Here is a 72,089-nt window from a genome sequence, read left to right on the forward strand (position 1 = left end):
CTGGAGGATTTCTGAGCAAGAGAGTGAAACATTTTTATGCTCCAGAAACATTCTTTTTGTAGTCCTTTCATTTTTGTCCTTGTGTCCCTAGCACCTGCCAGGAAACCATCAACAACTATCTCGAGCCACAGTGGCTCTTACTGAATGCTCGTTGAATGGATTGATGAACTGGGGAACTGCACTGGGGAATGGACAAGAAAGTTGCCTTCAAGTCCCCATAGTGGATTCCAACACATGGAAAAGTATTGAAATTTTTTTGCTTGGACCCATTGGACAGAATGAAGAGCAACAAGTGAAAGGCAGCCTGAAGTCATGAAAAACTTGAGAACAATTAGAGATTTCTCAAAACAAAATAGGGCATATAGGTGGCACAGTGGTTAGAGCCCTGGGCCTGGAGTCAGGAGGACTTGAGGTCAAATCTGATCTCAGACACTTACTAGTTATTTGACCTTGGGCAAGTCATTTGATTTTGTTTGTCTCAGTTTCTTCTTCTGTAAGGTCATCTGGAGAAGGAAATGGCAAACCACAGGAGTATCTTTGTCCAGAAAATCCCAGGAGGCAGGTGGGTGGTTTATTGAGGCCTGGAGATGGGAGATCCTACATTCAAATTTGGCATTGGTCATTTCCTGGCTTGTGACTATGGGCAGGTTGCTTAATCCCCATTGCGTAGCCCTTATTGCTCTTTTACCTTGGAACCAATATGCAATATAGATTCTAAGATAGAAGGTAAATGTTTATAAAGAAAAGAAACCCCCCAATGGGATCACCAAGAGTCAGACAAACTGAAAAGTGACTAAACTAAAAAGAACAAAGCAGAATTGACTGCCAAGAGAGGGGTGCGTGTGTGTGTAGGGGGGATCCCCTCTTCCTCCCTAGAGGTCATGAAACAGAGACTAAGCAACTACTTGCCCTCTGTGGGATGACAAGTATTCTTTTCTAGTCATGGCTTAGACCAGTGATGGTGAAACTTTTAGAGACTAAGTGCCCAAACTGCAACTCTCACATCGCATGTGAGCCCCCTACTTTACCCAAGATGGGGAGGGAGGAAGTGCTCCCATTGGGCTGCTGGGCAGAGGGGTGGGTGTTGGGAGAAATGTCCTCAAGTAGGTGTGGAGAGGGGGAAGGGAGCAGCCCCCTCCAACATGCTCTGGCATGTGTGCCATAGGTTCACTAACATGAGCTTAAACTATATGCCCTCAGAAGTTCCTTCCAATTGAAATTCAGGGAATCTAAGTGAAATAAAAGGGCCTTATGATCCCTTGAGCCTGAAGCCTCATTTCCCCCTATAAAGTCCCCTTTTCTTGTTCCTTCATCTTTAGCCTGAGCTGCTTTGTAAGAATGTTAAAGGCTTATTTTATCATCTTCCTCTCTATGAAGATGCTTTGGCTTTCTGGTCTAAGAGGTAGTTAAATGGCACAATGGGTAAAGTGCTGGATCTAGTGTCAGAAAGATCTGAGTTCAAATCCAGCCTCAGATATGAGCTGTGTGACCTGAGCAAGAAGATTGGTCTCTGTCTGCCTCAGTTTCTTCAAATGTAAAATGTGGAGAATAATAACATCCACCTCCTAGAGTTGTTGTGAAGATCACATAGCCTTCACCATATAAAAGTTAGCTATTATTATTATTGTTATATATAGTTGTCAGAGTCATTGAACTAAGAAGCTAGGTTTACCCCTGGCTTGGTTAAATTCCTGATTCTAGAGCCGAGTCACTTTGGAGGATATTTCTCCCCTCTGACCAGAGACATAAGTCACAAAGAATGAGTAGGGATCTGCACGGGGTTGCATTTTTCTTCCCTAAGAGGGTGCACTGCCTCATTTCCTCCTCGGGGTAACTGCTGGACTCACTTCCAGACTCACAGTCATTCAGAGGCACAGACCATGGCCATCCCTGAAGGATCTTTGGGTGATGGGCTGCACCCCTGGAAGGATTGGCCTCTCCATTGCCAAGGCCCCAAGAAATTGTTCTCTGAGCCTCTACTTAGGCTTCCCTTCCTGCCTTACAACTCCATCTTACTCCTCTAAACAGCTATCATTTCCTTTAATAACGAAAGAAAAAGAAAAGATCCAGTAGGTTCTTGATAGTGATGCAGACAGTTGCCGTTTAGCCACGCTCCTTCCCCACCCAATTCTCTTCCTGGGCTAGGCCCTCACACACTTTGAGCTGGCTCCAGGATTGGGAGGAGGGAGGCCCTTTGGCCCTAGTGTTCCCCTGGGAGGCACCCCCAACTGTCATCACAAGGCCAGGGACCTTGTACTTTGTTCTTTGGGGCTGCCTCTGCCCTGGCTACTATTTTCCCAGACTGAGTCTGGAGTGGCCTTTTTAAGATTGGTGAGGTAGCTGTAGCTAGTTAGACTTTTCTGCTGGATTATTTTATCCTCTCTCGTTCTTTGGATCTGTGTCTGTTTTCTCTGTTCTAATCCAGAAAGAACTATTTGGGAAAATACCGGATTCCCTTTCCAAACTTGCCCACCACTCACATATTTAACAAGTATATCGATCGCCTCCTCTTCCCATTTTTTAGGGCTTAAAATGATAGCCTTAAGCTTTTCTTCTTTCTTCAGAAATATCTAAGTGATCTAGTTCTTTCCTGACAAAATTAGCCCAAGCCAAGCACTGTAGATTTAGAATTGGGAGAGTCCTTATAGAGGATCCAATCTAGCCCCTGTCATTTTATAGATGAAGAAACTAAGGCCTAGCCAGAGAGGATAACTGATTTGACCAGCATCACATAGGCTGAAAGTTACTGAGCTGGAATTTGAACTCAGATCCTCTGACTCTAAATCTGATGCATTTCCTGCTTTACCAAAGAGTCAGTAGATGCATTTTATTTTCTTAGGTCCTCCGCTGGTGCTGTCAGATGGAGTGGGAGAATTCTCCATCTCTTCTCAGTAATGTAGGCTGACAGAAGATTTTCTATTTATTAGCATAAGACAGAGCATTCTTTGATTCCCCCTCCCCCTTTCTTACTTTCTTTAAAAATGGCCTTTCCCCGCCTTATAAACAGAATATAACCTCTGTATTTGTAGCTAGATCTTTCTCTCATCTTTTTCTGTTTTCTGCCCTATAGGAACTGAATACTAGGGAAAAGAAGCAGGAGGTTTAGAGAAGTTGTCACCATGATAAGAGTTGATGGAATGTTGTCAATTGTCAAATTGCGTATCTTGTTTATTTTAAACCCTTAACTTCTGTGTATTGGCTCATAGGTGGAAGAGTGGTAAGGGTGGGCAATGGGAGTCAAGTGACTTGCCCAGGGTCACACAGCTGGGAAGTGTCTGAGGCCAGATTTGAACCTAGGACCTCCTGTCTCTAGGCCTGACTCTCAATCCACTGAGCTACCCAGCTGCCCCCGCGTATCTGTTTATTTTATTTTTTTATTAAAAAGAAGAAAGCCCCTTACCTTCCATCTTAGAATCAATACCATATATTGGTTCTGAGGCAGAAGAGTGGTAAAGTCTAGGGAATGGGGGTTAAGTGACTTGCCCAGGGTCACACAGCTAGGAAATGTCTGAAGTCAGATTTGAACCCAGGATCCCCCCTCTCTCCACCATATCTCCAGTCCTGGCACTCTTTCCACTGAGCCACCTAGTTGTCCCCTATGTGTGTGTTTTTAAAATCCTTACCTTTTGTCTTAGTATCAACTCTAAGACAGAAGAGTGGCAAGGGTTAGGCAGTTGGGAGTTAAGTGACTTGTCCAGGGTCACACAACTAGGAAGTGTCTGAGGCCAGAGTTGAACCCAGGACATCCCAATTCTAGGTTTGTTGCTCTATCCACCATGCTCCCTAGCTGCCTTTGACATAGCCAAAATTGTGGCGGGGGCACAGTACGGGAGGCATTGGCATTGCTTCCCCTATAGCCTCATTGGTGAAGCTGTGGCACAAGTGCCCAGCTGGCACTCTGGGAGCTGCTCCAATTCCCCCTCTTCCCAGTGCCTGAGGACATTTTTTTTTGCATGCCCCACCCCTTCATCCAGCTGCCCAAAGCAAGCACTTCCTCCCTCAGCTCTCTCCCATAAAGTGGGGGCTCACAGACTGCTTGTATTTGCCCTTTGGACACTTGAATTCAGTAAAGGTTCCCCAACCCTGCCCTACAGCATCCCTCCTCAGGGTGATGTGCAAAATATGTGTTCCGTGAGTTCTAATGGATTACTGCTGATTCCAGGTGTAACATCTTTTCTCATTATTCCTACAGATTACAAATAAGTTTGGTCATGGGTCAAAGAAGCCTGGCACTCTTCAGTGACTTGTCATCGTGCTGAAACTTTGTCATCCCAGGACTCACTGACCTATAGCCCACTCCTGAGATCTTAGATGAGCCCAGTGGACCATCATTGCCTCCAACACTGATATCTCTCCATAGTCACCACCACCAGTTGCTCCACTGCTCAAACCCAACTCTGTTTGCCTTCCCTTTCCGTTGCCCTGACCGCCCCTCATCTACTGTGTTCAATCAATCAATCAATATTTACTGAGCGCTTACCATCTGCCAGGCACTGTACTAAGTGCTTTACAAATATTATCCCATTCCATCCTCAGAATACCCCTGTGAAGCAGATGCTATTATGATTCACATTTTACAGTTGAGGAAACCGGGGAGTACAGAAGTTAAGTGATTTGTATAGGGTCATAAAGCTGGTAAATGCTTGAGATTGGATTTGAATTCAGGTCTTTTTTTTTAATTAAGTTTATTTATTTAATTAATTGATTTAGAATATTTTCCCGTGGTTACATGATTCATGTTCTTTCTCTCCCCTCCTGCCACCCTCCTCCCGTAGCCAGTGCTCAATTCCACTGGGTTATACATGTGTCATTGATCAAGACCTATTTCCATATTATTAGTATTTGCACTAGGGTGATCGTTTAGAGTCTACATCCCCACACATGTCCCCACTGAACCATGTGATCAAGCAGAATTCAGGTCTTTCTGACCGTGCTCTTGCACCATCTAGCTAGGGTAGCTCACACTTCTTTTTTTGTAAGATTCTCTCAACCCTTTTTAAAATTAAATGGGTAATGTTGCTATGTTTTGAGCTCATACACACCATCTGGAAAGATGGCAAACAGACTTTCTCACAATAAGCAGGAAAGGGGACATAGAGTCTGGAAGATCTGGGTTTGGTACCTGCCTCAGATACTTATGACCTGCGTGACTGAAAAAATCATTTAAATTTAAGCTATATTTCAGGTTCTTTACTTGTCAAATGCATGTAAATAAAATAGTACTTTCTTCATAAGACTGGTGTGAGGATCAAGTATAATAACTTCCTCTGGATTATTCCTCTTTTCCTTCCTTCCTTCCTTCCTTCCTTCCTTCCTTCCTTCCTTCCTTCCTTCCTTCCTTCCTTCCTTCCTTCCTTCCTTCCTTCCTTCCTTCCTTCCTTGCTTTCTCTCTAATATGTTGGTTTAGGGGCCCCAAAGGGTGACTGCTACTTATTACCCTCAATGCTCTCAGAGTAACTCTTCTAGTATTGTAGCTCCTGAGCCTCTACCAATGTGCTCCCCATCAACAATCAGACAATAGGGGGAAGCAGTTGGGTGGCCCAATAGGTAGAGTGCCATGCCTGGGTTCAAATCTGGCCTCAGACACTGGGCACATCACTTAACTCTATTTGCCTAGTCCTTGCTCTTCTGTCTTGGAGTTGTTACTAGAACTGAAAGTAAGGATTTAGAACATCAAGCAAACACAGAAAAACCAGACAATAACTTCAACTAGTTTTTATTAAAACCGTTTACTAAGAAGGTATAGTAAGAATGGTTGGTGCGCCCCCAATGTAAGTGCTCCTACTGCCATTGGCCATTGCCACTCCAGTGGATAGGTCTACTAACACCACAGTTGCAGACCTCCAGACCTTTTGAAATTCACAAGGTTGTTGCCTGAATAATTCCATTACAGGAATTAAGGTCAAAAAAGAACAAACACCAAGAGACAGAGGTGGCCATATGATCAATGCCGCCATGTTCAATGGGACACAGGAAAACCAGATTTAACTTCCACTCGGTGTGGGAGGCCCTCTAAGTAGTTCTGCCTTAGAGCTGCAAAGAAAATGAAGTAAATGGGCCTCGACTCCCTTTTGTTTAATTTAAAGACCAAGAACACTCAAAAAACATTTAAAAATAAATAATAACAAAATTTCTTTTTTATTATCAACTAAACAAACATCAACATAAACTTTTCCATATATGATGAACAGAAAAAAATGCTTTTTTATGTGAAACCTTGACTATTAAATATAGTTTACTTTCATCAATATATTAAATTTAATGCAACAGTATTAATACTTCTCAGGTTATCTATGTTCTTTTCTGAATTTGCTCTCTTTTGTATTTTTTTAATTCAAAGATATTTTATTTTCCCAATAACATGTAATAACAATTTTCAACATGTTTTCCAAAATTATGATGCAAATTGTCTTCCTTTTTCCTTTCCCTTCCCCTTCTTGAAGATGGTAAACGATTAGTACTGGGATATACACTGCAAAATATATTTCCATAATGGTCATTGTTGTAAGAGAATACTCATATAAAATCAAAATTCAAAAATGAAAAGGTAAATAACGTGAAATAAGGTGATCTGCCTTCCAACTCCCACAGTTCTTTCTCTGGAGGTGGATTGAATTCTTTGTCATAAGTCCTTCACAATTGTCCTGGATCATTGTATTGCTAAGTGTAGCTATGCCTTCCACAGTTGATCATCTGACAGTATTGCTGTTATTGTGTACAATTTCTCCTGTTCAGAAAACATTTTAAAAATAAAGAAAAAGGGAAGTTGTCTTTATTATTCTTCTAAAGGTTAAGACTGGGCTAGGAGTCAGAACTGAGACCCTGCTTTGTTTCTGTGGTCAGTCACACACCTGTTGAATGATTCTGCATTTACTCCTCTCAGCCTAGTACCTGTAGGTGCTCCTTACCTCATAATGCCACTCTTATGTACAGATGTGGTTTCTTCTTCCCCTTTTTGCCCTGGATTTATGACCTGGAATTGAGTAATGGGCAACAAAGCTGGTATTTCATACCTGCTCTGGAGTATGTGAATGTTGGTGTCTGATTATTGGTCTGGGATCTCCTTTTGCCCTGGGGCACAGCCTCTCTCCCTGTTCACTGAAGTCATTCATTCAGTCGATAAGCAATTCTTGAGTGCCTACAGGATATTTTCAGGATAAATAGAAAATAATTTATAGAGGGAAGGCATTAGAATTAAGGATTGGAAAGGCTTCCAGTGGAAGGTGGGATTTCATTGATTTATTTTGACATTAAAAGCAAACAAACTTTGAATTCTAGATTCTTTCCTTCCCTTTACTCCTCTGCACCCATTAAGAAATCAAGCAGCATGATATCCATTATGCATGTGAAGTCATGCAAAACATATTAACAATATTGTATAGAAAGTGAAAAAATATGCTTTAATTTGTACTCAGTTCATCAGTTCTCTCTAGAGCTGGATAGCATTTTTTTTTAAATTTTTTTAAACCCTTGACTTCTGTGTATTGACTTATAGGTGGAAGATTGGTAAGGGTAGGCAATGGGGGGGTCAAGTGACTTGCCCAGGGTCACACAGCTGGGAAGTGTCTGAGGCCGGATTTGAACCTAGGACCTCCCGTCTCTAGGCCTGGCTCTCAATCCACTGAGCTACCCAGCTGCCCCAGGATAGCATTTTTCTTTATGGGTCCTTTGGAATTGTCTTGGATCACTGTCTTATCATTACAGTTGATCATCCTTACAATATTATTGTTACTGTATCTAGTGTCTTTCTGGTTCTGCATGCTTCACTTTGCATCAGATCATTTGGGTTTTCCCAGGTTGTTCTGAAACCAGTCTGCTCATCATGGCTGTTAGCACAATAGTATAACATCTCAATCAAATACCACAATTTGTTTAGTCATTCCCCAAATGAGGGGCATCTTCTCAGTTTCCTGTTCTTTGCCAAGGCAAAAAGAACTGCTATAAATATTTTTGAACATTTAGATCCTCTTTTTTCTTTTCTTTGATTTTTTTAGGAATATAGACTCAGTAGCATTATTTATCGTTATTGCTGGGTTGAGGGTATGAAGAGTTTTATAGCCCTTTTGACATAGTTCCAAATTGTTGTTCAGAATGGTTGGACCAGTTCATGACTCCACCAACAGTGCATTAATGTCTTTATTTTTCCATATTTCTTCCAGTATTTATAATTTCCCCTTTCTGTCATGTTATCCAATGTGTTAGATGTGAGATATTTAATATCTCAAAGTTATTTTAATTTGCACTTTTCTAATCAATAGAGGTATAGAGCATTTTTTCATATGACTACAGATACATTTATTTTTGTCTTCTGAAAACTGCTTATTCATAAATCATTTGACCACGTATCAACTGGGGAATGACTTTTATTTTTGTATTTGTCTCAGTTCTCCATATATTTGAGAAATGAATGCTTTAGCAGAAAAGTTTTTCCTAATTTCTCATTTTCCTTCTAATTTTGGTTATATCAATATTGTTTGTGCAGAACCTTTTTAATGGAATGTAATAAAATTATGCATTTTACTTCTATCTCTTGTTTGGTAATAAACTCTTTTATCCATAGATCTGAGAAATACCTTTTCTCATGCTCCCTTAATTTGTTTATGATGTCACTTTTTATGTAAAATTCATGTGTCCATTTTGACTTTATTTTGGTATTGTCATATTCAAACTCTGGGAGATGTGAGTCTCACCTTGATTGACAGGTGAAAACAGTTGGCGACATCAGAATGTTTCCAGATGCTGGGAGGACAAGAGGAAAGGCAGTTGGCCAGAGGATATAAATACCCTGACAGCCATCTGACAAGGGCCCTTTGGTTTTAGACCCCTTGGCCTGGAACCCTTGGCCTTGGACATTGATCTGATCTTGGAGCATTGACCTGTGGATCTGACCGTGGGTCCTCTGGTTCTCTGGTTCTCTGAATTCCCCCTAGATATTTAGACATCTGAACCATCACTAGATATTTAGGTATCTGGGCCTTGGTGGGAACCGGGAAGAGGGAAGTAGAAGAAGCAGAGGGAGGTAAGGGAGGTATTTCCTGACGGCTGTGGGACTGACATAACAACTGGCAATAAGAAGCTGAGAGGGATCATCGATATCTGTATCCACCAAGCAGATTGCTTTCTTTGGTTTGGCTGTGGCCAAGCTGAGCCAGAGGAGGTGAAGAACAAGAGCTCCAGCATTACTGAAACAGCCTACAGTTCTGAGGGATTAGTGATCATAGCCATTAGTGACAGGGTCTCCTATCCCCAGTCAGTTCCTGTTTATTCCTTTCCCTTATTAACATCTATAGATAAAGTTTATTAAGTACCTTCCTGAGTGATTATTACATCACAAACCTTGGGGAGCAAGCAACGCAGTCAGATGAAAACGTTATCCAAGGCTAATAGAGCCCAATATTAATAATCAATCCAACCCCAGGTGGGACCTGAAAGGGTTACCCATCTACTGACCTTTAGGGATCCTGCCTGGGCGCTGTTATTGAGAAGGGCAGTTATTATAACATTCAGCTGAGTGACAGGACTCAGGTGTCCCTGCATCAGCTATCAAGGGAATCCAAAGCACAGCTTCCCTGATTAATATACCCTATAATAACTAAAATAGTAACTAAAGATACCTTCTTTATAACAGTATATAGGATGAAATGTTGGTCTCTGCCTAGTTTCTACCAAACTGCTTTCTAGTTTTCCCAGCAGTTTTTATTGAATAGTGAGTCCTTGCCCCAAAAGCTTGGATCTTTGGATTTATCAGACACTAGATTACTTTGGTCATTTACTACTGTATGTTGTGTACTGTGAAAGATGAAATGTCTGAGGAAACAGAAGTTCAAGCTTCCAAGCATTTCTATTTATTAAGCAATGCATGTCAATTGCTCAACAAATTGGGACCAGGATCCTTCCTCAGTTTAGCACTGACTGGACCCAGAATATAGGGGGAGACACTCTTTTATATATTAAAAACCAAATATAGTCAATTAATTAAAAGGAAACAACTAACCAAGATATAGCATTAAGGAATCTGGTTTCTAATTGGAAGAAAGATTAGGGACTTTCCAAGATGGGAAGGATAGAGAGAACAAATGTAATTCTCTGAAATCCCAGGAAGAGGTATCTTACTTCTTCCAAGGGTCTGTGAACAATCAAAACGATACGGAAACAATATGGATTGTTCCGTAAGGAGGCAGTTTTCAAATAAGACATATGGGTTCCTTGGGATGTACAGTTATGAGAAAACTCTTTGCATCAATCTTTGTTTGATTCTGACTGAGTTTCTGGTCAGCATAACCTAGATTTTTAGGTCCCTAAGCAATAGGTTGAAGTGGTCTAGTTTTCCAGCAATGCAGGGATAGGTTCAAACAATACAATAAGGTTTTTCCCCCAATTCCCACATTTGAATAAAGTTTTCTCATGAGACAGAAACTACTAGACCCATAATCGAATAGAAAGGGAGCTGAGTTAGTCCAGAACTAAGTCACAAGATGTGTTGTTCACTCCATTGCCTCAATCTTCACTACCACTTGCTGATCTAACCCCCTCAATTCCTTGAGTAATTAATCTATTCCACTGATCAACAATTCTATTCTTTCTAATACCAGATTTTTTTTTTTTTTTGAGAATTACCACTTTGCAACATAGTTTGAAATCTGGTACTGCAAGGCTGCTTTCCTTCATTTTTTTCCTTATTGATTTCCTTGATAATTTTGACCTTTTATTCTTCTGGATGAATTTTTTCATCCAGAAAACAGTTTCTTAGTAGTTTGATTGGTATGACCCTGAATAAGCAAATTAATTTAAGGAAAATTGCCATTTTAATTATAGTGGCTCAACCTATTCATGAGCAATTAACATTTTCCCAGTTGTATAGATCTCTTTCTTTGTGTGAAAAGCATTTTGTAATTGTGTTCATCTCATTCCTGATTGTATTTTAAAGGTAGACTCTCAAGTATTTTTTTACTGTCTGCAGTTAAATGGAATTTCTCTTTCTATCTTTTTCTGCTATATTTTGTTGGTAATATGTAGAAATGCTAATGATTTATTTGAGTTTATATTTTGCAATTAAAAAAATTTTTATTAGTGGAAATGACTTTTTTTCACTTAAGTAACTTTTAAAAAATTACTAACATTATTTAAAACTCAACTAAATTAAAAAAAAAAACAATTTGAGCCAAATTTTCACCCTTTCTTTCTTCCCTCCCCCATCCCCAAAATAGCAAACAATCTGATATAGATTTTACATGTGTAATAGTGGAAAACATCTTTCCATATTAGTCCTTTGGTGAAAGAGAACTTAAACAAATGAAAGCAAAGTGAAGAAACAAAATGAAATAATAGTAGGTCTTGTTCTGCATTCAGACTCCATCAGTTCTTTCTCTGGAGGTGGATGGCATTTTTCAACATTTTCTGAAACTTTTAAAAAGTTTTATTTCAACTAGTTTTTTTAGTTGGGTTTCTAAGAATCTCATCTCTAAGTATATTATTATCTCATCTTCAAAGAGTGATTTCCCCCCCCCCCCCCAATTGTCTACTCTTATTTCTTTAATTTCTTTTTTTCTGTCTTATTGCTATAGCTAATATTTCTGGTACAACATTGAATGATAATGGTGAAAATGGACACTCTTTCTTCACCTTGAATTTTACTGGAAAGGCTTATAGTTTATTTCCATTACAGATAATCCTTGCTCTTGATTTTAGATAGATAATACTTGTCATTTTAAAAAAAAGCTCCATCAGCTCCCATGCTTTCTTGTGTTTTAATAGGAATTAGTATTGTATTTTGTTAAAAAAGGACTTTTTGTATCTATTGATATGATCTAATTAAGCTTTGTTGTTTTGTTATTGATATAACCAATTATATTGATAGTTCTCCTAATATTGAACTAGCCTTGCATTCCTGGTATAAATCCTACTTGGTCATAGTGTATGATCTTTGTGATATATTGTTGTTGTCTGACTAATATTTTATTTAAACATTTTGCATCAATATTCATCAGGGATTTTGGTCTATAGTTTCATTTCTCTGTTTTTGCTTTCCCTGCTTTAGGTATTAAACCCATATTTGTGTCAAGGAAGAATTTTATAAGACTCCTTCTTACCCTATTTTTGAAAAAGAGTTTGTATAACATTAGAATGAATTGTTCTTTAAATTTCTGATAGAATTTGCTTGTAAATCCATCTAGTCCTGGGTATGTTTTCTGAGGGGGTTCCTTTATGGCCTGTTCAATTTTTTTTTCTATGAGAGGACTATTTAAGTATCCTATTTTCTCTCCTGTTAATCTGGGTAATTTATATTTTGAAAGGATTCATCCATTTCACTTAGATTGTCAGTTTTGTTGCCAAATTATTGGGCAAAATAGTTCCTAGTAATTACCTTAGTTTCATCTTCGTTGGTTGTGAATTTTCCCTTCTCATTTTTGGTACTGTTGACTTGTTTTTTTTTTTAAATCAAATTAGTCAATATTTGTCTATTTTTTCCCATAAAACCAACTTCCTACTTTTATTTATTAATTAAAAAAATTTTTTTTGCTGTCAAATTTTATTAGTTATCCTTTGACATTTTGTTGTTTAATTGGAGTTATAAAATTTGTTGTTTTTCTAGTTTTTAGTTGTATGTTCAGTTAATTGATCTGTTCTTTCTTTTATTGATGTAAATGTTTAGAGACATAAAATTTTCCCTAATTACTGCTTTGGCTTTAACCCACAAATTTTAGTGTGCTGTCTCATTGTTGTCATTCTCTTTAATGAAATTATTGATTGTTTCTATGATTTCTTTTTGACGTTTTCTGACTCATTCTTTAGGATAAGATTATTTACTTTCCGGGTAATTTTCAATTTCTGCTTTCAAGTTCCTTTATTGAATATGATTTTTATTGCATTAGAATATGAAAAGAGGGCATTTAAGGTTTGTATTTTTTTGCATTTGTAAGGTTTTTAGTCCCTAATGTGTGGTCAATTTTTTATGAAGATGCCATGTACAGCTGAGGAAAATGTATACTCCTTTCTATTCTCATTCAGTTTTCTCCAGAGGTTTATCATATCTAACTTCCCTAAAATTCTATTTGTCTTTTTGATTTCTTTCTTATTTATTTTATGGTTAGATTTATCTTATTCTGAGAAGGATAAATTGAGGTTCCCTTCGGCATTGTTTTACTGTCTATTTCCTCTTGTAATTTATTTCATTTTTCCTTTAAGAATTTGGAAGTTCAACTGTGAAAGACAAAACAATTCAAGATAACCCCAAGGGACTCATGGTGAAAAATACTTTTCACAGCAAAAGTAGGAACTATTGGAGTCTGATTTTAGATTAAAACATTCCATTTTTCCACTTTATTTCCTTCATGGTTTTTTCCTTTCCTTTTTTTCTTTTTTTTCTTTCTTTAAAATCACTTACCTCCCACCTCAGAATCAATATTGGTATTGGTTCTAAGGCAGAAGAGTGGTAAGGGCTAGGCAATGGGGGTTAAGTGACTTGCCCAGGGTCACACAGCTCTGAAGTGTCTGAGGTCAGATTTGAACCTAGCACCTCCCATCTCTGGGCTTGGCTCTCAATCCACTGAGCCACCCAGCTGCCCCCTGGTTTGTTTTTTTTTTCTTGTATATGCAATCTGTGTCTTCTTTCATGGCATGAAAAATATGGAAGTATGATTCCATAATAGCATTTGTATACTGCCTTGGGGAAGGGAGGGAGAGAATCTGAATCGAAAAATGTCAGATTAACAATTGTTAAAAATTGTTTCTTTATGTAATTGAAAAAAAATTTGAAAGTAAAAAAGAGAATTTGGATGCTAAGCCATTTGGTGCATAGAGATGTTTAGTGTTGCTAATACTTCATTGTCTATGGTACCTTTTAAGTAAAATGTCATTTCCTGGAGAACCTCTTTTAATTAGGTCTATTTTTGCTTTTGTTTTATCTGATACTAGCTATAGCTCACCTCTTCAAGTTCACATTGCATCTTGAGTCTCCTTCAGAGCTCACTTGTGTCTGATATTTATTGCTAAAACCAATCCTAACCTCAATTTATCCTTTGCCCAGCTATAGAACTTGACTTCTATCTTACCTGAGACCATGGGAACGAGGAAGAGAGTGCCTTATGCTTCCCAAGTAGGTCTGCAGCCCAAACTCTCCTGATTTGCTCTCTTCTAAGAACAATGATAGATTATGGGGGATTTGAAGGAGGTAGATTATGCTCAAAGAAGATTAGGCATTTCAAGGAAATGGAGAGTGTGGCCAGATGAAAAGAAAGGGATACTTAGAAGAAAGTATGGAGTTGAATAAAGAGGGGTCAAAGCTGTGGTGGGAAAATAGGGTCTGGGCTTCTAGGAAGAGACAGACTAAAGGTGGTATGCTAGCCCATTAATAATTTAAATGTAAAAAATACATTTTATTTTAATGTAACATCTTATTTTACTTTTTTGGGGGGTTAACGAACACTAAATTTCTTTTACCCAATTAAAAGAAAAAAAAAAGACCTTGTAACATATATACACAGTTAAACAAAATAAATCATCACATTGGCTATGTCCTAAAAAGTATGTCTCATGGAATATGAGTCCATCATCTCCCTCTCAAGAGATGGGAGCTTGCTACCTCATCATTCCTTTGGAATTATTGTTGGTCATTATATTTATCAGAATTCTTAATGCTTTCAAAACTGTTTGTCTTCACAATGTTGTCACTGTATAAATTGTTCTCCTGGTTCTAATTACTTTACCTCAAATCATAGGAGCCTCCTCAGGTCTCTCTAAAACTGACCCTTTTATGATTTATTTCTATATTTCTGCACAATAGTACTCCATTATTTTCATGTACCCTAATTTGTTCAGACATTCCTTGGCTGATGGACATCCCCTTGACACTGAGCTGCTATTAAATTTTTTGTACTTACGGATCCTTTTCCTTTTAATTTGGTCTTTTTGGAGTTATAGGTGAGACCATCAGTATTCTTGCCTTTCAGGAAATTCTTTTGTTTTTAAACCCTTATCTTATGTCTTAGAATCAATACCATGTATTGGTTCCAAGGCAGAAGAGTAGTAAGGGCTAGGCAATGGGGATTAAGTGACTTGCCCAGGGTCGCACAGCTAGGAAGTGTCTAAGGTCAAATTTGAACCTAGGACCTTCTGTCTCAAGACCTGACTCTCAATCCATTGAGTCACTTAGCTGCCCCCTGATAGGAGATTCTGATCTAAGAATGACACAGAGAGGCATAAAAGAACTAATTGAGAGATATTCCCCAGTATCCACAAATCACCTTTATCTGGTCTCTAAGGAGAGTCAAGGCCAAGGCCCCATTTGGATCGATAGGGAAGGTCAAAGAAAGCCAAAGAGATCCCTATCAAGCATGGGGAGCAGAGGGCAGGAATACGCACCTGCTGTTAGGGGAGAGGCAAACCACTTAAGGGGTTCCTGATCCAATCTTTGTATTTCCTCCTTTCTATTCTTACTCCAACCAGGAAGTGTATAAAAAAGAGAAAGGTGAGATGGTGAAAGGGGAATTTAAGAATAACTTATTGATTCCAAGTTCTCTAGCCTGCCGGCAAAGAAAGTTGTACCTGTGAATGTTTAAAGCCCCTTGGAGTCTGATTCCAATTTGTATTTCCAGACTAATTTCCCAATACTCCCTTTGCACTCCCCCATCCTCTTTTTCTCCCCTCCATTCTGTCTCTGAGCAAAACTTGACGATTTGCTGCTCTCTGTAAATTTCTCACTTCTCTGCCTTTGTGAAGATTGCCCTTCAAATCTGAATTGATCTCTCTCCTTGTGTCCTGCCTATTGGACTCTCTAGCTCAGTGCCACCTCATTTCCTCATTTATGAAACTTTTCCTGATGTTCCCAGTTGTTAATATTTTCTCCCTCAGTCTCTATTTTATATTTATTTTGCACAAATTTTATATTTATTTGTGTACATGCTAATTTCCTCCAGTGGATGTAAGCTCCTAGAGGATGGGTACGGTTTTCATTGCTATCTGTATTCCCAATGCCTAGCATACAACAGATCCTTCCTTAATTAGTGCTTGTTGGATTTCATTGAGTCATTCCTCGTAACTGGTGTCCTTGAGACATTTAACCCCAACTTCCCCCAATGTTAACAAGACTGTTATTATTATCAATAAAGAATTACTAAGGATGACAGTACACTTGGGTGTGTTCCTACTCAAGTGAGACCTTGCCCTGATCGCAGCGTGGGGGAGATCAAATCTAGGTTTTAGAGAGGAAAATAGAAGAAAGAGGGCACAGAGGCAGTGATGGAGTAGAAAATTAGAAATATATGCCAGGGATGTCAATCCAAATTCTCCCTCTTTTGCAAAGTTTTCTTATTAATCTCAGATCATTTATCAGAGAAGGGGAGGCTCCCTAATACCTGGATTTGGGGTCCCCAAATGATTCCTTCACCCTCTTAATACCCCAATCCTAGTGAAGACTGTTCCTGTACTCACAGCTTTGATGCTTCTCTGTTGAGTAGGGAAAGCCAGTGGAATATCCATAGAACTGGTGCCAAACAATTTGAAGGGAGTAGCCAACAGTGGATTATTAACTTTAGAAGGCTACATCAGAGCAATGTAAATTCTTCATTGGTTACTGAGCTGTCAGGCCAGATTTAATGCCATCAGGAGTTACTACATCGCTAATTTATTCCTCCCTTAATCAAAACTGGCATATCAGCTTCCCTGAGCTGCCCCATGCTCTCTTTACTTGGTCCCTCACTCAGCACAGAGATGGTTGAGCCTGGGTTCAGGGGAGTGCTGTTCTTGGTGGTCCTCCTGCATTTGGTGAGTTCCTGGTTTCTGTGTTTCCCTCCATGCTATTCAAGAATGCACTAGAACTCCTTAAATGGAGTCAAGGGCTATTGGGTGTAATCAAAGGGGTATTTGGGCAGTGGGACTGCCTATTTATTGGGACTTTGGACCATAGATTTAGAGCTGGAAATGGTTGAAGTCAATAAAAGTCCAACCTTTTCATTTTCAAATAAGGAAACTGAGGTTGAGAGAGGTGATGTGACTGACCCCAGATCACACAGGGAATAAATGGAAAAGTCAGGATTAGACCCAGGTTCTTTGACTCTACCCAGCACTCTTTCCCCTGTGCTAAACTTACCCCCCTTTCTAGCCACATTCAAGGGATCAGAAGGCTGGAAGTTAAGACTGGAAGTTCTTAGTCCAGTTTTCTGAAGGATATCATAGCCTATTAGAGAGGCAATTCCCATCTGAAATGGAAATTCTCTTAGACCTTGGTAGGAAAGGCCATTGGCTCTACAGGTTTCAAGGCAGTCATCTTTTTCTCATCTCTACAGTTTTGGTGAAGCTCACAGGCTTAAAAAGAACCAGGAAGACTAAAAGAAATGTTTAGGAAATTGGAAGAGGGAGAAGGCAAAAGTAAAGGGAAAGTGTTGCCCTTGGAATTACTACCAATCTCTTAGCACTGATGCTGTTTGTGTCATCTAGTCTCACCTGGCATAAGATCTAGTTCCGAGACCTATTTACCTGAAGTGAAGGAGTGAGGACTGCCATAAGGCAGAGACAGAATTGCCCTGAAAGGGGCAGAAGTAAAGGGACCCAGAGCTTCGGGCCAGGAAACGAGATCAGAATGTTTGTGCCTGTGTTTATAATTAGGACTGGGTGGCAGCCTCAGATTGCTGGGGGTGGGAGGTGGGCACAGGAGTACCTTCTGATGAGTCCCTTCTTCAGGTCCATGGAGAGAGCTACACTCCTATTCATGAAGCCAACAGGTGTGCCTTCTACGATGACTGTGGGAAAAACCCCGAGTTGTCCGGCAGTCTCATCCCACTGTCCAACGTGTCTTGCTTGTCCAACACTCCAGCCGTACAAGTGAGTGGGATCCATTTGCAGCTCCTGAATGATCTCTGCCCACAGCTGTATCAAGGACCAAACTCTACTTATGCCTGCTGTTCCTACAAACAGCTGGTGGCTCTGGAGAGCAGCTTGAAGGTGACCAAAGCCCTCCTCACCCGCTGCCCAGCCTGTGCGGAGAACTTTGCCAGCTTTTATTGCCATAACACCTGTAGCCCCAACCAAAGTGTCTTCATCAATGTGACCCGTATCTCTAACATTTCAGGGACCAACTCCTCCAAGGTGTTGGCCTATGAGGCTTTCTACACCCGCAGCTTTGCAGAGCGGGCCTACGACTCCTGCAGCAAGGTGCAAATCCCTGCCACTGGAGGCTTGGCTGTGGGTGCCATGTGTGGGGTATATGGCTCCAACCTCTGTAATGCCCAGCGTTGGCTCAATTACCAGGGTGACACGGGGAATGGATTAGCTCCCTTGGAAATCACCTTTAATCTCATGGACCCTGGCCAGGTCCTAGGGAATGGGATGGAGCCCCTGGATGCAGAAACATGGGGCTGCAATGAGACTCGGGGTAATAGTTCCAATGCATGCTCTTGCCAGGACTGTGCCGCAGCCTGTCCTGTGATTGCCCATCCTGCCATGCAGGATTCCACTTTCCGCCTGGGGAGAATGCATGGGGGGCTGGCCATGGCCATCCTCCTCTCTGCTGTCTTTGTTTCATTCTTCACTTTCCTTGTGGTTCGCTCTTGTTGGAAAACAAAGGCCAAGAAGCCCCAGCAAGGTGTACGTTGCTCTGATAGATTTAGTTATTTTGCCCACGTCATCCTGGGCAAACTTTTCCAGAGCTGGGGCACATGGGTGGCCTCACGACCCAAGACAGTTTTGTGTGTGTCCACAGTATTGGTAATGGGACTGTCAAGTGGACTGGTCTTCCTAGAACTGACCACCAATCCAGTGGAGTTATGGTCTGCTCCCAATAGCCAGGCCAGGCGGGAAAAGGAATTCCATGACCGCTATTTTGGGCCTTTCTTCCGCACCAACCAGGTGATCTTGACAGCTTCTAACCGATCTAGCTATACCTATGATTCCCTCCTTCTGGGATCTAAGAACTTCAGCGGCATCCTGAGCGAGGACTTGCTCCTTCAGCTTCTGGAGCTGCAAGAAGAACTGAGGCACATGGAGGTCTGGTCCGAGGAAGAACAGCGCAACATCTCTCTGAGAGATATCTGCTATGCCCCTCTCAACCCCAACAATCCCAGCCTGGGGGACTGCTGCATCAACAGCTTACTGCAGTATTTCCAAAGCAACCGGACCAACTTCCTGCTCACTGCCAACCAGACCCTGATGGGGCACACCGCCCAGGTGGACTGGAGAGACCACTATCTCTACTGTGTCAAGTGAGATCCTCTAGGGTTGGGGCACACAGGGGGAGGGAGGGCCAGCAAGGGGAACCAGCATGCTCACTGCCACTCACATCACTCCAAGGGAAGGTGCCCTTTCTCAAAATTGCTACACGTGGGCCAATAACATCAATAGCGGTCGATTATTCAATTTTGTTTTAGAGACAGCAAAGTGCTTGACAGACACTCTCTTATTTAAGCTTCATGATACCCCTGTGAGATATGTCCTAAGGGTTACTCTTCCTTTTTTGCAAATGAGGAGATTGAGAGTGATCAGAGACACTAGGTGACTTGCCCATAGTCATGTGAGGTAGTGTTAGAGGCAGAATTTGAAACCAGACCTACCTGACTTCAAGTCCAGCATTTTATCAGGGAACAGAAAGGCATTGGGGCAGCTAGGTGGCCCAGTGGATAGAGAACCTGAATTCAAATCTCAGTCACTTCCTAGCTATGTGATTCTGGGCAATTGCCTAGCCCTTACTGATCTTTTGTCTTGGAACCAATACTTAGTATCAATACCAAGAAAGAAAGTAAGGGTTTAAAAACAACAACAACAACAACAATAACAACAACAACAACAGAAAGGCATTAATTAAATGCTTACTATGTGCCAAGAACTGTACAAAGTTCTGGGGATACAAATGCATAAATTTCAAGGACATTCATTGTAACATGGAGAGATAGCATGTATAAGATAGTGATGGCCAAGGAGTGATCAAAAAAAATTAAAGGATGGGTCAGCTAGGTGGTACAGTGGATAGAATGCTAGGCCTGGAGTTGGGAAGACCTGGATTCAAATTTGGCTTCAGATATTTCCTAGCTGTATGACCCCAGACAAGTCACAATCCTAATTGCCTAGCCCTTGCCCTTCTGTCTTAGAGTTGTTACTAGGGCAGAAAGTAAGGGTTATAAAAAAATAATGATTCAAGTCATAGGGAACAATGAGTAGAGCAGTAGGAGAATAGATTGGTTGACAACTCCTTTCCAGTAGCTTGTTTTGATTTTGATTCCAGAACTGGAAAAGGGAGGAGGAAGGTTTTATAAGCAGCATCAGGGTGGGACAGGATACAAAATGAGCCATGGTCAGGGTCAGCTAGACAGAGTGGGCTATGGGAGGCACCCACCTATCAGGACAGTGGGGGGCCCTAGGATGGGAGTTCCAGAGTTTTTCCAGAGGGCTAAATCCTCCAGGGCATGTTCTCTGGTCCCAGTAACAGGGAGGAAGAGGAGAAGAGTCAAATACTAGGTGGCATTGTCAAGGTACCATCAAGAGGGCTGGCCTTTGAAAACAGCAACCTCAGAGAACAACTGAGCTGGAGGGGACCTTAGAGATTATCTAGAGACATTGCTCATTTTACAGATGAGGAAAATTAAGTCTAGAGAGAGGGGAAGCAGTTTCTTTTCCAAGGTCACTCAAAAGGTAAGGAAGATAACCAGTGATCTTTTTTTGTGTGTGTCCTGTTCAGTAGTAATTTCAATGGTGTGTGGAATTCTTGGTGAGGAAAACCCACTCAACTAATGCTTATCAGTAGTAAGACTCTTGGATCATTTCCTTGAGTTACTGAGAACTGAAGAAGTGACTTGCCCAGGGTCAAACAATCAGTTAAAGTTAGAGGTAGTAGTTGAATCTAGGTCTGACTAGGAGGTCAGCTCTTAGTCCACTGTCAAACAATCAACAAACATTTATTAAGCCTCTACTTTGTGCCAGGCAAGGTGCCAAGCTGCTTTTCTAATTGTCTTCTTCAATGACTTTTACCACAGGCCACACTCTTAACTCTATTCACTCCTTTCCTCCTATATTCTTCCTTCACAAAACCTTCTTTATTGTTCAGAAATACCAAAAAAGGACAAATGAGATTGAAAAGCAAAATTCTTTTTTCCCCCATTTATTTAATTAATTTAGAATATTTTTCCATGGTTACATGATTCATGTTCTTTCCCTCCCTTCCTCCCGTCCCCCTCCCAGAGCTGATGAGCAATTCCACTGGGTTATACACATATCATTGTTCAAAACCTATTTCCATGTTATTAATATTTGCAATAGTGATCATTTAAAGTCAATATCTCCAATCATATCCCCATCAAACCATGTGGTCAATCATGTTTTTCTTTTGCGTTTCTGTCCCCGCAGTTCTTTCTCTGGATGTGGATAGTGTTCTTTCTAGTAAGTCCCTCAGAATTGTCCTGGGTCATTGCATTGCTGCTAGTAGAGAAGTCAGTTATATTCGATTGTGCCACAGTGTATCAGTTTCTGTGTACAATGTTCTTCTGGCTCTGCATCATTTCCTGGAGGTTCTTTCAGTTCACATGGAATTCCTCCAGTTCATTATTCCTTTTAGCACAATAGTATTCCATCACCATCAGATACCACAATTTGTTCAGCCATTCCCCAATCGATGGACACCCCCTCATTTTCCAATTTTTTGCCACCACAAAGAGTGCAGATATAAATATTTTTGTACAAGTCATTTCCCTTATTATCTCTTTGGGGTACAAACCCAACAGTGGTATGGCTGGATCAAAGGGCAGGCAGTTGAAAAGCAAAATTCTTAAAAAAAGAATAAATTCCAATGTTTCTCGTTTTTCATACTCTGACAAAGAAATCTGTCAAAGTTCACAGCCTGAAAAGTTCACAAACTCTGACCAAACTGCCAACACAACTGGAGGCTGTGACCTTGGGGGCCTCCTGACACCAATGATAAGGCATTTCTTTGCTCTCTGGTGAGCTGAGTGTCCCTACTCCATTTTGTTTTAGGCTTATTTCAGGCTCACACTACTTGCATATATAGTAAAAATGCTAGGGGGGCAATGTGACCGTTGAAAATCTAGACCCTGTGGTGTCTCCTCACCTGCCAGGGTAGCCCATCCTTGGTACTGCTGAGGCTTCTCTTTACCACCCCCCCCCTCCCATAGCCATCTTCAGAGAGGCTGAATCTAGTAGATTGGAAACTTGAGCCCCCCATAAAAAGCCCATCAAGGGGCAGGATTTTTTGGCTTCTAGTCCAGGGCTTTTCTCTTATGAGTTTAGGAGGTCTTTCTGGCTCACATTTACCCTTTAGACTCAACTTTGTGCTACCCTGATATCTAGACCTCATGATCATTGAATGATGATGAGGGGAATTTTGGGAAGTCTTTGGGCTTGGCAATCTGCCTCCTACCCTCTATAGGTTCAGTTTCACAGGAATTTTTATCCCCCATTAATCCACTAGGTTTCTCTTATGCCACTCTGGGCTTTTCTGTTAACAGCATACTTTTTACTAACTTAACCCTTCAGGTTGTTAACACTGGGGACCATAGAGACTCTTTAGAAGACTCCTTTTCTTTAAAGAGGTTATAACCACAGCCATGCTTTTCCTGGGACTATGATTTCATTTAGACTCTGATTTTTGGCTATTTGTTAGTGTCTATTTTTAAGTGTCTTGAAGAACCTATCTCCCAACCTCTGTAATAAGTGACTCAGTATATGGAGTATTAGAAAGACCTGAGTTCAAATTCAGCTTCAGTTACTAGCTGTGTGTCCCTGGACAAGTTGCTTCACCTGAGTTTCCTCAGCTATAATGTGGGGATGATAAAAGCATTTACCTCATCAGGTTGTTGTAAGGATCAAATAAGACAATAAAGGGAGATATTTGTAAAGTGCTTAGCACAGTACCTGGCATATAGTAGCTACTATTATAAATGCTTATTCTCTTCCGTCTCCTTTCTCTTTCATCTGCACATATATTTTGGAACTTCAAAATGAGAGAAGAACAATTAGTAGGATCAAAAAGTCAAGGAGGTCAGGGGGAGCTAGGTGGCTCAGCAGATTGAAAGCTGGGTCCAGAGACAGATGGTCCTGGGTTCAGATCTGACCTCAGAGACTTCCTAGCTGTGTGACCCTGGTCAAGTCACTTAACCTGAATTGGCTACCCTCACTGCTCCTCTGCCTTGGAGCCAATACATAGTTTTCATTTTCATTAATTTATTGATTTAAAAAAATATTTTTCTAGGGTTACCTGATTCATTTTCTCTCCCTCCTGTCTTCCCTCCCCACTCCTGGAGCTGATAAGCAATACCACTGGGTTATACAAGTGTTATCACTTGATACCTATTTTTGTATTATTTACCTTTATAACACAGTAATCTTTTAAAACCAAACCCCCAAATCATATACCCATATAAACAAGTGATAAATCATATGTTTTTCTTCTGCATTTCTGCTCCCACAGTTCTTTCTCTGGATGTGGATTAGCATCCTTTCTCATAAGTCCCTCAGAATTATCCTGGATCATTGCATTGCTATTAGTAGCAAAGTCTATCACATCTGATCATCCCACAATGTTACAGTTTCAGTGTACAATGTTCCCCTGATTCTGCTCATTTCACTCTGCATCAGTTCACAGAGGTCTTCCCAGTTTTTATAGAAATCAAGCAATTCATCATTCTTTATTGCACAATAATATACCATCACCATCATATACCACAATTTGTTCAGCCATTCCGCAATTGAGGGAGACCCCCTCATTTTCCAATTTTTTGCTACCACAAAGAGTGTGACTATGAATATTTTTGTATAACCCTCACAGTATTGATTCTAAGACAGAAGGTAAGGGTTAAAAAAAGTGTAGGAGAACAGGAAGGGAGAGGCTATCTTGGAACATATGTTCCTCCTTTGGTTGTCCTTACCCAAGTCCTTCAAGGAGAGTCTCCTTCCTGCTGAAGTTCAATCCATACAAGTATAAAGAGAGAAGAGCAAGAGGGTATGCCCTGGAACTGAAATGATCCTCATCCTAGTCTTGGCTCTGCCACTTTGAGCTGTGTGATCTTGGGCAACTTATTGAAACTCTAGGCCTCAACTAGCTCATTGGTAAAATCAATGAGTCAATCCACAAGCATTTAAGTACCTCTTATGTGTTAGGTACAGTGATAGATACAAAGGAAAAAATAAAGTCTCTGCCCTATAAGAGATTCCACTGAATTGGGGGAACACAACATGTACATATTGTGAAATAGACACACAATAGAGACAAAATAAATCCATAAGTATAAGGGAGAAGGAAGGGCCGTAGCAGTTGGGGAGGATCAAAAGAGTCCTCACATAGAAGGTGGCGTGTTATCCTGAGCTTTGAAGGAAAGGGGGAATTCTGAAAGATAGAAGAGAGGAGGAAGTACATCTAGGCACAGAGAAGCAGTCTATGCAGAAATGAGAAAGTTGGACTCAATAATCTTGGATAGTCTCTGTTTCCCAGTTCTCAGTTTCTATGAGATGCCATAGGAGTGAGGGAAGTGGGCAGTTGAAAGATGTAACAGTGGCTGGGAACTTGAATACCTGCAGTGGAGTGTGAGGATTGGGGCAAGAGGTTAGATAGCAGTGCCAAATGTTTGCTGGTCCTGAAATTCTCTTTCCATTTTCCCCCACTTCAGTTCTCCTCTCACATTCAAGGATGGTACAACCTTGGCTCTGAGCTGCATGGCTGATTATGGGGCTCCAGTCTTTCCCTTCCTTGCTGTGGGAGGTTACACAGGTAAGAGGGATTAGCCATCTCACTGACCAGAGTAAGGTCACCTAAGACACATTTAAGATAGGCAGGACATTTTAGAGTGATCACTGATAGGAAACTTGAAGGAAGGAGTGTGTGAAATGTCTCAGTAATAGCCAAGAAATGGTCTTTTAAATGGGGGGCCTAGATAGCTGTTTTCACGTATTTGAAGAGCTGTTATGTGGGGACCAGAGTAGGATTGTTCTCTTTGGCCCCAGAGGGCAGAAGGAGGAGCAAAAGGTGAAGGTTAGAAAGAAGCAAATTTAGGCTTAATGTCAGAAAAAATTTCCTATCAACTAGAGGTTTCTCAAAGTAGAAGGGACTGCTGAGAAAGAGACAGAGACAGAGACAGAGACAGAGAGACACACAGACAGGCAGCCAGAGATAGAGAGACAGAGACAGAAAGACGGAGACTCAGAAAGAGATAGAGAGAGACAGAGACAGAGAGACAGAGAGACAGACAGAGAGAGAGAGAAGGGAGAGATAATGGAAGAACTCTCACCAGAGTTCTTCAGGCAGAGTTTGGATGATTACTTGTTGGCTATGTCAGAGTGCAGATTCCTTTTTGGGTGTGGGTTGGACTAGATGGTCTCTGAAGTCACTTCTAGCTGTACAATTCTGTAATTTTGTGACCTTGCCATCTGTTAGATTGAGCTAGGGTAGGAAAAGCTATATAACCTGAATCCCTCAAGAGTTCTACCTCTCTCTGCTGCCACCCTCAGAAGGCCCTCTCTTTGTGCCAGGACCTGGAGAATGCTAGACAAAACCTCCTCCTCTAGCTGCAGTAGGGTAAGGTGTGGGATATAGAGCTATGGGAGAAGATGGGTTGGTTCTTATGAGATAGGAGGTGAGGGATGGGGAATGAGAGATAGGAGATGGATGAGTCAGGACTTTTGACAGATTAAATCCCCTCAATGAAGGAAAGAAGATTGTGGAAAATGAGGAGAGAGGGGCCCAGGGCCTTATTGTTTCAGCTCCTCTTTTTCATAGGGCAGGATTTTTCTGGTGCTGAGGCTCTCCTGCTGACTTTCTCCCTGAACAACTACCCTGCTGGGGATCCCCGCTTGGCTCAAGCTCTGCTCTGGGAGAGCCGCTTTCTGGAGGTGATGAGAGACTTCCAGAAGCGTACAGCAGGCACCTTTGAAGTCACTTTCATGGCAGAGGTATAGGACACAAACCAGGTAGTTTCTCTCCATTCCATCAGGGTACACCTGTCCTCCTAATCAGGGAGATCCCTCTTTTTCTCCACAATCCTAAACCCTTTCCATTCCTTCCTCAATTCCACCAAACTTGTCTACCCATAGCGATCTCTGGAAGATGAGATAAATCGCACCACAATGGAGGACCTGCCGGTCTTTGCCACCAGCTATGCCATTGTCTTCCTGTACATTTCTCTGGCTCTGGGTAGATACTCCAGCCGATCTCGCATACTGGTGAGGAGCTTGGAGGGAGATGGGGCCTCAGGGTTTGTCTGGGATCTTTCTTTTCTCTTTTGGAAGGAGGGACCAGGTAAACTCATCTTGCATTATGCATCCTGCATAAAAGTCAGGAATGGAGAGAAGGAAGGGCAATGAGAGAGACAGGCAGTAGTGAATTTTCTCCTTGAGTCTCTTTCCCTCTGTTTTGTGTGAAGTTTAAGGCACCAGGTTCTGTTGTAGGTGGACTCCAAGATAACCCTGGGCCTAGGCGGGGTCCTAGTAGTGCTGGGATCTGTCCTCTCCTCAATGGGCTTCTTCTCCTACCTGGGCATCCCCTCTTCTATGGTGATCATCCAAGTCGTTCCCTTCCTTGTGCTTGCTGTTGGAGCTGACAACATCTTCATCTTTGTTCTAGAGTATCAGGTATGAAAAGGATCAGGGAAGGCTTGGGTAGGCCAGGGATTGGGAAAGATGAGATATATGTTTTGAGGGGTATCCTTTCTATCCTCGCCATCCCTATTGAGAAGCAACCAAAGTTTCAGGGAGGTTGGAAACTTTGTTAAAGGAGAATTTGGGCTGGCTTGTGTTTTGGGAGCTCTGAAGGTGTTAAGGTGTTGTCAATGGTGGGAGCTGACCCACAGTTTGAGAGGAGTATGGTATAGGTAGAGTTGCCCATTAGCCCATTATATGTGTATGTTGGGGGAAGAGACTGATAGTACATTTCTAATTAGGGAGAGAATAGTGGCCTTAGGGAGACCATTCACTCATTCATCAAGCATCTATTAAACACTTTCTGGGAGCAAAGTATTGTGTCTGGTAGCCCAGTAGAGCTTGATAGTGGGGAGATACAAGGTTTAAATAAGATATTGATTTTACTCTCATGGGGCTTACAGTACAAGAGACACTTCAGACAAACACCAAAATATAAGTGCATTGAGGAGTGTAAAACAAAGTGATATGTGGAGGTTTAGAGATACCTGATTGACTATGTGAAGTCTGAGAAAAAAATCATAACCAATTAGAGGGGAGGAAGGTCAGGGATGGCTTCATGGAATAGATGGCATTTGATTTAGGCTTTAAAGGATAGAAAAGAATTCAACGGACAAAGAGGAGGGTGTGCCAGCATGGGAGCGGAGCATTATATGTGTCCTTACAGGATAGACAATATATCCAAGTTAGCTGGAACAGAGAATACATTGAGGAGAGTAATCCAAGACAAGGCCTTGAATGGTAGGCAAGTGAATATGAAATTTATTTGGTCGTTAAATAGGAGCCCCTGATGATTTTAGAATAGAGGCATGACATGACCAATTCCTATGCATAAAAAATTATTTTTCTTTTTTTTTTTTCCTTTCAGAGGTTGCCACGGCTCTCAGAGGAACGCCGGGAGGTACATATTGGACGAGTCCTGGGCACCGTAGCTCCCAGCATGCTTCTTTGTAGTCTCTCTGAGGCCATCTGTTTCTTCTTAGGTGAGCTTCTTTCTCTCACTAACTGTAAAGCTTTGAACAAATCAATTCCCAATTCAATGGCCCATTTCCACATATGTAAAATGAAGGGTTTGCATAAAATGATTCCTGAAAGGCACTATTTGTAAAGTGCTTAGCATAATGCCTGGCACATAGTAGGCACTATATAAAAACTTATTCCAGTCTCATTCTACTTCCCCTTTTTCATCTCCAATATTCTGTGCTCTTTCCGTGCCTGGTATTCCTGCCAAAAGATATTAGTTGAGTTCAGGGGATTCAAGAATTGTAGGTCAGAACATCAACTGCAGGTAGAAGAGAAATGACTAATAGAATAGATTTGTTTTCATGGAAAAGGCAGTGGCCATTTTTTTCTCCCAGAAAAATTTTCTGTAAATTTTTTTCCCAGCTTCATGTTTTCCTCCTAACTTTGGCTGCATTAATTTTGTTTGTGCAAAAATCTTTTAAATTTTGTGTAATCAAAATTAGCTATTTCACATCTCATGATCCTTTCTATCTCATGTTTGATAATAAAATCTTCCCTTATCCATAGATCTGACATGTATATTTTTCCATGCTTCTCTAATTTGCTTGTGATATTACACTTTATTCTAAATTATTTATTCATCTTGGTATATAGTATGAGATATTGATCTATGTCTAGTTTGTGCCAAACCACTTTCTAGTTTTCCCAGCCATTTTGTCAAATATTGAGTTCTTATGCACAAAGCTTAGATCTTTGGGTTTATCAAATGTTGAATTACTATAGTCATTTACTGTTTTTTGTATACCCCATCTATTCTATTGATCCAGCGTCTATTTCTAAGCCAGTGCCAGACTGTTATGATGATTACTGCTTTATAATATATTTTGAAATCTGGTACTGTAAGGTCGACTTTGCTTTTTTTCATTGATTCTTTTGATATACTTGACATTTTGTTTTTCCTGATTGATTTTGTTACTATTTTTTCAATCTCTAAATATTAATTCTTGGATAGTTTGATTGTTATGGTACTGAATAAGTAAATTAATATAGGCAAGATTGTCATTTTTATTATATTGACTCAGCTTACTCATGAACACTTAATATCTCTCCAGTTATTTAGATCTGGCTTTATTTGTGTGAAAATTGTTTTGTGGTTGTTTTCATAAAGTTTCTGGTTTTGTTTTAGCAGATAAGACTCCCAAGTATTTTATATTGTCTAAAGTTATTTTTAAATTAGAATTTCTCTTTCTCTTTCTTACTGCTGGGTTTTGTTGGCAATATACAGAAATATTAATAATTTATGTGGATTTATTTTGTATCCTACAGCTTTGCTGAAGTTGTTGTTTGTTTCAACTCATTTTTTAGTTGGTTATCTAGAGTTCTCTGATTTTTTTTATACATACCCACATATTTCTATACACACATATCATCTGCAAAGAGTAATAGTTATGTTTCTTCATAATCTATTTTTATTTCTTCAATTTCTTTTTCTTGTCTTATTGCTATAGCTAGTATTTCTAATAAAATATTGAATAGTGGTGATAAGGGGCAGTCTTGCTTCACCTCTAATCTTAGTGGGAAAGCTTTGAGTTTATCCTTGTTACATAAAATGCTTGCTCTTGGTTTTAGATAGATACTCCTTAGCATTTTAAGAAAGATTTCATTTATTCCTATGCTTTCTAGGATTTTTAATAGGAATGGATATTGAATTCTGTAAAAAATCTTTTTCTGCATCTATTATAATAATCATATGATTTTTAATGAATATGGTCAATAATTCTGATAGTTTTCCAAACATTAAACCAGTCCTGCATTACTGGGTATAAATCCCAACTGGTCATGGTAGATATTTGTAATATATTGCTATAATCTCCTTGCTAGTAGTTTGTTTAAAATTTTTGCATCGATAGTCACTAAGTAAATTTGTCTATATTTTTTTCTCCATTTTTGCTTTCCCTGGGGTTTAGATATCAAAGTCATACTTGTGTAATAAAAGGAATTTGGTAGGACCCCTTTACCAGTTTTTTCAAGTGGTTTATATAGTATTGGGATTAATCGTTCCTTAAATGTTTGGCAGAATTCTCTTAGAAATCCATCTGGTCTTATGGATATTTTCTGAGGGAACTCATTGATAGCTTGTTCAATTTCTTTTTCTAAGCTAGGGTAATTTAATTATTCTGTTTCTTCTTCTGTAAATCTGGGCAGTTTATATTTTTGTAAATATTCATGTATTTCACTTAGATTGCCAGCTTTACTGGCATATAATTGGGCAAAATGACTCCTAATGATTGCTTTAATTTAATCTTCATTGGTGATACATTCCCCCTTTTCATTTTTGATCTTAGTATTTTGTTTTCTTCTTTCTCTTTTTTAATAAAATTAAGTCATGATTAATCTATTTTATTGTGTCTTTTAAATTTTTTATTCATTAGTTTAATTTTATCAATCTCTCCTTTGATTTTTAGGAGTTCTGTTTTGATATTTAATCGTGAATTATATATTTTTTCTTTTTCTAGGTTTTTTGTTGTTATTGCATGCCCAATTCATTGATCTGCTTTCCCCCTCTTTTTTAATGATGTAATTATTTAGAGAAATAAGTTTTCTCTCAAGTGCTGCTTTGACTACATCCCTCAAATTTTGGAATGTTTCAGAGACATAGATTCAAATGCCACCTTTAAATATTGCTAGCAATATGTCTTGATTTCCTCACCTATAATATAGGGATCATAGAGCCTTAATATAAAGTTTGAAGAGATCTTAAAGATCTCTACAGCTGAAGCAACTGAGGCTCAGGGAAGAGAAGCTGCTTACTTGAAGTCAAACACATTAGTAAGTGGTAGAATGAGGATCTGAACCCAATTCCCCTGATTCTAAACCCAATAAAATATTCTTTCCACTTTATTTTGTGTTACCTACCTCAAATGGTAGGTGGGAAAAGTGCCTAAAGAGGTATGTGAATGAGAATTATTTCTATTATTATTCCTCATCTCTGTGAAGCCCCTGAGGTTACCTAACCCATGCTAGAACACCCCAAGAGGGCCTGGAATATTAGTGCAAAGCACAGTTCTAAACACTGGCCAATTCTTTATCTTAGCTTTGAGCAGAATTGCTTACTGCCTTAACCTGCTGTCCAGTCCCTGGGTTCTGTGCTAACCCCATTCCCAGTATTGCTCTCTCATCTCTCTTCAATGGCACTGTCTCTTCACTCCTTGCTTGTTTCCCTGTCAGGTGCACTGACCTCTATGCCAGCTGTGCGAACCTTTGCTCTGACAGCTGGCTTGGCCATAATCTTTGACTTCCTGCTGCAGATGTCGGCCTTTGTTGCTTTGCTCTCCCTGGACAACAAGAGGCAAGAGGTAGGGAGTTCTTGGAGATGTGGGTGGGAGTGATCTCTGAGTGGAATTAAGAGATGGTTACTTCTCCCATAGGAACGGGGAAAGGGAAGAAGGCCTCTGGGGGCAAGAACAGGGAGTGATGGAGAGTGAGAATCAGCCAGTTGACAAGCACTTACTAGATGCCTAGACACTGTACTAGGTTTTGTGGATACAAAGACCAAAGTAAAATAAGAAGCTATCTTCCTTATGTTGGGATCTTCCCTTTAGAAATTCAAGGAGATCCAACCCACTCCTCCATGTTATGTACTTGGTCTACAAAGACAATGGAGGCAGCATGACATAATAGACATCGGACTGGATGTAGAATTGGGTAGCCCTGGGTTGAAATCCCACTGCTGGCACTCACTGGCTGTACAAGCCAGGGAAAAGCATTTAATTTCTCTAAGCCTCAGCTTCCTTGTCTATAAAGAGAAGGGGTTGGATTGGATGATTTATAATCTCTTCTAGCTCTTAAGTTATGAATCTTGCCCCCATGGAATTCACATTCTATAGAGATAAGTTTATCTATCACTTTGAGGAAGGAGGAAGTGCTAATAACTAAGGCATCATAAGAGGGTTCTTATTGTAGCTAACACATCAACTGGGCTTTGGAGGAAGCTTGGAGGAAGAAGGAAGAGGGTGCATTTCAGGTATCACTAAGAAAATGGAATGTTGAGTGCAGGCACTAGCCAGAAGGACAGCTTAGCTGGAATGTGTATTGAACCAAGAGAGTTAATGTGTAACAAAGTTGGAAATGCAGGTTAGGGCCCATTTGTGAAGGGCTTAAAAATATCCTTACCTTCCATCTTAGAATCAATACTTTGTATTGGTGCCAAGGCAGGAGAGCAGTAAGGGCTAGGCAATGGGGATTAAGTGACTTGCCTAGGATCACATAGTTAGGAAGTATCTGAAGTCAGATTTGAACCCAGGACCTCCTAACACTAGGCCTGGTACTCTATTAACTGTGCTACTTAGATGCTATACTATTTAAAAAAATTTTTTATAACTCTTACCTTCTGCCTTAGAATCAATACTATGCATTGGTTCCAAGGCAGAAGAGTGTTAAAGGCTGGGCAATGGGAGTTAAGTGACTTGCCTAGGGACATACAGCTAGGAAGAGTCTGAGACCAGATTTGTACCCAGGATGTCCCCTCTCTAGGCCTGGTTCTCAATCCACTGAGCCACTTAGCTGCCCCCTGTGAAGGATTTTTTTTTTCCCCTGTGAAGGATTTTAAATGACAAGTTGAGAAGTTTGAATTTTCTCTTAGAAACAATTAAGAGCCAATGAAGTTTTTTGAGAAGAGAATGGCATAGTCAGATTTGTTCATTAGGAAGATTATTTTGGCAGTCATGTAAAGGGAAGATGGATGAGAGGAGAGACAGCAAACTAGGAGTTCAATTAGTAGACTGTTGCAATAGTCTAAAAAAAAAGGGATGAAGTTTTGAATTGGGGTGGTGGCTGTGTGAGTAGAGATAAGACGACAGATGGGAGAGAAATTGTGGAAGTAGAATCTGCCTAACTCTCCAACTGACTCTATATAGGCAGTGGGATGAAGGAAAAGGCCGAGCCAAGAATGATTCTGAGGTTTTAAACCTGGATGATTTGGAAGGGTTGTGGGGTGCCCTCCACAGAAGTGGGAAAGTTTGGGAGAGGGCTGGGCTTAATGAGCAAAGATAATAAATTCTATTCTGGACATATTAATTGAACTGAACTTGTTTCCCTGAGGATCTCTTCTTCCCCCTCTGCTAATGAGGATGCTTACCTAACCCTCCTAGGCCTCACGCTTGGATTTGTGCTGCTGTGCTAACCCCAGGAAATTGCCTCCCCCTCCAGAGGGTGAAAGTTTACTACTTCGCTTCTTTCGAAAGTTTTATGCTCCCTTCTTGCTTCATGGATTCACCCGGATTGTTGTGGTGAGCTCTAAAGGGAAAAACTATCAGCATCTGATTTTGGGTAGGCTCTAGTTCCCAAGAGACAAGGGGATGCTGGGTCTTAAGTGAGAGCAGAGATTGATCCCAGATTTGGGGAACTCTCTAGATCTAGTCCAGTTGGGAATCCTAGAATCTTAGTTTAAAATGCAAGAAAAAGATTTCTTTTTGGACAACTCATTTGTCATATCCCTTTCTTCAGGAAGGGTCATATCTATGTCATCTTGGAGACTGAACTAGAAAGGGTATCCAAACGGGCCGTGTCCTCTTATTTTATGACTTTTCTAGCCTCTATTGTATACGCTGCCCTTTGAAACTTAGAAGTTGTGGGTAGAAGAGAAATCCTTGGGCGATATCCCACTATGATCAGTAGACTAAGTATTTGTCCTTCCTTCCCCATAGTGTCTATTTTCAAGAACCTGCTTTGCTTCTATACTTAGAAGCTCAGAGGAGATATACTAGAAATTTTTTTTTAATCTGGGGAAAACTTAGTTCAAGGAGTAGAGACTGAGGAGAAGTTATGTCCTGAGAGAGAGGAATTATTGTGAGGGTATCCTGAGAGTGGATGTGCTGCACAGGAGTATGAGCTAATGTTGGGAAGAAAATATGCTGAGAGAGGGGCAGGACTCTCTTCCCATGCTGGCATTCTGTGGCAAAGCCCTTTTTGTCCCATGTTAGTTATTTCTCTGCTCAGAGAGGATCACCTTGGTCTCCATGGTTATCACACTTAGAAAGTCTATTTTTTTCCTCTTCTTTGTGGATATGGCTTTAAGCTATTTTCCAAAGGCTGTAAACTCTCTGAGGGAAATCCTTTCAAGTGGTTGATCTGGAACCTTTGCCCCACTATTCTGGATGCTGTGTCTAAGGGACTCTCAACAGTTTTTCTGTTGTTTCCAGGTAGAAAAGTTCTTGGGGTTCTTACCAACTGTTTTTTTTCTTTAGCTTGGGCTATTCATGGCCCTGTTTGGTTGGAGCTTGTATCTCATGTGCCAGATCAATGTGGGGCTGGACCAGGAGTTGGCACTACCTGAGGTGAGATGATAGCTTGTCACTGACTATCTCACTTTTCCCTTCTATGTTCTCATTCAATGTCTTCTAGTCATTTGGTCTCCAAATTGGAAATAATGTCTCGATCCAAGGAAATGTATAAACAAGTAATAGGAAGGTAGGAAGAAGGGTCAAATCATACCTTTCCCACAATAGCCAATTGTGGGACTTGTCTAAAACCTAACTCTTATCTTCTCTCACTTGGTTATTGCAATGATCTCCTAATTAGTCTTTCTGCTTCAAGTGTCTTCCCTTTCTATTCCATTCTTGACACAGTTGTTTCAGTTTAAATATTGTTTCATCTCTAACACATCCTTTTAAAATGCATATTTTGTATTAGTTTTATAATGTATAGAATTATTAATACCGTAGGGCTTGTTTGATATAAATAAGTATACAAAATATAAATAAATACACAGGTGGATACTATGTTCAGATTTTATTGCATTTTATTTTTTGCTGATAGGATTACACAACCAAGGTTTGAAGTCTGCTAGTTTAGCCTATTCTCCCTTTGCTGGTTCTTTTGTTTCTGGAGAAAGTCTTTAGTACAGGGATTCATGGGGCAGCTGGGCAATGCAGTGGATCAGGTACCATACCTGAAGTCAGAAAAACTCATCTTCTTGAGTTCAAATCCAGCCTCAAACTAGCTATGTGTCTCTGGGCAAGTTACTTAACCAACTGTTTGCTTCAGTTTCCTCATCTTTAAATGAGCTGGAGAAGGAAATGGCAAAGCACTCCAGATCTTTGCTAAGAAATCCCAAGCTGGGTCATGCAGAGTCAGACCTGACTGAAACAGCTGAACAACAACAAACAGGGGTACACATCCTTTTTTTGTGTCATGGATTCCTGTGGAAGTCTAGTGAAGCCTATGGACTCTTTCTCATAATAATGTTTTTAAACATATAAAATAAAATACATAGGCTTGTAAAGGAAACCAATTAGATTGCTATATAGTTTTCAAATATGAAAAAAAAGACAAATAAGAACACTTAACCTAGGAGGTCAATCAATAGACATTTTCTTTGCTCCAGGTTTGTATGAGACATTGTGCTATCGGTATACAAAGGGTTATTAAGGTGTGGTCCCTGTCTTCAAGATGCTTATAACCCACTTGGGGAGACAAAGCACAAATGAAGAATTAACAATGTAGAATGACAACAACAAAGAATCATAGGATTATTAGATTCAAGACTACAAGGGACTTTGTTGTTGAGTTGTTTTTCAGTTGTCCAACTCTTTGTGACTCCATTTGAGGTTTTCTTGGCAAAGATTCTAGAGTGCTTTGCCATTTCCTTCTCCAGCTCATTTTACAGATGAGGAAATATGGGACAAACAGGGTTAAGTGACTTGCCTGTTATCATATAGCTAGTAAGTGTCTGAGCCCAGATTTGAACTTAGGAAGATGAGTCTTCTTGACTTCAGGCCCTACACTCTATCCATTGCATCACCTTGCTGACCAGATACATCTTATACATGACCATTGCCAAAAGAGTGGAGTAGATACTATGAGTCAGAGGAGGGAGATAGCACTGCAATCTGAGCAAGTTTCATGGAAAACAAGAGGGAGATATTCTTAGTTGGGGAAGGAAATATTTGTATTAGACAAGATTAGACAGAGTAGAGGGTTCCTGTAGAAGATTAATGAGAGATAAGGCCAAAGAGGCAGGTAGTTCCAGGAGCTTGGATGCTAGGCTAAGGAGTTTAAACTTTATCTTATAAGTAATAGGGAAGCTACTAAAAATTTTCAAGCAGGAGAGAAACATGAAAAAATAGTATTTTAGGAGTATTAAAATGGCAGTAGTGAGCTAGTGAGGAAACATTGGAGGTGGTAGGGATCAGTAAGTTGTCAGACCTAAGGTGGTAGAAATGGAAGTAGAAAGGAGAAAATAGATTCAAGGAACATTGTGAAGGTAGAATAAGTAGGACTTAGGAACTGATTGGCTATGACAGAGATAGGAAGAAATAAAGGATGATCTTGAGGTTTTGAACCTGGTTTACTAGAAGAATGGTGGTGTCATGAAAGGAAATAGGGAGATCAAGAGGAAGAGTAGGATTTTGGGGAATGACAAGTTCAGGTTTAGATATATTAAATTTGAGATTACAGGAAGTGAACATGTCTGAAAGGTAGTTTAAAATGCAGACCTAGAACTACAAAACAAAATCAAGCATAGAGTGAAAATTGGAAGTATAGTGGGGATAGAGGAGATATTGGTGGAATAGAGGTAAAGGGAATACAAGAAAGGAGTGTAGAGAGAAAAGAGAAAAAGGCCGAGGACTGAAGCTTAGGTGACTATCCATAGTTAAGGCCCCAAACAGGGAAAATGAGATAGAAAAAGAGTTAGAAAAGAAACAGAGACAGTAAGAGAATCAGGATAATACAGCATTATGGAAGCCAAGAGAAGGGATCATCAGTGTCCAAAGCTGCAGAGATCAAGAATGATTTGAACTGAGAAAAAGCCCCTGGATCTGACTATTAAGAGGTCAATGAGAACCTTTGTTTTAGTAGTTTCAATGGAATGATGGGAGTATGGAATTCTAGATTCAAGAAGGTTAAGGAAAGAATTTTTTTTGGTGAAGAAATAGAAGCAATGAATGGGGCCCACTAATTCTAGAAGTTCCAGAAATGATTTTAAAAAATAGAAGAGTAGATAGGGGTCAGATTTAGGGTCAGAGGAATTTTTTACTTTTTCAATATTAAGAAATGCATTTCAATTAAAATATTTTTCAATTTTATTTTTTTTAATATAAGGAATTTATTTCAATTCAACAAATGCCTAACAGTGACTACTGCATGTAAGGTACTGGAGGTACAAAGACAAAAACAAAAGAGCTCCTTCTTTCAAGGAGTTAACATTCTATTGGGGATCTGAGCATATTAAGGTAGCAGCATGTTACAGTGGAAAGAGTACTAGATTTATTATTGGACATGGGTTCAAATTCTATCTTTGCTACTTACTACATGGTTGATCCTGGCCAACTCAACCTTTCTGGGTTTTGGTATTCTTTTTTTTTTTTTAAACCCTTAACTTTTGTGTATTGGCTCCTTGGTGGAAGAGTGGCAAGGGTGGGCAATGGGGGTCAAGTGACTTGCCCAGGGTCACACAGCTGGGAAGTGTCTGAGGTCAGATTTGAACCTAGAACCTCCTGTCTCTAGGCCTGACTCTCAATCCATTGAGCTACCCAGCTGCCCCCATGGGTTTTGGTATTCTTAACTGTAAGGCAATGACTAATTTCATGATCCTGTGTTTGAAAATAAAAGGGAAGGAACTAGTAGAGAAAGACTAAATGGTTCTAGGTGTGAATCTGAATGTGCCTTTTGGTTGTGTGTGGGAAGCCAATAAGAGAATAGATAAAAATCTAAGACTCCTCTTTTGACCCCTTTTGTGATCCTTGTGATTTCTTGTTGAAAAGTATTGTGGCCTTATTGAAAAGCTTTAAGTTCCTAGCAAATCAACAGTTAAGAGGGTAACAATTTCTCTCCAAGACTAAAGACAGAAATTAAGCAAAAAGCTGCCTGGACTCTGAATCTGTTTCTAGACACTTCAAGGTCAATAATGGACAAAATTTAGACAAAACCTCCTCCAGTGGGGGTTATTCGTCCCTGAGAAAGTATTCCCAGACTTAACTTTTGATAATGGGCCAGCCAAAATTCAGCCTTGGTCTTGTTCTATTCTGAAGTCAAATGAGATTTTTTGTGTTTTGATATGACATAATTTGTAACTTCTGCACATCTGCTAAGTTTCGGGGGAGTTCTTTTGTGTGAAATGAGTCTTGAAATATATATAATAAACTCCATGCTCTTGGAGACAGAGCTGGAAGCATGAGCTAAAAGATCTTCTGTGTCCTTACTTCTTATCAACTAAGCCATCTTTATCTGATTATCTGGAGATGATAAAAAGATCTTGAGAGTTGTGTGTGCATTTGTGCATACATGCAGGACATGCACATAAGTGTATGCTTATTTAAATGTCTGTATCAGAATGGGCACATGTTTATGTATGTGTATAAATTTGGTTTGAGCAAGTTTCTAGTACAGAGTCTAAACTACAAGGGAATCACCAAGCTGAATTTGTACCCTTCCTAGGATTCATATCTTTTGGATTACTTCCTCTTCCTGAACCGTTACTTTGAAGTTGGAGTGCCCACTTACTTTGTGACCACTTCTGGCTTTAACTTTTCAAGTTTGGATGGCATGAATTCTATCTGTTCCAGTTCTGGCTGTGATGCATATTCCTTTACCCAGAAGATTCAGTATGCCACAGAATTTCCTAAAGAGTGAGTATTCATGCTGTTATCCCTTACTCTAGGTTTGCTTATCTTTTAGCCCCAAATCTCTCTCCTGCTTACCTCCTTTATTTCAGATTTCCTTGTTTGTACTCCTGTGTGGTTAAGCCTCATCTGGAATGTTGTGCTCAGTTCTTGTCAACATGGAGGACATTGATTAACTGGAGAATGTCCAGATGAGGGCAAGTAGGATGGCAAAGGGTTCAGGCTGAATGAAAATCAATTGAAAGAATTGGGGAGGATGCTTAATATGGAGAAGAGAAGACTCAGGAGGAACATGATAAGTCTTTAAAAGTTCTCAAAGAGCATGGGCAGCTAGGTGGCTCAGTAGAATGAGAGTCATGTCTAGAGACTGGAGGTCCTGGTTGAAATCTGGCCTTAGACATTTCCTAGTTGTGTGACATTGGGCAAGTCCCTTAACCCTCATTGCCTAGTCCTTTCTGTTCTTCTGCCTTGGAACCCATACACAACATTGATTCTAAGATGGATAAGGGTTTTTTTAAAAAAAAATACTCAAAGATGTCTTGTAGAAGAGAAGTTAGATTTTAAATAATTAACAAGCATTTATTAAGCACCTATTATGCAAGAGAACTTAGTGACCCTACTCATTTTATACCCAGAGGGAAGAATATAAAAGCCATCAATGGAAATTTCAAAGAGGCAAAATTAAGCTTGATTCAGGAAACTTATCAAATAGAGTTATCCCAAAATAGAAAGGGCTGCCTCAAGATGTAGTGGGTTTCTTCTGGATGACTACTTATCAAGTATGATATAGTGGGGACATTTTTCTAGGTATGGGTTGGACTAGATTGCCACCAAAATTTCTTCCACTTCAGAAATTCTGTGATTTAGGTCCTCGTCTTCATATCTTCACCTTCCTCTGCTGACCATGCTCTCTCCACAGCCTGCTCTAGTAGGAGGGGTCAGCTTCCAAGCTCTGATTGGAAGGGAAATCAAAGGCTTCCTTGTTCTTCTATATCTACTCACCCTTACTCCCTGGCTTGTCATAGTTCCTGGAATTCTCTCATGACTCACTCATTTGGGTTAAGATATAATAGTCCTGTTAAACTTTAAATGTTAATGGAGGGGATAATACAAAGAACCATTATAAGTCATTAATTCCTTTGATTAGAATAGTTAGCTAGGCCTAGAATAGTTAGCAATGTCTTGAAGTAATTGAAGATTGATGGGTAGAGGTTGGATTCAGAACATGGAGCATAGGAAAGCAGGCTTGCATGAATTACCACAAATGGGGAGGGAAAAGGAGAGAACATGAAGACATTAGGTATCTAGAGGGTGCCAAAAGGGAAGAATGGTGAAACACTGGAGAGAAACTTCACCTGGTTTACAGGCTAAAGTAATAGGGAGGCAACTCTAACTGGCTCCTGAGAGCCAATTGTTAAATTTTCATTGTGAGCATTTGTGCCTTGAAAATTGGCAACTGCTACAAATCAGGGCTTTATTGTTTTGTTGAATGTCTAGACTTAAAAAAGTAATGGAGGAAATGTTAATAATGTGGATCAAAGTTGAGTGTTATGTGTACATTTTTGCCACTGGAACACTGGTTATTAATTTTTTACCAGACCACCATTACATGCCAGCTCACCATCCTCTTATCCTTTTCTTCTCTGTCTCATTTGTTTTTGTACTCCTAAGGTCTTATCTGGCTATCCCAGCTTCTTCCTGGGTAGATGACTTCATTGACTGGTTGACACCCACTTCTGATTGCTGTCGTCTTTACAGAAATAACACCTTTTGTCCTTCTACGGAAAGTGAGTCCTGCTGTTTTTGGAGAGGTGCAAACCATAGTGTTTCTCTCCTTCAAGGGATCAAATTGATTCATTTCACAAGCATTTATTAAATACTTAATATGTGGCAGGCACTGTGTTAGATTATGGTGTTACAAAGACAAAACTAAAACAGTTCCTGCCCTAGAGCTTGCATTCTATTTAATTCTAGAGAAACAACATGGATGTGTACACAGAAGATTAAACATGAAACATAAACAAAGTAAATTCAAAGTAATTTTGGTGGGAGCACTTGAGTTAGGGGAATTTAAATAAATTTTCTGTAGGAGGTGCCACTTGGAATGAGCTTTTTACCCCAAATTTATTATTTATTAGTATTCTTTAAAAAAATTTAAGTTCTAAATTTTCTCCCTCATTGAGAAGACATGCAATATGATACTCATTATTTACATATGAAATTATGCAAAACATATTTTCATATTATCCATCATGCAAAAAAGCAATAAAAATAAAGGAAATGAATAAACTATGTGCTTCAAACTACACTCAAGTTCATCAATTCTTTCAGAAGATGGATATCATTTTTCATCATGGATCCTTTGAAATTGTCTTAGATCATTTTCTTGAGCAGATTAGCCAAGTCTTTCATAGCTGATCATCCTTATAATATTGCTGTTTCCATGTAAGATGTTCTCTTGGTTCTGCTCACTTCACTTTTTATCAGCTCATATGGCTCTTCACATGTTGTTCTGAAACCATTTCCTCCATCATTTCTTATATCATATACCACAACTTGTTCAGTCATTCCCCAATTGATGGACATCCCCTCAATTTCAAATTATTTACCCCCACAAAAAGATCTGCTATAAATGTTTTTTGTACATATGGGACCTTTCCCTTTTCTTTGATCTTCCAAATGAATTTTCTTATTATTTTTTCCTAGATCTACAAAATATTTTTTAGTAGTTTGATTGGTATAGTACTGAATAAGTAGATTAATTTAGGTCAAACTGCCATTTTTATTATATTGGATCAATCTACCATGAGCAATTAATTTTTCTCCAGTTCTTTAGATTTGTCTTTACTTGGGTGAAAAGTGTCTTAGTAGGTAGACTCCAAAATATTTTATATTATCTGCAGTTACCTTATTTTTTATTTTAAAAAATCTCATTTTTCCTTTATTGCCTACAAAAACAACTTTTAATAGTCATTAAAATTTTTTTTGAGTTTCAAATTCTCTCTCTTCTTCTGACCCTCCCTCCCTGCCCTGTATATTCCCTGAGACAGTAAGTAATCTGATGTAGATTTTGCATGTGTAATCATGTAAAACATTTTCTCATATTAATCATTTTTATGGAAGAGATCTCGAATGAAAAAAGGAGAAAATGAAATATAATATGTTTCAGCTATCTGCAGTTATTTTATTTTATATTTTTTAAAACCTTACCTTCCATCTTGGAGTCAATACTGTGTATTGGTTCCAAGGCAGAAGAGTGGTAAGGGTAGGCAATGGGGGTCAAGTGACTTGTCCAAGTTCACACAGCTGGGAAGTGTCTGAGGTCAGATTTGAACCTAGGACCTCCCGCCTCTAGGCCTGGCTCTCAATCCACTGAGCTACCCAGCTGCCCCCTTATCTGCAGTTATTTTCAACAGAATTTCTTTTTCTATCTCTTCCTGCTGGGTTTTGTTGACAGTATATAGAAACGCTAGCAATTTATGTGGTTGAACTGAGCTTTGAAGGCAGCTTGGATTTTATGAAGCCAAAATAAGAAGGGAGTATATTGTAGGTATACAGTATATCCTATTCAAAGGCATGAAGAGAGAAGATAGAATGTTGAATATAGGGAACTTAACTAAGGCTTTTAAAAACCAAACAGAAGCATTTGTGCTTTATCCTTGAGGAGCCATTGGAACATCTTGAGTGAAGGAGTGATAGGGTCAGATCCATGCTTTAGGAATATCAATTTGTAGAGGACAGAGTAAACAGAGGAGCTCTGAGACAAATAAGCAGGCTATTTCAATAGTCAAAGGGGTGGGAATGAGTAAGGGTAGTAGCCATATGAGTAGGGGACAACAAGAGTAAGAGTCAACCAGACTTGGCAATTGATTTGATTGGGGTGGGATGGAGTGCATGCAGAAGAGGGAAGACGTGAGGATGACTTTGGCGCTATGATGCTGGGTGATTAGAAGGATAATGGCACCCTCAATAGAAATGGGGTAGTTAGGGCAAGAAGAATTTTTGGAGGGGTGGAGAGGAAAATGTTCCTTATTTTGGACATGTTGAGTTTGAGATGTCTAAGGTTCATCCAGTTGGAGTTTTCTCCTAGCTGCTGATAATATAAAACTAAGGTTAAGGAGAGAAATTGGGTTTACTAATGAGATATGGGAGTTATCTGCATAACTAATAATAACATAATAGTTGAACACCTAGGAGCAGATGAGCTTACTGAGAAATAGAGGAGAGAAAAGGGCCTATGACAGAACCCTGGGATATATCCATACATAGGAGGATGTTCAGCTAATGAAACTTAAGAGTGATGAAATGGGTGGGAGGAGGACCAGGAGAGAGAAGTGCTACAAAAATCTGAAGAATGTCCAGAAGAGTGCAGGTAGGATGATGAAGAGCCCTTTATGACATATGAGAATTGAAGAAATTGGGCACATTCAGCCTGGTGAAAAGAAGGGAGGAGGGAGAAGGGAGCATGCAAGCTATGACTTTATATTTGAAGGGCTGCTATGTTGAGGAGGGTTTAGACTTGTTTTGTTTGTCTCCAAAGGATAGTGAGGTATGAAAGTGGCAAAGATGTGAATTTAATTTTGATGTCAGGAATCAGGGCTAGTTAAAAGGAGAATGGACTGCCACATTAGGTGGAAACAGATGCCTCATCTTTGAAGGTCCTTAATCAGAATCTGGGTGACCACTTATAAGGCATGTTATAGTGGGGCTTCTTTCTGGCTATGCACCTGATCATCAGATGCTGAAGATCCAACTCTCAAATAAGATTTCCTTGATTCTGATTCTGTGGGGAGGGCATGGTAATTTAATAAAAGTCAATGAAGCAAAGAGATTAGAAAGGTGAAGGATTAAGAAAAGTCCTATTTTCCCACAGACTCTCCTTTGGCCTGTTTTCAGAAGTGCGTTCCCTATACCCTGAGTTCTGTGCGGCCCACAGTGGAGCAGTTCCATAAGTACCTGCCTTGGTTTTTGGAGGACAAGCCCAATATCAAATGTCCCAAAGGGTATGGCTTTAGCAGTGGGCCTGGGACTGAAGCTGGGGCCTGGGAACCTCGGTTGGGGAGAAAGGATAAAGTGGACTAGCACACTGGGAGAGATCAGCTGGCAGGGGAGAAGAGCAGTCTTGATTCAGGTTCAAGGGATAGTCCTAGGGCAGGGATCTGTGGGGAGGAGGATTATTTTCTCTGTGCAACTCTTACGGTGGTGTTCTCTCTTCAGGGGCCTGGGAGCTTATGATGTTTCTGTGAACATAAGTGCAGATGGGGAGATATTAGGTAAGAGTTCTGAAATATCTCTGGAAAAATAAAGCTGTTATAAATGGGAACTGGTTCTCAGGGTGATTGGAAGTCACGGGGTCTATGGAAGCTTTGAGCCCTAAACAAGACTAATGTGAATGACAGGTCTCTCTTATCTTTGACACATCCCTTCCCTCTTCTATTATCTGCTTTGCTTCTTTCGTCTTTGTATCATAGATCTTGAACTAGAAGGCACCTCAGAAGTCATCTAGTTCATTCTAATCCAAGTCCAGCTCTCTATGCTTCACTTCTTTGCCTTTCCTACATCCCTAACCCCTGCTCAAATTCCTCACCTTTTTTTCCCCATTGGACTATATGGTGTGTCAGCAAACACCAGTTTTTAATTGATTCCTTTACTAAGAATATTCCCTATACCCCACCTTTGCCCATTGCCTCCACCCTCAGGCAAAAGACAGTCTCTGCCCTCAAGGAATTTACAATTTAATAATCTCACTAGCTGTGTGACCCTGGGTGAATCATGGAACCTCTCCCAACCTCAGTTTTTTCTTCTATAAAATGAGGCGAATAATAGCACTTATCTCATAAGGGTTGTTATGTGGATTAAATGATATGTATATAATACTGAACCTAGTCCAATCCAAGAAAATTAAAGCCTAGAGAAGTTGACGACTTTCCTAAGGTCATAAATATACTAAAAATGGCAGAACTGAACTGAGCTTCAGAATTTCCAGTTTTGTTGTATCATTTCACAATGCTGCCTATTCTTCCTTCAGTGTCCTTTCTTTCCCCCATTGATTTTATTCCTTAGGCTGTTCCAATTCACAATTCCTCCATGACCTGCCCTTTATTCTCTTTTCCCACATCCAAATTCCTTACCATATTCTGCCTGGACCTGTATTATAGAAGCATAATCATCGTGTTAGAGTTGGTTGGGATTCTAGAATTTCTAGAGCTTATTACCACCCATTTTTTTTTACAGCTCAGAAATCAAAAGTCTAGAGAGGGAAGTGGTCTTTCTTCAGTTAGTATCAAAGTGCTGGATTGGGTATCAGAGGACCTGTACAAATCCTGGCACTCCTTGTTAGAGCCTTGGGTTCCATACCTGCAAAATGAAGGGAACTGGACCTTTAAGGTCCCTTCCCACTCCAGAAATATGAAACTGTGAGTGCAATAAGTCAACAGTTGGCCAACAAGCATTTATTAAACATCTGTTATTTACCAGGCACTGTGCTAAGCCCTGAGGATGCAAAGAAAGGCAAAAGTTATACCTTGCTCTTAAGGAGTTCACAGATAGCATGCTGGTTTTAGAGTCAGGAAGATCTGAGCCTAAATTTTGCCTCAGACACTGCCATCAATTAATCAGTCAATATTTATTAAGTATTTACTATGTGCCAGGCACTGGGCTAAATGCTGGAGGCATGAAAAGAGGCAAAAGACAGTCCCTGCCCTCAAGGAATTTATGATTTAATAATCTTACTAGCTGTATGACCCTGTATGAGTCACTGAATCTCTCTCAGTCTCAGTTTCTTCATCTGTAAAATGGGGAGAATAAATAGCAGCTACCTCATAGAGTTGTGTGGATCAAATGATATAATGAAGAGCTCTACAACTGTTAAGGCTATATAAATGCCAGATATTGTTATTATTTTTATCTTTCCCTCTAAACAATCCTAAGAGACCTTTCTGCTCTTATCTGCTTTCTGCTTGAAAAAAAGTAACTCTCTAGATTCCCTTTTGGGGGTCAATCTCTGATGTCATGTATACTATTTTGTAAAGTTTCCCATATCCTCTTCCCTTCCCTTTCTTTCAGGTTGGTCTCTTTCCTTATGGTTCCTTCCTTTCAGTCTTATCTTAATTAACCCTTTGATTCTTCACTTAGCCTGTCCCCTGCCCTTGGAGTGATCTTCCACTCCTTAAGTGATAAGCCCTTTTCCTTCCCTTACTCTGAAAACTCCCATAAAATGCCTTCCTCTAGGGAGTTCTTGGATGCCTTCTCCCCTTTATTGTCAGGAATTAATGACATTTTAAACAATTACGTGGAGAATAAAATTGACCTGAGGGATGCCAGAACTAGGAGGGATCTCTGAAGTCATTTAGGAAAACCTCATTTTATTAATGAGGAAATTGATTCCCAGAGAAAAGTAAAGGTATCCTCCCAAAGTCACCCCTACAAGCAAAGATGGAACTAGAGTCCAGGTCTCTTGACTTCTAGTTTAATTCTATTTCTGTCTCATTAACTTTTGATTGGTGGAGTCAGAGAATCTGAGTTCAAACCCTTTCTCTGCCATTTGCCAGCAATGTGAGTTTAACCAACTTCCTTAACTTCTTGTTCTTCATCTGTAAAACAAAGGACCATATAATCTCTAAGGTCCTGTCCAGTTGTAAATCTATGATTCCACAAATATAAACTCCTAGAGAGTAGCTACACTATTTCTTTACTGTTCTGTTTAATGCTAAGTAAATTTTGAATGATTAATAAATACTGATCTGTGAAATACTGATGTTTTTCTTATATTTTGCTCATCCTTTGCCTTGGATCTCCCTGGTTTTTGTCTAGCCACCCGGTTTATGGCTTACCATACACCACTCAAGAATTCTCAAGAGTACACAGCAGCCCTGAGGGCTGCCCGGGAACTGGCAGCTAACATCACAGCTGACTTGCGGCGAGTTCCAGGGACTGATCCTAAGTTTGAAGTCTTCCCCTACACGTGAGAGTCAGGGTGTGGGCAGTGGGCAAAGGTGGGGTATAGGGAATATTATCAGGAAAGGAATCATCTAATAAATGGCATTGGCTGATATACCATACAGTCCAATGGAAAAAAAGGTGGGGAATTTGGGCAGGGATTAGGGATATAGGAAAGACAAAGAAGTGAAGTCTAGAGAGCTGAACTTGAAGTCAGTAAGATCTAAGATTGAATCCTGTCTCTGGACATTTACAATTGTGTGACCCAGGGCAAATCACTTAGTTGCCCTTAGCTTCAGTTTTCTCATCCAGAAAAACCTGTCTCCCAGGGTTTTGGGGAGGACAAGCAAAGATGGAACTAGAGTCCAGGGCTAAATTTTTTTAAAAAGCCATATAAATGTTAGCTGTTATAGAGGAAAGAGGACTGAGGGAAATGGGGGGATAAAGGATTGTTGATGGTGGTGGGGGTAAGGAGGTTATGGAAGGTTATTTTTCTGGCTTTCCCATTCTCAAGGTCTTATAGAAAAGGAGGGAGTTTGAAGTGATAGCCTCAACCAACATTTCTTCCCTGTGTGCCAGGGTCACATATGTATTCTATGAACAGTACCTGACCATCGTCCCAGAAGGGTTATTCATTCTGGGTCTCTGCCTTATACCCACATTTGCTGTCTCCTGCCTCCTGCTTGGGATGGACCTCCGATCTGGCTTCCTCAATCTCTTCTCCATCATCATGATCCTTGTGGATACTGTAGGCTTCATGACCCTGTGGGGCATCAGCTACAATGCTGTGTCCCTCATCAATCTCGTCACGGTAATTTTCTGAACAGGGTTGTTGCTGGGTTGGTGTAATTACACCTGTGAATTCATAGATTCTACTAGGGGAACTGAGAGCACTTGAACTTCTTGAGTAGTTCCTAGCTTTCTTCAGATTTCTCATGGTTTGTTGGTTTCTTTGAAGATGTTAATTTGCTTTTCTCTCTCTCTCTTTTTAAACCATTTTCTTCTTTTTTAAAAGTCATTGTCATTTTATATATTGGCATAGCTCAAACATGAATAATTAATAGTTCTCCAATAGCTCTCAGATCTGCCTGTTTTTGTAAAGATTGTTTTGTAGTTATATTCTTATGGGTCCTGTGTATGTTGGTTGTCTATTGCAATAATCAAGGAAGATGCCAATGTGACCAAATAGACATCAGTAGGGTGAGAGCAGGGTAGGAAAAGAGCTAATGAAGGCAAATCTTTTCTTTTTCTAAATCAGACAGACTATTTTATCATTAGTCCTTTAGACAGGTTCTTGATTATTCTTTTGATTAGAGTTCTTAAATCATTCAAAGTTGTTTTTCTTTATACTGTTGTCATTCTGTAAATTGTTCTTCCTGGTCCTGTTCACTTCATTGCATCAGTTCATACTTTCCAGGATTCTCTGAAATAGTTTCAATAGTCAATATTAATATTAATATTAAAATATGTGATATTTTCAATATTACAGCACAATAACATTTTGTTACATTCATAGATCACAACTTGTTCCATTTTTCTCTAATTGATGGACATCCTTTAATATTTCTTTTTCTTTTTTTTTAAACCCTTACCTTCTGTCTTAGAATCAATACTGTATATTGATTCCAAGGCAAAAGAGAATTAAGGGCTAGGCAATGGGGGTTAAGTGACTTGCCCAGAGTCACATAGCTAGGATGTGTTTGAAGCTAGATTTGAGCCCAGTATCTCCTATCTCTAGGCCTGGCTCTCAATCCACTGAGTCACCTAGCTACCTCCCCACCCTCTTTAATTTCTAGAGCTTTTTCCTATCCTTTTCAGATAATCATCCCTTCAGGATGAGGAAGTTAGTTTTACCTTTGACTATTCTCATATCAGTGTTATCCTCCCTTATAACTGTTTCTCTACTTCCTATCCCTGCTTATTTCCCTGTTAAGTTATGTATTTTTCTACATCTAGCTTTGTTCATGCATGTATTTAACCCTCCTTTGTCCGGTTCAGATAAAAGCGAGGTTCATCCTCTACCTATAATCTTGCATGCTTTATAATCTTCTTCTCATGTAGTCCAATAGGAAAAGACACTAAATTCCAGCTCTTCTTCCTTTCTACACTAGAATATTCCTTTTACATTCTCTTTCCTTCTCAAAACCCTCAGAACAGAACCAAACCCATCCCAAGTCACTCTGTTTTTATTTAACTCCATTAATGAATTCTAACGGCATTAAGGATTTGAAGGGACATTTGTTATTTCTCTTATTAGAATGTTAATACTTCATCATCTTACAGCCTTGTCTAACTGTTCAAATAAATTTACCTTTTAATTTTTCTCTATAGTCTTGTGTTTGTAATTCAGATTATCTCTTCTTTTCTTTTTCAGTCATCTTGAAAGTCCTCTATTCCATTAAAAATCCATTTTCTTCCTATAGAATCATGGTCAAATTTTTAGGTAAAATTACTCTCTTATATCTCTTATATATTTTTTGTCTTTTAGGATATTATATTCTAACTTCTTTTATTATTTATTATAGAAATTGCCAGGTTTCAATAGAAACTAGATATGATCCTATCTGTGATTCTTTGGTACTCTTTATGGCTGCTTATAGGATATTTTCTTTGATGTAGAAGTTCTAGATCTGATTATTGTATTCCTTGGACTTTTTCTTTTGGGATTTCTTTCAGGATATGACAAGTATATTCTTTTTGTTCTCTTTACACTCTGGTTCTAATTAATCTGGCCCATTTAAATTTTACTTTCTTGATATATAATGTTCAGGTGTGTTTTAAATGGCTTGTTATTTTATTCAATAACCAGTTTATAAAGACCACTGCAATAATTCATTGAAGGAAATGTGGAATCAGTGTCAATATCATAATAATTCCCTTCAGTCACTTGTTCGTCTTGAAATAAAACACATGGGAGAGAAGGGTAGGCCAGGGCACAGCAGTATATTGATCACAACACAATGTTCATCAGGGCTTACTTTAAGTAAAACCCTCTAGCTTCTACAATTTTAAATGAAATGTGTATAGTTCAGATAGTCTTCCGTCCAGCTGTTTAGAAAGATGAGAGGGATCTATGGTTTCCATTTCTACCATCATAACGCTTGCCTTTTCATCCTCCCACTTACTCATATAGGATTAAACAGATTCGGGGAAAGAGAAACAAATAATCACGACACAAAAACCAAGTTGTTGTAAAGAGAAAGAAATATGGATAGAGAAAGAATATATGAATTAAACTCTAGAAAAATGCTAGTGGGCTTGAGACATGGAAAAATAGTATCCAGTTTCTTTAACAGCCCAAAGATGTGTTTCTTTATAAAAACATTTCAAGGATTCTGGGCATAAGGACATCAATGCTGTGTCTTCTACACTTGAGAATTTCCAAGGTAATGAGAATGGCCTATCCTATGGAGCCAGGATGATAATGGCTATTCCAAACTCAGACTGAGAGTACTCTCTGTTGTGTTGTGGTTATCTTAAAAATTCTTCAACTTTTAAAAGTGCTTGGATCTTTTATTCTTCTGGTTAGAAGGCAGATAGGTGGATCTTTAGCAAATATTTCCCCACTGGACCTCAGTTCCCCCATCATGCACAGGTTCCCATGGGCACATGCCATTATTTTCTTTTTCATTAAATTTTATGTTTTTCTATTACGTGTAGAAACAATTTTTTTTGCAATTTTTTTTGACATTTTGTGATTCAAATTCTCTTTCTTCCTCCCCATTCTTCCTGAGGCAGTAAGTAGTCTGATATAGATTACACCAATTCTTTCATGCAATATGGATTTCCATATTCTGCCATTTTCTTTTAAGTATATTTTAATTATGCTAAAAATAGTCACTTTCCTAAAGCCTTCCCTCTTAGATCCTTCCCTCCTGCTCTGATCCCACTAGTGAATGTTCCTTTTTGACAAGTATGTATAGTTAAGTAAAACAAACACATTGCCCATGTATGATAATAAATGCCTCATTCTTCACCTATATCCATCACCTCTCTACCAAGAGGAAAGAAGTCTATTTCACTGTCAATCCTCTGGAATCAAGAAGAGTCATTCATTAGATCATAGCTTTAGAACTAGAAGGGACCTAACAGGCCATCAAGTTCAACCCTCTTATTTTAGAGATGGGGAAATGAGGCACAGAGAAGTTGCTCCAGGTCACACAGCTATTAAGTGTATAGGTAGGGTTTGAATCCAGGTCTTTGTGACTTCAAGTCTAGTACCTTTCAATGTTACTTTCTTTTACATTATTGTAGTCATCCTCTTGGTTCTGCCTCCTTCATTCTGTACCACTTCAACAAGTCTTCTCAGGTCTCTCTGAACTCTTGATAGTTGCTGTACTTTTTTATAGTACAATAATATTTCGTTCCTTTCATATATCCCAGTTTACTTGGTTATCTCCCAATTGAGAGATGTCTACTTTGTTTCTAGTTTTTTCCTTTCTCCTATTTCTCACATATGTTCCTCTAGATGACTGCTCTTTCTTATTTACTGTAGGCTGTGGGTATTTCAGTGGAGTTTGTGTCCCATATCACTCGATCCTTTGCCATCAGTACCAAGCCCACTCGGCTGGAGAGAGCCAAAGAGACCACCATCATTATGGGCAGTGCGGTAAGTGAAATCCTGGCTGGGTGCAGGCTCCTCAGGATTTGCTCAGTGGACCCAACCCTAACTGGGCTATCTTTGGTGACCTTGTAGGTATTTGCTGGAGTGGCTATGACCAATCTCCCTGGCATCATCATTCTGGCCGCTGCTAAGGCCCAACTCATCCAGATCTTCTTCTTTCGCCTCAACCTTCTCATCACTGTCTTTGGCATGCTGCATGGTCTCATCTTTCTGCCTGTGATTCTCAGCTATTTTGGTAAGGTCCCAGAGACAGTGCTTCTCAGAAGCACCTGCACCTGATCTTTATAGAGTTTCAGAATGTGTGCCTTGGGAAGAGTGCAAGATGCAAATGCTACCAGTAAGTGGTAGCTTCCCAAAGAGAAGTTACTTCTATCTCCAACTAGACTCTTCCCTTGGCTCTTTTTTCTTTTTAAACCTTTACCTTTTGTCTGAATCAATATTAAGTATCAGTTCTAAGGCAGAAGAATGGCAAAGGCTAGGCAATTGGGATTAAGTGACTTGCCCAGGGTCACACAGTTAGGAAGTGTCTGAATAAGATTTGATCCCAGGACATCTTGTTGTCCCTTTCCTTGATTATTCTAAAGGAAGGGAAGAGGCTAAAATGCAGGATAGTTGGAGATGGAAAGAGTGCTTCTTGGAGAAATAGCAATGTAAGACTGGGCTATATTTGTAACTTTTCTGAGCCCCAGTTTGTTTATCTGTAAAGTAGTGTTAGTAATACTCCCACTACTTACCCCTCTCAGAGTTATTGTGGGAAAGTAAATGCTTTGCAGCCTTTAATATGATTATTTTTAAACCCTTACCATCTGTCTCAGAATCAATATTGTGAATTGGTTCCCAGGCAGAAGAGTGGTAAAGGCAAGGCAATGAGGGTTATGTAACTTGGCCAGGGTCACACAGATAGATGTTATTTTTATCCTCATTTTATAGATGAAGAAACTCAACCTGAAAGAAGTCAAAAGATTTGTTCATGGTTACATAACTAGTAATAATTTGTCTGAGTTGGCTCAGTGGATGGAGTTCCAGTTTTGGAGTCAGGAAGACTCAGCTTCCTGAATTTAAATCTGACCTCAGACACTTATTAGCTATGAGACTTTAGTTTCCTCATTTGTAAAACGAGCTGGAGAAGGAAATGGCAAGCTACTCTAATATCTTTGCCAAAAAACCCTCAAATAGGGTCACGAAGTATTGGACTACTGAAATGACTGAAAAACAACAACAACAATAATTGTTGAAGGCATAATTTGAACTCAATTCTTTTTGACTCCAAGTCTAACATTTTATCTACTGTGCTGCCCAGTTTGGGGTTGAATGGAAATAAATTCCTTAACTCATAAGTGTTCCCAAAGATGTGAGCTCCTTAAAAGGGAGGTGCCACCTCGTCAATTGAAAAGCAATCACTTAGATCCTAGATGAATCTCCCAATGTAACCTATGACACACATACAATGCTATGACATAGTATTATTTGTGTGTATATACAGGGCATCTTAAGTCTTAGTATAGCTTGAAGCTTAAGTAGATTAATATAGAAACGTTCATTTGCTATAGCTAATGTTCACTGCCTCAGTGACAAGCAACCTCAGGTTGGAGCTGTACCCACAGCTCAGCGCATGGTCCTATTGGGCTATATGGGGGTCTTAGACTCCAAGGCACTTTTTTCCAGGGGGGACCTTCCTTACCAGGGATAGGAGAGGAAAGAGTAATGAAATCTGATCCCCTTGTCAGCTCAGAGATTAAAAAAATGCAAATATTTTGCCCACTTTGAGGGAATTCATACTAAGTCTTCCAGAGAAACTTCAGAAGTGACTGAAACCCTGGAGGGACTTGAAATTGCTATCTTTCTTCCTTCTGAACTGAACTGGACCAGACTTTTTGGGGCAGTAAGTCCAGAGGCAAACTTAGGGTGAGCTGCAAACTTCTGAAGTCAGCAGCTTGAGCAGAGCTGATGGGCACCATAGGCTCAGGATGAAATTGGAATGTCCAACACCCAGATATAACTCCCTGCCTACTTGGTGTTTGTGGAAAGTCCTGGGCCCTTCAGTCTCTTCCAGTATTAGATGGGGGAAAGTATTGAATCTGTTCTTCTAGAGCAGCATTGCTGAAGTATTGGCATGCGTGCTGGGCTGGCACTGGGGGAGCTTCTCTGTTCCCCCTCTTCCCAGTGCCCGATGACATTTTTTGCATGTTATACTCCTCTGTCAGGCCACCCAAAGTGAGCACTTCTTCCCTCTGCTCTCTGGGGTACTATGGGGGGGGGGCTCACTGGCGGCTTGAAGTTGCAGTTTGGGCACGCAAATTTGAAAACCTTCACCAATGTTGTTCTAAGGGCAAGGAAAGGTAGTTGGCTTCAAGGAGATGTTTTCAGAATCACTGAGGAAAAAAGGTCCCAGAAAGAAGGGAATATACTGAATACTAATTAGAGCATTTTAGACTGCTTTCCCTCCAGAAACTATAAGCCAGCAACTATGATTTGACTCTCTCTCATTGAAGCAGATGTCATAGTTCTATATAATGGCAACTTGAATGATTTACATTTTTAGTCAGAGGAAGGTAGTAACAGAATTTCAAAGAAGTCCCAGTTAGGTGGTGATGAAATGAGAGATATTTCATGTTACTGCCTTGTTCAAAATGCTTTAATTGCTCCCTACTTCCCTAAGGATAAAATACAACCTAACTCTGGACTTTAAAGCCTTTTGGCTTGTTCCCACTTATCTTTTTGGACTGACTTCATATAAATTCACATCATGTACTCTCCACTGAAGCCAAACTGATCCAATTTATTTTTCCTTACACATCTAACTTCTCACCTCCATGCCTTTGCACAGGCTGACTCACAGCCCTGGAGTGCTGCCTTTCATCATATCTGCCTCTTGGAATCCTATGTTTTAAAAAAAAAATTAGTATTCAGCTCAACTCCTTCCTTCTACATGAGACTTTTCTTTATCCCCCAGTAGATAGTATCTTCACCATTTCCACAAAATTTCTTTAGGTTTACTTTGTGTAAAAGTTATATCTCATGGGTAGAAGGTAAGCTCCTTGAGGCCAAAGGCTATTTCATATTTTGTCTTTGATTTCCTGGAGCCCAACACAGTGCTTGGCACAAAAGAGATGCCTACAAAATGCCTGTCAAGTTGACATAATAGGAGGCATCAAGAGTATTTCTTTCTGTTCAAGTATTATTCTTTTTTCTTTTCTGCCTTTCTGATGAAATGACTTGGTCTTGCTGGTCAATCAAAAGACCCCTAAAAGAGGCAGGAACTTTACAATTCATTTGTTCATTCAACAAACATTTATTAATCACCTTCTGTGTGGTAAGTGCTGAACTGGCCAAAAACAGCCCCTGTCTTGCCTGGAAAAAAACAGTGTGTACACAGAAGACATACAAAATAAATGCAAAGTCATATGGGAGGAGGGCTCTGATAAGAGAGGGGTGCCAAGAAAGGTCTAATTTAGGAAATGGCACTTGAGCTGAAATTTAAAGGAAGCTGGGTATTTTGAGAAGCAGAGGTGAGGAAGGAGGACAGTCTTAGGACTCAGGAACATTCTGGAAAAATGCTGAGGAGCAGGAGAGGGAATAGGAAGTAGGTCAGCTTGTCTGAGATGCTGAGTATATGATAGGAGTTACATGCACCAAGCCTGGAAAGATTGACTGGGGGCAGGTAGGTGGCTCAGTGGATAGAGAGCCAGGCCTGAAGATGAGAGGTCCTACATTAAAATCTAGACTCAGATACTTCCTACCTGTGTGACCTTGGACAAGTCACTTGATCCCATTCCTAGCCCTTACTGCTAATTTGCTTTGGAGCTGATACTCAGCATTGATTCTAATACAGAAGGTAAGGGTTTAAAAAAAAATAGATTGGATCCATCTAATGAGGATTCAAATGCCAAACAGGGGAATTTATATTGTATCTTCAATGCAATAGACTAAGATACTAAATGCTTCTTTTTGAATAAGGAATATGGTCAAAGTGAAAACAATGACAGGGAAGGGTGACATCTCCCCTAGTTAGGGAGTCAATTTGACCATTTCTTAAAAAAAAGACAAAGGTTTTATGAATATAATTTGATTTTAGATGACAATGACCAAATTTAGATTGTTTTCATTATTTTGTTGTTTCCTGGTTCTGCTTACTTCAGTTTGCATCTGTTAACATAAATCCTTTATCTGTTGACTTCTCCGATTAGAGACTGTGAGCTTCTTTAGGGTAGGAACTATCTTACATTTGTATTTATATCTCTATTACTTAACATAGAACTTAGACCATAATAAGCACTGAATAAATGCTTTTTCATTTATTTTTTCATTCTTGCAACCCTGTGGATTTTTATCTTTTTCTCATAACATAGTAATATTCTTTAAAAAACCAGAGGAATATTATTATAACATAGTAATGTTCTATATATTCTCAAGTTGACTGTTTCTTCTTGTCTACTCATTGTTTTTCTTAGGGCCAGATGTCAAACAAGTCCTGGTCTTGGCACAACAGTCAATAGAACAGAACACCATGTCAGCCAAGGCAGAGGTTGCCAAGACTGCTTCTTGCTCAACGTATCCTTCTCCATTGTATCCTGACTTGAATTCCTATACCAATTTGAATTTTGAGGCTGATGTGACTCAGTTTCCCAAGGGCACCAAAGGACTTGAGCCAACAACACCTCTTTGATGGTGCCAAGAGCTGTTTTGTCTATGTCTCCTCATTGTATCATCACATCACAGAATTTCAGTGGGAAGGACATGAGGGTCCAGCAAGTCTCACCAGTACCTCCTCAAGTGACCACCTAGTCTGTGCTTGAAGAGCACCAATGAGAGGGTACTGCTACCTCAGAAAGCATATGTTGGCATGTTTGCATCACGTTAATTCTTGGGAAGTTTTTACTTACTTCTTGATAATACCTACCCTGCTGCATCTTTCATTCACTGCTCCTAGTTTTTCCATTTTGTACTAACCAGAAAACAAGTTTAATTTGCTTCCACATGATGGCCTTTCAAATCCTGGAGGCAGCTTCCATATCTCCTGAAGTATCCTCAGTCTCCCCAAAGGATCCTCATATGACAAGACTGCCTGTCCCTTTTTATCGTTGGTCATCTTCCCCAAGATGCACCTCAGCTTATCAATTTCCTTTCTGTAAGGGCGTGCTCAGAATTGAACACAGAAGTCCAGATAAAGTTTGAACTGAATACAATGAAGTTACCTTCCTTTTTACATCTTTTCTAATGCAACCCAATATTGTTAGCTTTTTTTTTTTTTTTTGGCTGACTGTTGTCTCATGGTTAACTCATATTGAGCTTATAGTCCACTAACACCCCCAGATCTTTTCCATAGGAACATACCTAGGCATATCTCCCCATCCTGGTTTTACATAAGTTGATTTTTTCATACCTACAGGTAGAGCATTTTCCAAGGACATGGTCTCTGCCTGTTGGGGTTTCCTGATCCCAGGGAAGGCCCCAGGTTCCTTGAGAAGGGTCTTTTTTACCAGCATGTTCATAAGCGGTTGATAATGAGTTAAGCTTGGGCTTCATGTGACTTGCCCTATGGTCATGGGGCTATATTTGGGTAGACTCTCCTGTAAGAGACAAGTCTCCAAATTTTCTTGGGTATTTTTCATTGTACAGGATAAATCCCAGTGATTTGGACCATTAAGATTAGGCATAGAAGTTGTCTGGTCTAACCTCTTCTTTTTATAGGTCAGGAAACTGTGGCCCAGAGAGGTTAGTGACTTTCTCAAGGTCACCCAGCTGGTAAGCAGGAAAGCTTAGATTCAAACCCAAGTCTTTTGATTCCAGTTGCTGTGCTCTTTCCACTAAAGTGATGAGTGCCCATTCTATCTCCCCTTTTAAAAATATTTTATTTTTTCCCAATTATATGTAAAAATTTTTTTAACATTTGGTTTTTGAAATTTTGAGTTTCAAATTCCCTTCCTCCCTTCCTCCCTCCCTCCCTTCTGCCTCTTTCCTGAGATGGAGTTATCCCCTTTTTTTAAATACTCTTTCAATTATTCTCATCCTATCAGGGAGAGAGGCTCTGATAAGTATGAATATGCCTAATCCTATGCTAATGTCTATTTTCAACAAGGAAGCAAAGGTTAATAGCATCTAGGGAGAAAGGAGGATTGGAGCTAGAGTGACTCCAGAGAACAGGAAATAGGTTGTCAGGCCTCAGAGTAAATATGACAAATAATTAGCCCTTTAATAAATCCATGGCCTGGACATTGGATTTTGGCTTGCTTACTAACTCGGAATCATAACACTTCAGGATCTCAAAGTTGAAAGGGAATTTGGTAGACATGGAGTTCAACTTATATCAGAAAAAGGTACTTTATCTACAGTGTGCCCCCAAAGTGGTCTCTCTTTATCTGAAAACTTTAATGAAGGGGAGCTTACCACCTATCTAGACAGTTTATTCTACTTAGAGATACCTCTAATTTTAATTTCTCCTGACATTGAGACTAATTTATAATTTCTACACCTTGCTCCTGGTTCTTCTGTCTGGGGGCCAAACAACATAAGCCCTAATTCCTCTCCCACTTGACAGCTCTGTGTATACTTAAATAGTTATGTCATTTTTCCTTTCCTACCTCAATAATACCCCCATTCTGTTCCACTTTGACCTTGGTTTAGGCCTGTGCCCAACAGAATTTTAATTCAACTTAATATGGCAGGTACTAATGGCCTCATGCATCCTAGTTGCCCTCCTCTAGACACTTTCCAGTTTATCAATGTCTTTACAAAATTGTGGCACCTAAAACTGAACATAATACTTCAGATGTCATCTGGGCAGTCCAGGCCAGGAATATTGCTTTCTTATTCTTTATGAAAACTCTACCTTTTTAAAAAACACAGTCCAACATTGTATTAGCTATTTTTTAGAGCCTATATTGAGTCTGAAGTTCATTAAGATCCCCAGATCATATTTGGACAAATTTCTACCTAACCATGCCTCCCTGAGCCTAACTTGTGAAGCTGATTTTTCTGACCTATGTAAGACTTCTCATTTCTCTCTTTTGAATTTCATGTCTCTATATTCAGACCAACAGTCAAGCCCAAGACACCCTAAGGATTATTTGCAGCATTAGGGCTTATTGATAATCTTCACTGAGCAACTGACCGTGATCTTTTCCTATGTATCACGAATATACCCCCAAAGCTCTTGGAGCACAATAGTAGACTTCCTTGGTTCTTTTTTTTTTTAAATCCTTACCTTCTATCTTAGAAATGAAACTAAGTATTCGTTCCAAGGCAGAAGAGCTATAAGGGTTAGGTAACTGGGATTAAGTGACTTGCCCAGGGTCACACATTTTGGAAGTGTTTGAGATCACATGTAAACCCAGGACCTCTCATCTCCAGGCCTGGCTCTCTATCCACTGAGTCATCTCGATACCTTTGTAGCTTTGGGTCTAATCAGAAATCCTTGGGTGTCCTGGGAAGAACTTGATAGAAAATGAAAATTATGTAAATTAGAAATGGATCTAGTATTGTCCTATGTATATCATTGATGCTTAATGAATGCCTGAAAACCAAAATGGTCCTAGTCCTAGAATGGAAGCTCTCAAAGACTGCCTGTTTTTATCTTTGAATTTCTAGCCAAATGCCTGGCAAATGGCAAAGATCTAATAATGCATGTTGAATTGTATTTTGCATTGTTTGTTTCATTTTTGCCACTTGCATGATTTATTTAATAGATCACACGCCCATGTCCTGGCTAGCTCTCAATTCCATCATCACTTTTCCATGAACCAGATCTGCCTACCAGCCCTGGAAGACCAGGCACTGCTCCCATCAAGAGCCTTATTGACTTCAATCACAGGATGGATTGTAGTAATGGTGGTATGACAGTGGTCATCTATCTGCTGGGGATGTGTTGGGTTCAACAGGCCATGCAGTGGACTACATAGATTATTTGCGCCATGATGGCCTATTGATATCTCCAGTTAGCTATAGCCTTGGTTCTTCTTTTTCTTCTTTTTCTTTTTTTTACAGGAGTACTTCTATATTCTCCATTGGTTGCTGACTAATGTGTTTCCTTTGAAATATATTTTCCTCCTAATAAATTATAAGGTCTCCAGTAGATTGTAAGGTTCCTAGGAGCATATAAAGTTCTTGAGGGTAAAGATTGTTTCACTTTTGCTTTTGTATCTCCAGAGTTTAGGTTGTCCCTTGTCCAGAGTAGGCCCTCATTTGGCCAAACTCAACTGAATTTTACATTAAAAAAGAATTTGATAGAAAATGAAAATTATGTAAAATAAAAATGGATCTAGTTGTGTGTTATGCATACCATCAATGCTTAATGCCTGAAAACCAGAATGAATGCTCCTAAGTCAGCCTACTTCAGCAGAATGTAAGCTCTTTAAAGTCAGAGACTGCTTGTTTTTATCTTTATATCTTTATATCTATCTCCAGTATCTAGCAAAATTCCTATCACTTTGTAGATGCCTAGTGAATGTTTATTGTATTAAATTTTACATCAGTCAGGTAATTGGTCTTGCTAAGTGAATTCAAAGACTGATGGATACATGACTGGCTGGCTTACTAGTCCATGTTCCAAAACAGATCTTAGCAGAAATTGTAGCTACTCCTTCAGCATCAGAAGAGTGTATTTACTCTCCATATGTGTGAACCGACCAGACATATTCTCTTTGTGTGCATCCTGCTACACTTGTACTCTGGCCACATGTGTTTCCTATTCTGAGAGATGATGTATAATGTAAAGGACATTAGAATTGTATTCAGGAAGAGCTGGGTTTAAGTATTGCCTCAGATTTTACTAGGAAAGTTATGTAATAGCACTGTACTTTAGTTTTTTCATCTTGAAAATGAAAGAGTTGGACTAAATGACTTCTCTTTCTTTTTAATTATTTAAAAAAAACCCTCTTACTTTCTGGTTTAGAATCAATACTAAATATTTGGTTCCAAGGCAGAAGAGCAGAAGAAGGCTAGGCAATTGGGGTCAAGTGACTTGACACAGCTAAGAAGTATCTGAAGCCACATTTGAACCCAGGACTTCCTGCGTCTAGGCCTGACTCTGAATCCACTGAGCCACCTAGCTGCCCCAACTGAATGACTTCTAAAGTACATTCAATGAAAAAAAATCTGTGATCCTTTAATTTCATTTGAGACTATGACTACTTTTCGTACTAAGTAATCATGAAATACTTTTGTTTTCAATTAGTTGTGAATTCTTGCTGACTAGTAAGATGAAACACTTTGATTGAGATTCATGAGCTATAGTTTTTTTTAATTTTAAAATTTTTATTTAATTAATTTAGAACATTTTCCCATGGTTATAAGATTTTTTTTCTTAATCCCTTACCTTCTGTCTTAGAGTCAATATTGTGTATTGGCTCCAAGGCAGAAGAGTGGTAAGGGCTAGGCAATGGAGGTCAAGTGACTTGCCCAGGTCACACAGCTGGGAAGTATCTGAAGTCAGATTTGAACTCAGGACCTCCCATCTCTGAGCCTGGCTCTCAATCCACTGAGCCACCCAGCTGCCCCTCATAGTTATAAGATTTATGTTCTATCCCTTCCCCCCTCCCACCCCCTCTCATAGCTGATGCACAATTCCACTGAGTTTTACATGTGTCATTGATCAAGACCTAATTCCATATTATTGATATTTGTGCTAGGGTGCTCATTTTGAGTCAATATCCCTAATTATATCCCTGTCCTCCCATGTGATCAGGCAGTTGTTTTTCTTCTGTGTTTCTACTCCCACAGTTCTTTCTCTGGATGTGGATTGCGTTCTTTCTCATAGGTCCCTCAGAATTGTCCTGGATCATTGCATTGCTGCTAGTACATAAGTCCATTACATTCAGTTTTACCACAGTGTATCAGTCTCTTTGTACAATGTTCTTCTGGCTCTGCTCCTTTCACTCTGCATCAGTTCCTGGAGGTTGTTCCAGTTCACATGGAATTCCTCCAGTTTATTATTCCTTTGAGCACAATAGTATTCCATCACCAGCAGATACCACAATTTCTTCAGCCATTCCCCAATTGAAGGGCAGACCCTTGTTTTCCAGTTTTTTGCCACCACAAAGAACTCGGCTATAAATATTTTTGTACAAGTCTTTTTCCTTATTATTTCTTTGGGGTATAAATCCAGCAGTGGTATGGCTGGATCAAAGGACAGGCAGTCTTTTAGCGCTCTTTGGGCATTGTCCCTAATTGCCATCCAGAATGTTTGGATCAGTTCACAACTCCACCAGCAATGCATTAATGTCCCAATTTTGCCACATCCCTTCCAGCATTTATTACTTTCCCCTTCTCTCATTTTAGCCAATCTGCTAGGTGTGAAGTGGTACCTCAGAGTTGTTTTGATTTGCATTTCTCTCATTATTAGAGATATGGAGCACTTTTTCATGTGCTTATTGATAGTTTTGATTTCTTAATCTGAAAATTGCCTATCATGAGCTATACTTTTGAGTGGATTCAGACCCCACAATATACCTTGAAACCCAGCCTTTCTGAGGAGGCACATGTGAGAAGGAGGTGCCTTCTGATGTTACATATCTCATAGGAGAGTAGAAAGCCAATCAGCAATTAGGAATGGTAGGGAAGCACACAGATATATTAGAAAGTATTATTGTGAAGTTGTAGCTATCTTTTAGGGGCCAGAGAGTTTTTATGAAGAAATGCTGGGAGCAGCTGGGTAGCTCAGTAGATTAAGAGTTAGACCTAGAGATGGGAGGTCCTAGGTTCAAATCTGGCCTCAGACACTTCCTAGCTGTGTGACTCTGGGCAAGTCACTTACCCCCCATTGCCTACCCTTATCACTCTTCTGCCCTGGAACCAATTCACAGTATTGATTCTAAGATGGAAGGTAAGGGCTTAAAAAAAAGAAGAAATGCTGTATTGCCATGTCCCAACTGTAATTTTTCAGGATATATTAATCCTAGATATTGAATTATATTGTAATTTGGCACTAGTGGTTGGTGGTTATAGACAGGTTCTTGGGTAGAGGTGATCCTGTAGTTGACAGTTGAAAAGATGGCTGAGCTTGGTAGTTGAGAAATCAACTAGAGACTGGATATATAAAAAATCCTATTTAATTGTAATTAAAAGGTTCAGGGAAAGAACAAGGAAAAAGAAAGGTGTTTTATTTATTTATTTGTAAAACCTTTACCTTCTGTCTTGGAGTCAATATTGTGTATTGGCTCCAAGGCAGAAGAGTGGTAAGGGCTAGACAATGGGGGTCAAGTGACTTGCTCAGGGTCACATGGCTGGGAAGTGTCTGAGGTCAGATTTGAACCTAGGACCTCCTGTCTCTAGGCTTGACTCTCAATCCACTGAGCTACCCAGCTGCCCCCCAAAAAGGTGTCTTATAAATATTATTCCTATACTAAAACCTTCTAACTAATTTCCCCCAAAACTCACTAAACTTCTCAAGAAGTGCTTTCTGCCTGGGAAACCCAAGCCTATGCTAATCTCCTTAAATCTATCTTAAATATAAATTTCTAACTACATAATCAAATCTAGTTATAAGTATATTTTATATTTATCTTAAAATCAATCCAGCTTCTCAGTCTCTCTCTCCAGTCTCCAAGCTCAATTCACTGACAGAATAAAGTTCACTCCAGGTCTCACTGTGATTGTTGTTCTCTTCTGTCTCCACTGGTCAGACCAGGGAAAAACTTGAGTTTTCTCCTACTCTGTCAGTTTTCTCCTTCAATTCTTTATCTGCTCACACAATGTTTTCAAATCAACTGTCACCAGAAATCCTCCACAAACACACAGAGGAAAATCTTTCACCTCCTTTCTCTTGAGAAGTCAAACCTAAGAGAGCAGCTAACTTCACACATTCCCACCAAAGGATCACTGGAAATTTTCTTAAAGAACCTCCCTGAAAATTCCAGTTTGGTCTTAAGGTAACCTCTTCCATACCTCTTTCTCTGAGCTGGAGAGTTTCTTATAAGCAACCTTATTCTTTAATAAATTCAATTATCCTAACACAACCCTGCTCCTCCATCTTTCTCCTCTTTACTGTAGCTTGAGTGAATTAGAGTAAAGTCAGAATGGGGAAAGGACACATCTTCCAAGGCTGTAGAATTATTAATTTCTAAGATCTTTTCCAACTCTAACATCTTATGGTTCTTATTTTTTATTTTCTTTCTTTTTTTTTTAAAACCCATACCTTCCACCTTAGAATCACTACTATGTATTGGTCCCGAGGCAGAAGAGTGGTAAGGGCTAGACAGTGGGGGTTAAGAGACTTGCCCAGGGTCATACAGACAGGATATCTTGTCTCTAGGCCTGGCTCTCAATCCATTGAGCTACCCAGCTGCCCCTATTTTTTACTTTTCTTGATGGTCAAACAGAAGAACCTTAGGAAAGGTGAGCTATGGGTATAGTATGAATTGGAACACCGAACATATTATAATAAGGGAAGGAGCATATTTAAAACAAAATGTTCCTAAAATGGAGATAGAAGTACTTCTCAACATTTACTATTCACTGATTCAACAAAGATATTGAGTCTATTATGTATAAGTCTATTATATATACAGAGGTGAATGATGGTGTTCTTGCCCTTAAGTAGTTTATAGTATAGAAGAGGAGATAAGATATTAAATAAACAATCAGGACTGTAACTAGGCATTTTAGCACTGGTGCCAAAAATGAAGTAGTAGGGGATCATCCCCTAGAGCAAAATGAGGCGGCTTAAATGAGGGGGATCCCTAGAGAGTCTGGTCTGTGCCCCATAAGGCAAGTGAACTTTGGATAAAAGTGCAGGTCAAATTTTGGAATGATGGGGAGTGGCCTGCCGTCCCCTCTTTCCCCAATCTTCATTGCCAGTGACCCTGCTTTCTTGCTTATTCCTGGATCCCCAATCCCTTGAATTAATTCCTAGTTACACCTCTATAGGTAATCATAACATGAGGCAGAATGTGTTAAATATAAAAAAAAGAGAGACATATACAAACTAGGATGAGAATTCAGAGAATGGAGAGAGCTCAAAATCAAAGAATTTGCATTGGAAAGGACCTCTGTGGCCATCTAGTCTAACTCATACATGAAAAGAATCTCCACTCAAACATACTCATCAGGCTGGGGGAACTCACCTACTCTTGAGGCTCTCTGTTTGTTCCCCTTTGGAAGAACTTCAGTTGTTTGGAAGTTTTTCCTGACATCAAGTCTAAAGTGGCCTCTGCAACCTCTATCAGAATCCTGCCTTTTGGGGCCAAACAGAACAAATTATCTGTGATTGGTGGGTAAGGGAATGTGCCAAGCTATTATAAAAGTTGGAAATAAGTTGGAAATATATGTTGTCAAAAAGATTTTTGGCTATGATCTCTGTTCTAAAATGTACCAGTTAAAGTCAACATGAAGAGGAGATGCTGAGAACAGTCCCTTCCCCTTAGGAGGTGCTAAATAAATATTTGTTGAATAAATAGTTTGGGTAGGAGCTCTGTCATTCTCAAATGTTTTTAGGGGTTTCCAGCAGTGTCATTTATAAAAACAGCAATACATTCATGATTTAATGACTAGGCATGATAAAAATAATTTATTTGAGGCCTGGCTATGTAGGTACAATTTCTTTGAGTCTGTTTTCTTATCTGTAAAAATTGGTATAATCATACTTCCACCACTGACTTTAAGATTTGCAAATCATTCTCCTCATTACAACCTGAGAAGTATTGTGATGAAAAATGAAACACACTCTGTTTCAAGAGTCATATAGTTAGTAAGTGAGTGACAAGGTAGAGTCATTATCCCAGGTATCCTTGCTTCATGATCGATATGCTCTTTCCACTACCTAACATAAAGTTGAGATGAGGAAAGCACTTTATAAATGGTAAAATGCTATATAAATATTTGCTATATGACACAGAAAGCTGCTTTGGATGCAGGAAGATCTAGGTTCAAATCCTGCTTCTGAAAGATTATGGCTGTGTGACTTTAGTTGAGTCATGTAACCTCTAAGTGTCCCAGACAAATCTCTAAGACTATATGGGACAGATGAATTGTCTTGGTAGAGGAAATTTTAACACTGGGAATTCCCCAAACCAATAAGTTGCAGGTCTCTTCCACTCCCTGCCCCCTTCCTCCCAAAGGGGAAAAAAATCCTAGATACTCAGAAATGGCAGCTTACCCCATGAGAATTATAGGCAGGGCATTGAAGACCCATTGATAGCCCTTCTATTTAAAATTCAGTCAGCAAGACATTCTCCATTAGAACTCAGATGCAAAATACAACACACAGAGAATTCTAGTGTAGCCTGTGGCCACGTGGAGCTCTCTTATCTTTCAATTATCATTTAACTCTAGGTTCATGGGGAAATGTGATTTGTGTAGGAAGAGACTGGTAAATTTGGACATATCCTCTCGCTGGGTGTCTTTGGAATACAGACGTGGGCCTTATTATTTCTCTTGCCCATGAGATTTTATTTTTCCCCTTACCAAGCTGGAATTTGGCGGTTAGTAGCTGCCCCTGGAGCTAGATTTTTATTAGGCAGACTAGAGTGAATGAGACTATGGCCTCTGGCACTGTGACAGTCTGTCTCCATCTTCTGGGGACTGGGGTTGAAATAGGCTAACCTGTGGAGCAGAACTAGTTCCTGGAGCAGAGAAGGAAGACCTCAAGTTCAGAAGCTGGTGGCTATTAAGAATCCATTCAGGGGGCAGCTGGGTAGCTCAGTGGATTGAAAGTCAGGCCTAGAGATGGGGGGGTCCTGGGTTCAAATCCAGCCTCAGACACTTCCCATCTGTGTGACCCTGGGCAAGTCACTTGACTCCCATTCCCACTCTTACCACTCTTCCACCTAGGAGCCAATACACAGAAGTTAAGGGTTTAAAACAAACAAACAAACAAATAAAAAAACCTCAACAAATAAATAAATAAATAAATGGGGCTCAGAATCCAGATCTCTTGAATTCCACTTCTTTAAAAAAAAAAAAAAGAATCCATTCAGTGCTTGACTGAAGCCAGGAGGAGTACTTTCTCTTACCACTCTTTCTAGGCTGTTCTTTCTTATAGTCTCTGACCAGGAGCCAGGTTTTCAGATTCACATCTTTGTCTCTATCATCTATGGACATCTGTAGCTCAGAAAGTTTTTTTTGTCACACCTGAATAATTGGGAGGTCATCTGGGGGAGGTTTTAGAAAATGGCTTGAAGTGGTTTGTTCCATGTAGATTCTCTATCCTTTTTTTATTATTTTCATTATTCTCAATAAATTGTGGCCACAGTAGCCACTGTGCTTACTATATGTTAAGCACAGTGTTAAATGCTTTTACAAAAATCTCATTTGATCCTCACAACAACCTTGAGAGCTAGGCTATTATGATTCCAATTTTACAGTTGAAGAAACTCAGGTTAAGTGACTTACCCAGTGTCACATGGCTAATGTCTGAGATCTTCCTGATTCCAGGTCCATCAGCTGTTTCCATAGTAGTTGGAATATTGGATGGAATTTGATGAACGGATGAACGTGAGGTGTCATGACCATAGAGAGGAATGTTAAAATACAGAGAGGAGATTTAGAACTATAGATTTCATATTTTTGATATTTTGCATAATATTCCGTAATAATCTCCTAGCTAAATTTTGAAAGGGACCAGGATATATTTTGAACTATTCTTTGCATGAGCAGCCCAGGTATTTGTATGTTAAGAATTTCATAGTAGCTAGAAGAGATACTGCAGCCTTTGAAAGGCTACTAGTATGATGGCTCTACAAGAGTTACCTGGCTGGCAACTTAAGTATTAAATTCCTTAGTTGGATAATTAACTGTGACATGCTATCTTCTTGAAGGTTTAAGAAAGGTAGCACACAAGCTGAACTGTACAGCTGCCAGTACTGTAGTAGTTCAAATAATACATATGGGGCAACATAGGTATGATACTTGGAACAACCTCTGAACCCTAAAATAAATCGCAAAATTTTCTTGCAAAAATGAGAATAAGATGTCACATATAGTTTTTGCTCTACGTTGCAGAAATAAAATTTAATTTCATAGTGGGCATTAGTAGTGGGATAAGGGCTATGATAATTTTTTTAGTCTAGATTTGTGATTTCATTGGTAGAGAGAATCTTAGTATAGAAATTTCCTTTTCTAATGAAGATCAGTGCCCATAACTTATACTCTTTGAGACCCTCTGGACCACCAAGAAGTTGTCATTTTCTAAGGGTCACACTACTAGTAGGTGTCAGAAGCAGGACCTGAATTCATGTCTTCCTAACAATGAAGCTAGGTTTCTTTTCAACATTCCAGGTTGCCTCTCTTCCTACGGGTATTCCTTGCCCTGCCCCCACTCCCCTATTTTAAAGAAGAGTAAATTAAAGCTCAAAGAGAGTCTGTTTTTTGTACATGGTTATAAAATATTAGAGGCAGGATTCACACCCAGGTCTCTCTGGATTCCAAGTCTGAAAATTATTCTCCCCACCAAGCTGTTCCTATTAATTAACATATATCTTCATTTTCGAAGGAAATTCTGTAGACATCTAGACAATTCAAGCCCTCTGTCTAGGGTGCCTCCTTTAAAAGTGACAAACACCTTGAATAGGAAAGTTTTCACATACTATCTTCCTTTTGTTTCTTAAGATAATGTTTCCTGAGGTTGGAGAAGAAGCTTGAAAAGTCTGATATTCAACCAATAGTTTTTTCTATAGAGAATGGTGAAGCTCATTTATACTACTCTCTAATTCTTCACTCTTACAAAGCTCAGTAGAGCCTGTAGAAGTAACTAATAAAAGATGAATCAAATTTAGTAATCAAAATTAATAATTAAACATAATTTATAATTTGATCATTGTTTGGTAATTAGATTACTAGACAAGAATTCTTGATTCTGAAACTAAAGGGAGAATTCAAGTGGTGCCTACAGGCAGGATTTTTTTTTAACTTTATAAAAATAATACATATAATTAAAAAAGGTTACAAACAGTTCAATATACATTTGTTATATACAATTGCAAAGTTCTGTTGTGGGAGTTATAAATAAAACAGGGACCTCATTGACGTTGGATGAAGGACAGCATTTCAGGGTTGGAAGAGAGCTTGGACAATTAGTATGTAGTTGGTTGCTGTCCTTTGTACTGAAAGAGAATCAACATGACATCGCTGGTTATGTCTTTTGACTAGAGCATAAATTGTATTTAAGTGAGGCAGAGTTGCACAAGGTCATTAGCCTCATTCTCTCTTCCAGTCATTTAAGTCCAGTATCAAGACAAAAGTTAGGATGATAGGCAATGGTTCTGGATGTAGTGGACAATCTTGGCTTCTTTGATATCTAATCAAATTCTATGCAAGCCACAGTGCCTGTCCCCTTAATAATTCTTGTGACATGATATCAGGCTTTCAATATGTTAATGGTTGTCCTATGGAAGAAAAAGTGTTGCTAGGATCCAGAGGCCAGAAACAGAACAGTGGGTAGAAGTTGTGTTTTAGTTCAGGCATTTTAGTCATTCTGTTAACCTATTTAGGGTTTTCTTGGTAAAGACACAGGAGTGGTTTGTCATTTCACAAATGAGGAAATGGAAGCAAACAGGCTTAGGTGACTTGCCCAGGCTCACACAGCTAGTGTCTGAAGTCAAATTTGAACTCAGGTCTTCCTGACTCTAGACTTGGCCTGAGCTCTAACCACATCACCTACCTGCCCAGGTAGAAGCTTAGGGAAGTAGAATTTAGTTTGATATAGGGACAAATCTAACAATTAGAACTAACAAAAAAATGGAAGAAGTTCCTTTCAAAGACAGTTATTTCTTTTCTATAGAGGTCTTTGAAAAAAGGGCATGATAACCCTTTGAGTCCCTTCCTAGTTGTGAGATGCACTGATTTCCTCTAAATGTTTTCTGGTTCAGGCCAGTCTGACCCTCAATACACCAGTGTTGCCCCAATCAGATTAAAGTGTAATTAGGAAGCATTTAACAAAATAAATAAAAATATAATAGAATATAATGTTAACATTTGGTTTCCTTTATTTAGTTTAAGAAAATGACTTAGATACAAATCAGATGGGGCAGGCTGGTGTGCTCTGGATTGGTATTGGCCTTGGAATCTGAGGTAGGGGGGAAAAGAAGATGCCTGGTACAATAGGGCATCATATATTCTATATTTATTCCCAAATGTCATCAGATAATCTTGGTGTGGGGTTTGTTGTTTAGTTGTGTCTGACTTTTTGTGATCACACGAACCATATTGTTAATGGGTTTTTCTTGGCAAAGGTACTGGTTTGCCATTTCCTTCTCTAGTAGATGAAGGCAAACAGGGTTAAATGACTTGCCCAGGGTCAAACAGCTAAAAAGTATCTAAAGCTGGGTCTGAACTCGGGTCTTCTTGACTCTAGTTTCACTATCTATGGAGCCATTTAGCCACTTGGTGTGGGGCTGGAGGTAAGGCAAACCTACCGTACATGCTAAATTAACACTGGGTACTGATGAAAAACGCCATTCTGTATGTCATGTGACAAATGACGTATTGGCAACCAACAGAGATAAATGAGGTCTAGTCTTGTTAGAGAGAAAAAGGCTCTGAAGTTTTCAGGGATGAAATGAAGTTAACTCCCCAGCGATTCTTCTCTGGCAACCTGGGCTTGATGAGGGGTGGGAATCTAAAGAAAGCAGGACTGAGTTTCAATATCTTCTGTAGTTTCATCCCTGCTGTTATAGAGGCCACTAGGCTAGGAATGGATGGCAGATCTTCAGCTGGTGCTTTCTAATGAGGGAAGATTCAGAGGGAAGAGTGCCACAGCCTATGGGCCCAAAGGGGAAAGCAGCAATTAGTTTCTGGGCAGCTAAGCAGTGGGGAAAACACACTGAACTCCCTAGACAGATCCTTTGGCAGTGGTACTCCTGCCCCAATCCTCTTCTTCACATTGCTAGGCTCACTGAACAAAGAAACAAACTGATTCTAGCCTGTCTTTATTATGGAGAGGACTTGAAGATCTAAGGTCTTCCTCCAAGTATGCCTCCTGCTGGCATATCACTGGATATTGTGGGCAACCTATTGACTTCCTCCAATCTCTGCTGAATGCTAGGCTTGGGGAGGGTGACAACACATCTGTTGTTGCTTCTGGGTTTTAGGGAATGTGGCCTCTTTGCTGCAATCAGGCCTGCCAGCTTAGACTTGCTGCCTCCAGCTCTCCTTTTCCTTTTTTTAGTTGCAAGACCTAGGACAGCTGTGGGGCTGGCCCAAATGGGAACTGTGAAGATGCAGGGGTGGGTCTACCTTGGAGTCAATCTTCCATCAATTGTTGTCTTCTGACCTGATACCTCCATTTCCTTTTGGTCTTCCTTTCGTTCTCACTGGCGTTTCTTCTGTGACACCATGTACCACTGTAATATTGCTTTAAAGTCTACATTAACCTGGTACAAGTTGAGTTCCTTGAGTTCCTGGTTAGATTTTCTAGTACTTCTATCTCCAGCTTGGAGTCTCTTTTTTCAGCACCTTCATGGGATTATTTAATTCTTCCTCTTTTCTTTCCTTCTGTACCCTTTTCTCTTTTGCTTTTTGGGGTTTTTCCAGTCTAGAAGTTACAGTTGAAAGTTACAATGCTTCACTGTATAATCTGTATTGTTGGGATCTACTTTTGAAGGTAATTTCAGTTAGACAACAGGTATACTTAATATAGGAATATATCACACTGAGCTCAGATATAGCTCAGGATGAGGACTATCTCCTTCCCAGCATCAAATTTTTTACCTTTATAAATATGCTTGCCTCATGTCCTACCTCTCATGTTGAATGGGGCCATCAGTCTTACTACATATTGCTGATCTTGGGGCAGCTTAAGTTGAGGGATTTTTGATGGATCAAAATTTGGTGGATTTTATTTATTTGAGATTTTTCTCTCTGACATTTTGGTGCCATTTCATGTACTCCTTCTTCCCTCACCAATTCACAAGGACTCCTGGATAATATGTGGTTTTCTAAGTCAACAGTGGTCCCTAGTTTTATTTGACTTTGAAATGCTTCGGTTCCTTCAATTGATTTTCCTATTACACAACTATTAGCACACAAAAAATTTTGGATTTAGAACCCAGAGGACCTGTGTTTCAATCCTATTAACTGGGTAATCTTGGATTTCCCACTTCAACTTTCTAGACCTCAGCTTCCTATAAATGAGGGATTGGATTAAATAGTCTTTTTTTTTTTTTTTTTAATAAAACCCTTACCTTTCCTCTTGGAGCTAATCAATACTGTGTATTGGCTCCAAGGCAGAAGAGTGGTAAGGGCTAGGCAATGGGGGTCAAATGACTTGCCTAGGGTCACACAGCTAGGAAGTGTCTGAGGTCAGTCTCTAGGCCTGGCTCTCAATCCACTGAGCCACCCAGCTGCCCTCTAGATAGCCTTTTAAGATTCCTTTCAGACTGCAGTATTATAATTTTAAGATCCCTTCATCTTTCCGGTCACCCTTCTCTGGTCACTTTCCAGCTTATTAACAGTTCTCCAAATATGTCTCAGACTGAACTGAGACTTGGCTTGAGTAGGGAAGAGTAAGGACAGAATAAAATACACACCTTTCATCTACTCAAAACAGTTTCAAAAACTGGCCAACTTTCTCTTAAGGCAAAAGTTTTTTGGCTTCTTAAATGTCTTTTAAGATTTAAAATAACCTTGTTTTTAATATTACTTTCAAAAATTTGCATTCTCTCCAACAGAGAAAAAAAGTTGCAGTTATCATTTAAATAGCACTTGAAGTTTGCAGAGTTTTAAGAATGCCTTATGCATTATCTCATTTGAAGAATTAAAAAAAGGAAAAAAACTGTTTAGCATAAGTAGGATCAGCACATGAACTCAGACAGAAAGAACCGGTAATGCTTCGTTCCCTTCTCAGTGTGCAGCCTTATTTGGCATGAGTCAGAGGTTTCATTTGGGATATGAGGCACTGCTTGGGGCCTGACTGAACAAACACTGCACTTGGGAGTCACAAGAGGAGGGCGCAGAATCCAATCCTGCAGCACTATCTCGGGCAAGTCACCAAATCTCTCTGGGCCTCCTTTCCCCAGCCATGCAAAACAGGAGAAGTGAACTCGAAGAAGTCCAATTTCCCCAATAGCTAAAGCCCTTGTGACGTCTGACCCCGGATCCCAGCCTATCCTAGTTCTTGGGCAACCAGGACAGACCGACACTGGCTTCTCAGAAAAGAAACTCAAACTCGGGGTCACGTGACGCTGAGAACCTCGGTGCCGGTGTAGGGTGAAGCGCGCATACGTCACGTGAAGGTTAGGAGGCGTAGAAAACTTCCTCTGCCCTCTTCCCACAGGGTCGTCGGGAGTCACGTGCTCGCGCCCCCTCCACCCCCACGACTTTCTTGTCTGGGCCCTCTTTTGGTTCCGCCTTGTACCGAGCCCTTTTAGCTAGGGCACTGACGCCGGAAATCC

At 39.7% G+C, this 72,089-nt stretch overlaps 1 protein-coding gene and 1 pseudogene across 1 annotated transcript; one reads left to right on the forward strand and one right to left on the reverse strand.

Annotated features, from left to right (window-relative positions):
- Positions 1-16,671: 16,671 nt before the first annotated feature.
- NPC1L1 (NPC1 like intracellular cholesterol transporter 1) lies at positions 16,672-55,928 on the forward strand. The gene is made up of 19 exons (XM_044661050.1): positions 16,672-16,761; positions 17,677-19,193; positions 24,600-24,700; positions 25,706-25,878; positions 26,020-26,148; positions 26,374-26,556; positions 27,491-27,605; positions 30,814-30,941; positions 32,736-32,873; positions 33,831-33,920; positions 38,023-38,213; positions 39,879-39,994; positions 43,081-43,210; positions 43,425-43,480; positions 46,020-46,170; positions 46,725-46,956; positions 50,641-50,754; positions 50,842-51,004; positions 55,221-55,928. The coding sequence occupies exons 1-19, from the start codon at positions 16,672-16,674 to the stop codon at positions 55,433-55,435; spliced, it is 4,032 nt and encodes a 1,343-aa protein (XP_044516985.1). The 3' UTR covers positions 55,436-55,928.
- A 13,628-nt stretch (positions 55,929-69,556) lies between these two features.
- LOC123235025 lies at positions 69,557-70,894 on the reverse strand (annotated as a pseudogene).
- Between the last annotated feature and the right edge of the window lie 1,195 nt (positions 70,895-72,089).

This window comes from Gracilinanus agilis, chromosome 2 (genome assembly GCF_016433145.1).
Source record: "Gracilinanus agilis isolate LMUSP501 chromosome 2, AgileGrace, whole genome shotgun sequence".
NCBI classification, from domain to species: domain Eukaryota; kingdom Metazoa; phylum Chordata; class Mammalia; order Didelphimorphia; family Didelphidae; genus Gracilinanus; species Gracilinanus agilis.

Excerpts from the sequence above, each read along its gene's own strand:
- NPC1L1 (XM_044661050.1), top strand. The coding sequence starts at position 16,672 with ATGCTCTCTTTACTTGGTCCCTCACTCAGCACAGAGATGGTTGAGCCT. Across the intron at positions 24,701-25,705 it reads TGCTGTGGGAGGTTACACAG|GGCAGGATTTTTCTGGTGCT; the intron begins GTAAGAGGGATT and ends TCTTTTTCATAG. Across the intron at positions 51,005-55,220 it reads TGTGATTCTCAGCTATTTTG|GGCCAGATGTCAAACAAGTC; the intron begins GTAAGGTCCCAG and ends TGTTTTTCTTAG.